At 38.4% G+C, this 72,089-nt stretch overlaps 2 protein-coding genes across 3 annotated transcripts; both read right to left on the bottom strand.

Moving 5' to 3' along the window:
• Window positions 1-34,702: 34,702 nt before the first annotated feature.
• Window positions 34,703-42,526, bottom strand: LOC114264718 (bifunctional riboflavin biosynthesis protein RIBA 1, chloroplastic). 2 transcript variants are annotated; one of them, XM_028205410.2, is made up of 7 exons: window positions 41,897-42,526; window positions 40,293-40,692; window positions 39,953-40,174; window positions 39,337-39,659; window positions 37,722-37,851; window positions 36,190-36,486; window positions 34,703-35,402 (listed from the first exon to the last, which is right to left on the bottom strand). In XM_028205410.2, the coding sequence occupies exons 1-7, from the start codon at window positions 41,944-41,946 to the stop codon at window positions 35,145-35,147; spliced, it is 1,680 nt and encodes a 559-aa protein (XP_028061211.2). In that variant the 5' UTR covers window positions 41,947-42,526; the 3' UTR covers window positions 34,703-35,144. The 2 variants fall into 2 exon arrangements, with proteins under 2 accessions (XP_028061211.2, XP_082756187.1); XM_082900061.1 differs by having other exon boundaries at window positions 40,293-41,338; window positions 41,897-42,095.
• Window positions 42,527-46,723: 4,197 nt separating this feature from the next.
• On the bottom strand, window positions 46,724-50,229 carry LOC114264717 (acetyl-CoA-benzylalcohol acetyltransferase). Its single transcript, XM_028205408.2, has 3 exons — window positions 49,920-50,229; window positions 48,458-48,940; window positions 46,724-47,466 (listed from the first exon to the last, which is right to left on the bottom strand). Exons 1-3 carry the CDS (start codon window positions 50,212-50,214, stop codon window positions 46,847-46,849), a joined length of 1,398 nt encoding a protein of 465 aa, XP_028061209.2. The 5' UTR covers window positions 50,215-50,229; the 3' UTR covers window positions 46,724-46,846.
• Between the last annotated feature and the right edge of the window lie 21,860 nt (window positions 50,230-72,089).

The raw sequence follows: 72,089 nt of genomic DNA, 5'->3' as shown, positions 1-72,089 counted from the left end.
ACCTTGAACCCTTTGACCTGCTCGGCCGATGTAGACGTCCCCGAACGCCCCGGGAGGGTGAGTCCCGTTCTGTTCAATTGGGGTCACTACAGCTCAGGACTCTCAAATTGTCACGGTTCTAAGTCTGAACGAAAGAGTCCAAATCCGGCAAATCATTTTGAGAAGACTGATTTTTTAAAGAAGTGCCAAACATGGACTGCTTTGCCAGATACAGAGTCGCCACCTAAATATTTTATTTTGGGGGAAATTTAGGAAACCCTGACTCGTTTGCCTAAGGCCACGTGTCCGTCATCACAAAAGCTGCCTCGGCACGGGAACTTGGGTACGATTGGGGAAGGTCACTTCGTGAGCACCCCCGCTCGCCCGATCAAAGATCGGCCTCTACTAACCATGATATCTAGTTTTGAAAACTTTGTGTGCTCTTATTCCGGTTATTAGCCTAGTTTTACTATGTGATGCGCACAACATACAAGTATAGACCGGGTCGCCTGAATTGGAACAAAACATTTCATGCTTGTTTTTTGAAAGATGGTTTGCTACTCGCAAGTAGGCTTAAAATGCAGATTTTGCCACCCTCGGGTGGGCTTAGAAAAGATGGTTTTGCCACTATCTAGTGGGCTTAAAACAAACAGTTGATGATTTATTCCAATCCAAGTAACCCAACCTTCACCCACAGGCATTCAGGCAGTTATATCACATAAGCAATTAGCCTCATGGTAAGCATGCTATTCATGGCAGTCACTCACACACATGCAAGGATGCTAAAGCATAAAACTCACCGAGTACTCCAAGCCAAAATAAAAGCTAATTAGAAATCCATGTATGATCCTAATTATACAGAAATGCCTAATGCAACACATGCAAAAATGCAACTATAGCAGGCTCGGCTATTCTAAACATGGCATATGAGATGCAACAGCTAACAAGTATTCAACTTTGAAATTGAAATACAAATGCAGTTAGTATGATGCGCCGAGCCCGGTGCATGCAAAACAGATGAATGATGCAAACATGTTGTCATACTGTATGCTAATTGAAATATGCCCTAATCTAACCATCATAAGCAGGTAAATAAAAGGGAAGAAAGACGTGGGGTTGGAAGATATACATCACACTCACGCACACTTATTACAATTATGCCCTCGCACAGAGGGTCCGAATAAATATACAGTCCCCCATAAAAGAATAGTACAGTCCAAATAAATATTACAGTCCAAATATGTACAAATTCCTAATTAATTAACAAATTAACTAAGAAAATAAATAAACTGGCATGCAAGCCAGGGACTGCCTTGATTCCATTCCGAATGATGAATGATGCATGCCCGGGTTACCTTTGCGCAAAAATCCATGACAATGCCCCAATTAGCCTCTGTTTGCACCTATTCTTGAAATGCGTGCCAAGCCTCGGAAGACCGCTGATTCTTGATTTGCTGCAACAGAGAGCAGGAAAGGGGCATAGCAATGTATTTTCACAAATGTATGCATGTCTCAATCCTCGTGCCACCAATCACACATATCGATGCATGATGGCCGAGGAGTCGAATTGCACAACTCAATATGAAATTAATGCATATGAAAACAAAACAAAAACCTAACTCCATCATGGATAATCCGGAGTGTCGGTGACTAGAGAATTGAGACACGTTCCGTCACTCGGAGTACGGAATGCACCTCGTTTCCCGTGCCCCGGCTAACTCCTATCCCGAACATGATGCAATATGCATGACATGCATGAAATGCAACTAAGATACAATCCTAACATACACAATGTCATGGAATGGCATACAAGCTACACGCGGTAATACACAACCGAGCATACACAATGCTATGGATGAAATGGCATACGCAATGCAATAATGGGCTTACACCAACATGAGAGAGCCTCAGCCACACTCACATAGGAGGCCATCAGATGAAGACAAGGCAACTCGAAATGCGTGCACACGTGTACGCAAACCGAGGACCGACCCTCAGGCACCGAAATGCCACTCTAATGAGACATGGAAAAACATGGAATATGGCACACTATGATGCAAAAATCAGAAGTAAAATGAGATGCAAAACAGCCCCGAAACCCGGTAAAATGAAACCCGATGCATGAAACGAGCCCCGAAACATGGATTTTGGTGCATGAAATGGCTTATAACTATACAATACAAACATAATTTGAACATGAGATGAAAATACAGAAGCAAGGCAGCCCCTAGACAAGCATTTTTACAGTTTAAAGCATGGTCAAACAGTGAGCACAAGTTGGGCTAAATTAGCATACAAAAGTGGCTTCGTAGGGGAGGCAATGAAACAAGTGGTAGGTACAAAGCCCAAAAAGAAAAAGACCCTTCTACAACACTGAAGAGGGACAAAAAATATGACTACTTACAGTTTATGGAAACCCCCAAAACAATATACAAGTATTCTCAAAATGCCATGCAAGGTAGGGCCCAAAAGAGGTCAAAACACAAAGTATACAAAACATTGATCAAAAAGCCAAAGACCCTTAATGAAACATGACAAGGGGGTCAAAATATGGCCACTTTCAGTTCGGACCAAGGTCCAAAAACAGAGACACAATAGGCTAATAAATCATGCAAAAATGGGGACCAAAGAGGGGTATAATGACAAGTGGCACATGGAGGTCCCAAACAGTAATGAGCCCTTCTTCAATGTTGAAGAAGGGCTCAAAATAAGCTCACTTACAGTTTATAACATACCCCAAAAAAGATTACATATAGGCCAAAAATAACATGCAAGATTAGGGCCTAAAGAAGAGATAAAGAAGGAAGTGCAAGATGGGGACCTCAAATGCCAAAATTCCCTTAATGAAACATGAAATAGAGCTCAAATAAATGGCACTTTCAGTTTTGGTTGGATCTCAAAACAGTAAGAAAAATAACTAAAAAAAAGATACAAAAAAGAGCCAAAAAGAGAGGAAAGGGTGCTTACCCTTGTAGACCAATCTTTAACAATTTCTTGAACCAAATTTGCTGCCTCCTAGCCTCTGAGAAGACCTCCAAGCTGCTATAAATGGAAGTGGTGGAGTGGTGCTAGATGATGGTGTGAAAATGGGGTAGGGTTTGGGATATAATGCAAGAGCTCTTAGGGAAATTTTTTGTAACCCTTGGACCAATGCTGGAGGCCAAGTATATAGATCAAAGAAGGGGAGAAAAGGAGGGAAAAAGTGAGGGGAAAATAAGCCAAGTTTCCCCCCAAAAGTTGTCCCCTTCGGATATAGGTTTTTGGGGGGGAAAAAGTATACAGCTGGAATATACACATTGCAAGGATCATGGCCGGCCAGGTTTTGGAGCTGCAAGTGGCCGGCCGGCTACCCCCCATGGCCGGTCGGCCAAGGGTCAAAAGGGTCAAAAAGATTTTCTGGCCGGCCACCACAAATTGGTGTCCTCCCAGGTGCCCTCAACACAACCTTGTGGTTCAAAATTGTCAACTGTAAAACAGGAGAAAGAATAGGCCATTTTTAGGAAGGGTTCAAAAGGGTCAGGTGGAATTACTGGCCAGCCACCAACTTTTGGTGTCCTCCCATGTGTTTACATCACAGATATGTGGTTAAAAGTTCAAGAAAATGGCCCAAGGGTGTTCAACATTGGCTTGGAAGTGAGAAAAACGGGCATCGGAGGGCGCCGAAGAAATATAACTAGTTGCTGAAACAATTGCTGGCCTCCCACCCTTCTACGGCCTTCCTGGTGATGAAACAGAGGTACCTGCCAAAAATGAACGAAAACCGATGCAAAACGAATGTTTGGGGGCCAGAACGCGCAGTTCGGGGCCCCGAAAACTGCCTGTTAAGTACCGAAAGTGGCATTCGACCACGAAGTGGGTCCCTCAGACCTCAGTGTCCCTCGAAAGGGAGCAAATAAGAAGTATGCCAAAAACCAAAGCAAATGGAGGTGGTCAAGCGGTCCCGAACCGAGGCACACGGCCAACAGCTCCGAAAAATCGGGAACCGGGCTCCGAAATGGGCAAAATGGCCTACAGCCACAAAATGTAGCCCACGGCCACTGAGAGATGGTCTATGGGACCTCTCCCTCCCCTCAAGAAAAGAAACAGAGAAAATCGAGTCTGGTTCGTAAACCGAGGCAAGGCACAGAAGAGGGTTCAGAAATCCGGAGGCAGGGCTCACGGCCAAGACTCTGAAACTTCTGAACGAGCACATTATGCACTATCACCAAGCGCTCAACTGGTGACGTCTGAGTCTCAAGGTCGGTCAAAAATGGGGTGTCTACAATTGCCCCTCTTTGACAGAACTCGGAAGTCACAAGTGACGGGAGTGAATGTCAAAGCCCAGAGACGACCCATTTTTGACAAGGCCGAAGACTTAGACAAACGTACAAGATAAACAGAGATGTGCCTGCAGGCATGCCCGCAGGCAAGGGGGCAAAATGCAAAGCGATATGCACAGAGCCGGAGGTAACTCAATGATCATGCAAATGCAGCAAGCTGTAATGAAGCAAGTATTCGCAAATAGATGCAACAGTTTTAAGCAAGAATGCAAAGCAACAACTACATTTCATGCAGTTAAGAAGGCGGAGAATTGTTCAATTCTCGTCGCGTCTCACACGGGGAAGATACGATACCTGCGCGATTCGTCTGGTCGCACCAGTCTCAAATGAACCGTACATACAATATCGTGCCTGCAAAAGAGAGAAATTCAACAAGCACAATATGCTAACAATATATATTCAATATGATTCCGAAAGTCTGACACACGCAGTGCCGGCGAGTGAATGCATCGCGATGTGAGAAAGGAACGTGCGTGACAACGCATGCTCAAGCACCGAGGTATGGCAATATCAAGAAATGTGCATAATAATGCAAGTATGCTCATGAGAATGCAAGTTATGTGCATGATAGTGCAAAAACGAGCATAAATCAAGGTGCCCATTTGTTACGAAATAACGAGCAAGGAAACGCGTGTTTCGGCAAAGGCGACTCGATCACGGCCTCCGATTCACTTCCTAGGAAGGCTACAACACATTCAAAAAGGATACATTTTGATTTCGATGAATAAGGATGAGACATATGTCAGAACTTGAAGCTGAAGTTCCGGTGGAGTAATTTTGCGACAGAAAGTGCACTTCTCTTGAACTTTTTCAAGTCCCGGGAACTCCAATCTTCCTCAAAATTTGCAGAGAGCTAGGTGAGCATGTGGGAGATACGGCCGGCCAGTTATTTTCCCAAGGGGAGGCCACCGGCCACTTTTCAAAAAGAGAATAGCCGGCCGGCTAGAAAAGGTGGCCGGCCGGCCACCTGCCCAAATCCGCGGGTAATTTGGTCTTTTCACCTTCTTTTCTTTATATTCTCTCACCCAAACACTTTGAGCTCATAACTTCAGCCACAAAATCTTCTCCTCTTGCTTCCCAAACCATTTTCTCCCTTAGATCTGAGCTCTATACGCGTTTTCCAATGCCCCACGCAAGTTGTTTTCGCGAAAACATTCAGTTTCAAACACTTTGAACCGATTAAATTTTGATTTCGAGGCTTCTTTTCTCATTTTCGCCACTTGAGGTGAGTTTGTCTCAATATTTGGAAGATTTTCTCGGGAGTTGACTTTTGTTGACTTTTTCATTTCCTGAGAGTTGACTTTTGTTGACTTTTTCCAATTTTGGCTCATTTTTGCTCATTTTTGCTCCTTTTGCAGATTTTCCGAAATGGCGGGTAATTTTCCTCATGGTGGAGGCTCTCCGGGTGTCGGGGATGATTTTGATGTCATGACTTTGCCTCCGAGGGTTCGACCCTTTATTCCCGAGAGGTATGCCCCGCCGGCACATGTTCTTCCCCGGGCCATTTTTCATCACTTCACTGATTTTGACGAGCGAGCTCCCGGAGATCTACTTCTGCGAGAGCCAGAGCTTCACCTCTCCTATGAGGCACGAGAGGTATTTACTTTATTTTCTGCATTTTTTGTGCATTTCGTGCCTTTGCCATGCTTGAACACACAGTTTAGCCTATGACATAGTACTTTGTTTGCATCTTGAAAATGTGGCTTAAACACTTGAATTTCTGAACACTCGGCTCATTAATTGATTGCGAACGCACGGCACATATTAGTTAAGAAGTGAACACACGGCTCTGTAGACAAGCCATTTTTGACCGTCCTCAAGACTTGGACGTCACCGTTTGAACACTCGGTGATTATCCATGTTTGTGTTCGTTTGGAGTTCCCGGAGGCCTCGGCTCGCGCGCCTTGCCTCAGGATCCCCGAACTCGACCGTTTAGTGTCTGGTTTTGCACCAAACACTTGCATCTTGCCTTTGAGAGGCAAGGTAGGGCTTGTAGACCATCCCCACCCACCACCGGCAATGGCTAGAGGCCACCGGCTGGTTTTTGCTGCCACCGGCAATATAGTTTGCCGGCCGGCACCTTTTGTTGCCGGTCAGCATTATTTTGTGCCGGTCGGCACTCTTTTTGGCCAAGATGGCATTTTTGGCCGGCCGATTGCTGTTCATCTGCTTTTGCAGATATTTTTAGACAGCTGTCTTACTTTTGCATCCCTCCATACACGTGTATGGAGGGATCTCCCTCTTGTAAAGCTTGTCTTGTAAGCTTTACAAGACATATAGAGAGAGGCTCTCTCTTGGGAGGGAGGTTGGAGACTTTAGACATTTTAGAGAGGGAAAAACACAGAGAGAAGCTCTGGTTTTAGGGTTTGAGTTGCATACACATCCTATCTCTATATTTACTCTTGTGTGTGTTTTAGTCCATACTATTGCACACAAGCACCTAGTGTTTCACCTTCCTCTTGAAACTAGGGTTCTAAGGGCTTGTTCTTGAGGTTCTTGACTGGTTTGGAGCCAAGGGAGGCCATTGGAGCACCATTTGTGAAGGGGTCATCAAGGGTAAGAAACTAACACCTTTATTCCCCATTTTTGCACCTTGTTTATACCTATCTTAAATTCGTTTTTGAGCTTAGTGTATAACATAAAAAAGTTCTGTTTTTAAGCCCTCTTTATTGTTTATTAAGAGTGTTTTGTTGTTTGAGGGTGGTTGACCCCCCTTAGGCCTTGAAAGGCCTCATTTTGAGCCATTTTGTGCTAGCTCCGGGATTTTGGTGTTGAGGTCTCTTCACTACTGAAATCTTGAGGGATTTCAGTGGTGAAGATGATGCCTTGAAGTCCCAAAAAGGAGAGGGCCACCCCCTCTCCTTGTTGTCCTTGAAAAGGGCATATTTTGGCCTCTTGAGAGAGCATTATGCTTGAGTGTGTGTTGAGCATGTTTGGTCTGTTTTTCATGCTTATATATCCATAATATAACATGATTTTAAGTTGGTTTTGGTACTCCATGCATGCTTAGCATAGTTGCCTTGTAATGCCATGTTTATGCCTTAATGTGCCTTAGGTTGTTAGCCTTTGTGGGAGCATGTTGTAGGCTTAGTCTTGTGAAGATTATGTGCTTATTTTGCCATGTTTTAGGTCTGTCCATAAGTGTTTGGGTCGATTTTGGCATGCTTGATATAGCTCCTTTGTATTTGGGCTTGTTAGCCTTGAGTATGTGCATGTGTAGCATGACATCTTTGCATCGAATTGGTGATTTGGGGTCCCTCCACATGTCATTTCAGTCCCATTTCCATGCTTGTTTGATTGCCTTGCATGCCTCTTTAATGCTTTGGAAGCTTGTGTAGCAATGCTCCATGTTTTGGTGTCTATGTATGCCTTTGTATTTGAGCCACTTAGATGCCATCTAAGGAGTCCTTTGGCCTTGTTTTGACATGCTAAAAATCTGTTTTAGTAGTTTAATGCATGCCATGTTTGTTGTGATAAACATGCTTCAAAGCTTCATGACTTGCTTCAAGTACTTGGACCATGCTTGCATGCACTTGTTTGTCTTGTTTAATGTGATTTGGCATCATTTTATAACATGATTTTAGAGCTCGCGTTGCATGCCAATTGTTCATGATTGCCTCTTTCAAGTGTGCTTGAATGTTGCTTGCTTTGTGCCTAAGTGTTGGGCCTTAACATGTGTATGTGTGCATGTATGTTTTGGTCTCCATTTTTGGGCTTTATGGCTACTGTTTTAGGCCTTATTAGAGTTGCCTAATTCATGTTTAAGTCCATCTTTCCATCTATTTGCATTGCCATATGTATGCTTGTATGCTTGCATGAGTTTGTTGCCATGCCATGTTGCATCCTTAGCTTGTATGCCTAGGTTGCATTGCATCTTGCATGAATGCCTTGTTCCTTGAATTGATGATAGGAATTGGGCCTTGTTTGGTTTGATTTGGTTTGCATGCATTTGAAATCAAAGTTGCATACTTGGTTCTTTGGGCCATCATGCATGGAAATGCGTGATTGGTGGTCCGAGAATCGAGGCACATGCCCCTTTGAGTCATTATCATGATAAGGGACATGGTTGGTGCATACATGCCTTGAATTGTGCTGCCATGCTTTGTTTTGCCCTCTGTTGCTGTGAGTTGCAGGTTCTGCAGGCTTTCTTTGCCGACCGGCAGTGTAAGGTGCCGGTCGGCAATCTTTCCTCTGCTGACAACTCCATTTTGTGCCGATGGCCACACACCAGTGCCGGTGGTAATTCCACTCAGCCGGTGGCACTCCCCAGTGTCCAGGGATGCAGTCCTGAGGTTTTGACAGCCTCCAGAGGAGCAGAGGAAAGAAAACAGAGGCAGCTTGCGCATGGCGGCGCGTTTCCTGAGGCGATTTATCTGCTTTTCTTAGTTTATTTAATTCGTTAATTAAATTAATTTGTAATATTAATTAGCTTGCGTAGTTAATTAATTTGTAATATTTATTTGGTCCTTCCGAGCGAGGGCAAATCTGTAATAAGTGTGCGTGGGTGGTGTGTATGTCTTCCAATCCCCACTTCTTTCTTCCCTTTTACTTACCTGCTTTGATGGTTAGTATTAGGGCACGTTTAATTTAGCATACCTTATGCTATGCATGTGTGCATCCATACATTTGTATTACATACATTAGGCTCGGTACATCATGCTAACTGCATTTGTACTTCAAATTCTAAACTGAATATGTGATAGTTGTGCATTTCTCACATGCCATGTTTAGGATAGCCGAGCCTATTCTAGCAACACTTTGTATGCGATGCATTAGGCACTTAACATGGACTTGGATCATGCATGTTTGCTAACGAGTTCTTTGTTTTGGCACGGAGTACGATGTAAGTATTTCCGCTTTAGCATATCGCATGAGTGTGAATGTTGCCATGTCAGCATGCTTAACATGTGGCTAGATGCTTATGTGTTATAAACTGCTTGGATGCCTGTGGGTGGAGGTTGGATTGTTTGAGTTGGAAAAACTCATTGAAATCCGTGTTTTAGCCTACTTGCGAGTAGCAAATTCCAAAGCATTTTCAAAACAAACGGATATGCAATGTTTCTTTCCAAATTAGGCAATCTAGTCTATACTTGTTTGCTGCGCGCATAACATAGTAATTCTAGGCTAATAAATGGATTAAGAACACATAACGTTTTCAAAAACGATATCACGGTTAGTAGAGGCCGGTCTTCGGACCGGGCGAAAGGGGGTGCTCATAGCTGACCTTCCCCGATCGTACCCAAGCTCCCGAGCCGAGACAACTCCGGTGATGACGGACATGTGGCCTTCGGCACCGAGTTAGGGTTTCCTAAATTTCCCCATTTCAAAATATTTAGGTGGCGACTCTGTATCTGGCAAAGCAATCCATGTTTGGCACTACTTTTTCAAAAATCAGTTTCTCAAAACGATTTGCCAGATTTGGACTCTTTGGTTCAGATTAAGAACAGTGACACAAATCGAGTCCGAACTGTAGTAACCCCAAATGAACAGAACGGGACTCATCCTCCGGGGGCGTTCGGGGACGTCTACAGGCTCAAACACTGATTTGTCGAACACACAGCCTGAATTTGAAGGTGAACACACAGCACACACTGATTGGGATTTGAACACACAGCCCAAACATTAATTCTTTGAACACACAGCCCAAATTAATGGTGAACACGCAGCCCAAATTGATGGTGAACACACAGCCCACACTGATTGAGAGTAGAACACGCAGCCCTAACTCTGATTTTCTGAACACACAGCCCAAATTAAAGGTGAACACACAGCCCACACTGATTAAGAGTAGAACACGCAGCCCAAACTCTGATTTTCTGAACACACAGCCCAAGTTGGAGGTGAACACACAGCCCACACTGATTGAGAGTAGAACACACAGCCCAAACTCTGATTTTCTGAACACGCAGCCCAAGTTGAAGGTGAACACACAGCCCACACTGATTGAGAGTAGAACGCACAGCCCAAACTCTGATTTTCTGAACACGCAGCCTAAGTTGAAGGTGAACGCACAGCCCACACTGATTGAGAGTAGAACACACAGCCCAAACTCTGATTTTCTGAACACGCAGCCCAAGTTGAAGGTGAACACACAGCCCACACTGATTGAGAGTAGAACACACAGCCCAAACTCTGATTTTCTGAACACGCAACCCAAGTTGAAGGTGAATGCACAACCCACACTGATTGAGAGTAGAACACACAACCCAAACTCTGATTTTCTGAACACGCAGCCCAAGTTGAAGGTGAACGCACAGCCCACACTGATTGAGAGTAGAACACACAGCCCAAACTCTGATTTCTGAACACGCAGCCCAAGTTGAAGGTGAACACATAGCCCAAACTCTGATTTTCTGAACACGCAGCCCAAGTTGAAGGTGAACACACTGCCCACACTGATTGAGAGTAGAACACACAGCCCAAACTCTGATTTTCTGAACACGCAGCCCATTTACTTGCACACAGCTTATTCATTTCATTGGCACACAGCTCATTCATTTCATTGGCACACAACTCATTCATTTTTATACTGACACATGTATTCATTCTGAATGCAGGTTGGTTCTCGCACTGTGCGAGGATATGGCTCCACCGCTGCGAGAGATTGGTATGTTGAGCTCCCGGAGGCTGTCCGGGATTTAGTAGATCTAGCGGGGTTCGGGGCCTTCTGCGTTGGGTTATCGCGTTGTCCTGCCAGGAGGATACTGATGGCAGCTTTGGTGGAGAGATGGTGGGACACCACCAACTCCTTTCATTTCTCCGCCACTGGGGACATGACTATGACCCCGCTGGATTTTGCTGTATTGACTGGCCTGGACATAGGAGGTTGGCCCATTCCTTACGACGAGGACATGGGCGAATGGGAGGCCGCTTGGATACATTTGCTGGGGGCCCGCCCGCCTGTTGACAGAGCTTCCGGGAGAGTCCGATACACCTGGTTCTCTTCCCATTTTCAGATGGGAGAGATGGAGCCCGGGACTCCTGAGGGGACAGAGCAGTATGCCCGTGGTTTTCTTATGTTCCTCTTCGGGACTACTTTGTTCGCCGATAGAGGGAACACGGTTGGGCTGTATCTGCTGAGCGCTCTGGTTGACCTATCACAGGTCGGTCGGTACGACTGGGGTGGCGCCGGCCTGGCTACCCTTTACTGTTACATGAGCGCGACCTCCCGCGGGCAGGGAGACTTACTTGGCAGTTATTGGAGAGCTTGGGAGGTACTTTCTGTCCTCTTGATTTACATTTCTGCTCCTCATTACTTGTACATTGCACACACAACGCACTATACAGTCTGTATTTTGCCTTCAGCACTTTGTATTTACATTCTGCACTGCTTTTCTCAGTTATGGGTCTACGTATATTTCCCGACGTTAGCCCCAGGTGGCAGGGCCCCTCATGACCCCGTACTCACTGGTGTTCGAGGGCTAGCACCGGCCGAGACCCCGAGAGACTCTCTTTTATCTACGGCAGTATTTTGACACTGTGCGAACGACGGAGGTCTTTCAAAACTCTCAGTCCCTTCCATTTTCATCTTTGATTTGCCCCGCATATTCCCGATTTCTGATTGGTTTATGCACTTGTTATTCGCAGATCACATGGCAGCCCTGGGCACCCTTGGGTGATGGTCTCCGATTTCAGTATGCCGGAGGATCGGGCACCTCCCAGTACAGGATCCTGCTCGAAGGACCGGTTGGTAGAGCATGGTTTCTGGGGGAACGCTTTTTGCGTCAGGTATGGGGGTACACTTCTCAGGACCCTCCCGCAGCACCCCCAGTCAGTATGCGGACTGCTGATAGGCTCTCTTCCCAGGATGTAGTCAGTGCTATGCTGGGTACTGATGCTATGCTACATCTCGAGGATGGGGACTATGCCACTTATCGCCACATATATCTAATGCCTCCATTGACGGGAGTCCGTACTCCGTCGCTGAGACCTGTTGGTGCACCATCTTTGAGTCAGGCCCAGGCTCGGGCTACAGATGCTCCTTCCACTAGTAGGGTTGGTACATCGAGAGGTGGGGGTAGATCGGTTCCTCCGATTCCTCCGACTCTTCCTCATCCTGGGTGGTCGGATATGCCGACTGAGCTGATGGGGTGGCAGTTTGGGACTACCTCTCCGATTCTGATCCCGATTAAGCCTCCGATGCCCGGTCATCGATATGTCATTGATCCCGACTCACTGCCGGTATGTTCTACTGCTTTTCATCTATCATTCAAATGTTTAGGCACTCCTTTATTTGTTGATGATTTTAGCTTGTATTTGCAGCCACCCAGAGAGTACATGGAGGAGGTGATTGGATTGGTGGCCTCACTCGAGGGCATGGTCTTGCGGAGGGAGGCACAGTTGTCTATCATGGGCTTCCAGGTACCCTTTAGTTTTCTGGAATTTATCATACTTCTGATGACATGCTAATTTCTACTGCATTGATAGGCTATTTGTGTAGAGCACATCTGGCACACACCCCGCTTGTACACTGTGTTTACATGCACCCACTTCATGTAGTTTTTGCTTGCATCTGCATCTGATGTACATGTTTAGACTGATGTATTTAATTTGAACTCTTTGTTCTCAAATGCCTCCGGTATATGCTCAGCCCCAGGCCGGGCCACCTGGGCCTTCTCGAGGAGCTGGGCCATCTGGGCCTTTTCACGGAGCTGGGCCATCCAGGCCTTCCCGAGGAGCTGGGCCAACCAGGCCTTTCCGAGGAGCTCGAGGAGGGTCCTCTCGCAGACGCAGGGCACATGTTATAAAGGCGAAACCCGATGAGGAGGAGGAGGAGGAGGTTACAGACCGTCAGTCAGAGACATCCGCTGAGGAGGGGGACTCCGGTCTTGGTTTCGGGAGTAGAGGCGAGGCTGAGGGGGATCCTGAGGACGACAGCTCCGACCCGGATGATAATGGTGGTGCAGAGGTTGTCCCGCAGAAGAGGATGAGGAGGGCCTCTCATTCCCGCTCCCGAGGGCATTGATGCTGCCGTTTCCTGCTTTATTTTCCTTTTTGCTAGTAGTTTGTAGCACTTTGCATATTGTTAGGCAGTTTTATTTTCTATAAAACTAATACCTTTGTTTGTTGTAAAACATGATGGAATGAAACAGCTTTTGAAAAGGTGTTTGTATTTTAAATTTTTAGCATCGTATCGCATCATTTTATTTTGCACAAAAATGAAATTGAATGGGAATGTGCATTGTGTAATCACCAAGTCAGGTAGTGAACCGACGCAACAAACTAAGCAACTCAACTTACTAAGATATATCAGAACCCTAGCAAGTTTACAACTCGATAATCAAAATGCAATAATGTTGACAATTTGATAAACGAGACTTTAAACAAAAAAGCTTAAACAAAGAGTAACAACTCAAAAACACGAAATACGACAGCTCGACAAACAACTCGATAAGCAAAACGACAACTCGATAAACAAAACAACTCGATAAGCAAAACAACAACTCGATAAACAAGACTTAACAAAACGAAGTGTACTTCAGACGATCTGGGCAACGAAACGCATCCAAGACAGAGGGAAATAGAGGCCTTTGACACATCCGTTGCATGGAAATGCTTGAAACTTTCCCTCGGAGGATAAAACAGGGCCAAAGGCATACGCTGGAGCATGGCCGGCCACTTTTGGGAGCCGGCCGGCCAGTTTTTTTGCAGAGAGGGGGCCACCGGCCATTTTTGTAACAAGAAGTGGCCGGCCTGCCAGAAAAGGTGGTCGGCCGGCCACTTATCCCTGCAGCCGCACAATTTTTGACACTTGTCCCTCTGAATAGTGTTTTTCCCTCTTTAAAAGCCTTAGCTCCGTGCTTTGATTCAATTCATCTTAGTTTTGCACAAAGATGGAGGCATTTCTCATTGAAATTCTCACAGCTTGGATCGCTTCTCTAGATGGCTCAGAAAAGTTGAACTTCCGAGGTTTCGGCTTGAATGCACTATTCACGCTGAGCCGCACTCCGCTACATCTCCCTTTTCTCCATGCCGCGGCGAGGTTTTGGAACCCGGTGACGCATGTCTTTGGCTTCGGCGGTCAAGAGGTATGTCCAACTTTTGAAGATTTTCAGGTTTTGATGGAGTCTGAATGCTATGAAGAGATCTTGCCCCAATTCCGCTTTGGCCACGCCCAAGCTATAGGGCGGATGTGTGGACTCACCGCGCATGATACTTGGTCTCTGATCTATAATGGGGAACTGGACATCCTTGGTTTGATCCATCGCTTTTCTGACGTCGGTGACCGCAGCAACCATTATTGGCAAGATTTCCGGCAACACGCCCTTTGCATGTGCTTGCTGTCTCGCTTTTTGCTTTCCCCGAGCTTTGGCGGAGCTAGTATTCGTCTGATTGAAGTTGCTCAAGGCTTGAGAGAAGGAAAGAGCTGCATCGCCATGACCTTAGCCGAGACGCTGATGGGCTTGGATTCTTTCCATCGCCGGGAGACGACTAGATTTGCTGGGAGTCCACTACTGCTGCAGGTAATGTTTCCCACCCAACCTTACATATGTATTTGCTCACATCACTCGGCCCTCAGGCTCGGTTTTTCTCACAAAACCCTTGTCTCACTTTTCTCTCATCATACACCTCTCTATTCTTTATTCTCTCATTTTTCATCCCTCCCCAGGTATGGTTAATGGACAAATTGCAGGTTGTGGACTCTTGCCCAGCCTACTCAGTTCAAGGCTATTTATTTCGACAGCGCCTTGTCGATGCACCCGATGAAAGATGATGGTTTGATTGGATGTGCAATTTGTCCGCAGACCGCATTGCTTGGCGTTGTCATTGGCTCAATCTCCCGGCAATGAGCTATAGCATGTCCCGGCTGATCGGGATCCAGTTGATTGGTTTAACCCACTGCGTATTCTACTTTCCGTTCCGGTTCCTGCGCCAGTTCGGTCATGATCAGATTTGCCCACCAGAGGGGATTGAGTATCCGGCTGCTTTCCCGGTCCGAGGTGCACAGCTTGCCTGATATGCCACAGCATGGAGGACTAGAGAGCTCCTGGCTCCTGCTCCCACTTTCAGTTGCACTTTGTCTGACGAGTGCTTGGACTGGCTCAACGAGGAGGCACAGGTTGGGCCTAGCTTGGCATCAAAGGCTTCGACTAGCTCTGAGAGGAGGCGCAGGGATACTTGACTTGACTATGCCCCGAATTTATTGCTTTATTAGTACTCTCAAGTTTTCTTTATGAATGTAATAAAAAGCAACTTCGATTGTATGCAAAAGCAGGAGAACTCTGTTTTGAAATCAATGAAATTGAAGGTTGTGGTACTGAAAATTTTCCGCTTTGGTCCAAAAATGGTCTTAGTTGTAAAGAGATTAATTCGAACAAAGTCAACTTTTATTAAAACTTTTCAAAACCATTTTCGATATGGATCAGAACTGGACACGCCGAAGATCTGTCACTGAGATGCATAACCCCAGATCCCTGCAACTGGAAAGTTGCCCCTAGTTTGAAGAGTACCACGGCACTGCATGGCAACGGAAAGTTGTCCCTAGTCTGAATTGCTCTGCACCGTCGTGGCAATCGAAAGTTGCCCCTAGTCTGAATAGCACTGTACCGGAGATCACGATAAATGCTGATGGATAAAGATGACCGAGATGGTCAAAATGGACAAAGTTGATCGGGGAAGAGTTTATGGCTGAACTTCAAGGTGAAGTTGCCTACGTATCCCAAAGATGGGAATCAAGCCTTACGTAGTTCAGGCTTAGGTTCACTCGGGTATTTTCACTCTCCTTTTATGCTCTAACTTTTGCCAAGGCCGCCCTTTGCGGGTTTTCAACCTTGCGAGCTCAGTTTTTATATTTTCCAATTTTTTGTGCTCTAACTTTTGCCTAGGTCGCCCTTTCGGGTTTTCGGCCTAGCGAGCCTCTCAGGGGTAATATTTCTTCAACTTGTCCATGTTGATCGGTTGGGAAAACTCTAGGCCATCTAGATCCATCAGAACCACAGCTCCACCTGACCAGATAGCTTTGATGATGTAGGGACCGGTCCAATTGGGTTTGAACTTGCCCCTTGGGTCGTGGATGGGAGCTCGGTTGTCTTTGAGCACCAAATCTCCTTCTTTTAGGTTCCTGGACTTAACCTTCTTGTTGAAAGCCCGGGCAATTCTGCGCTGATAGCCTTGAACATGGTACAGTGCTTTCAGTCTTCTCTCGTCAAAAAGCATGAGTTCCTCAAATCTGCTCTGCTGCCAATCTGCCTCGGCTATTTGACACTCAGCCAATACTCGTAACGACGGAACCTCAATCTCAATAGGTAGAACGGCCTCCATCCCATAAACTAATAAATATGGAGTCGCTCCGGTAGAAGTTCTGATTGAAGTCCTGTAGCCCCACAGAGCAAATGGCAGCTTATCTGGCCAATCCCGGTAGGTTTCCACCATCTTCTGCAGTATGTGTTTGATATTCTTGTGGGCGGCCTCGACCGCTCCGTTGGTTTGCGGCCGGTATGTAGATGACTTATGAAAAGCCATGTTGTATTTCTCCAACAAGTCTATCACTTCCTTCTTGAAATAGAAACCATTATCTGAAATTATCTCGTTTGGGACCCCATAGCGACAAATGATGTTGTTTCTAATAAACTTTGCAACGTGTGACGCCTTCAACACCGCATATGATTGGGCCTCGACCCACTTCGTGAAATAATCTATCGCAACCAGGATGAACTCATGCCCATTTGACCCCTTTGGAGTGACAGCCCCGATCACATCGATTCCCCAAACTGAAAATGGCCATGGCGAAGTCATGTTGTACAGCTTCGACGGCGGGATGTTCATGCGGTTTGTATGAATTTGACATTTGTGGCATCGCCGAACAAAACTAATACAATCCTCCTCCATGGTGGACCAGTAATAACCTTGTCTGAGGATCTTCCGTGCTAGCATTACTCCGTTCATATGCGCACCGCATTCTCCTCCATGGATGGCCTCCATCAGGTGCTTCGATTCCTCGGCTTCAACACACAGCTTGTGCATCCCCAGATGACCTCTCTTATACAGTTTACCCCCACAGATGATGAACTGGACGGCCATTCTTCTGATTGCCCTTTTATCCTTGGCATTTACCCCTGGCGGGTATGCTTCTTTTTCCAAGAAATTCCAAATGTCATAATACCAGGGGTTTTCGTCCTGAACCTCATCTATAGCAGCAATCGACTCATAGGCTAGCGCAAATTTCTGATCAATGACGACTGGACGCATCCGGATTCCAAATGGGATGTCTATCATAGAAGATAGAGTTGCTAGAGAATCTGCGAACCTGTTGTTCTCTCTTAGAAGATGAGCAAAGTTTAGCTTTTCAAACCGAGGAATTAACAAGTCCAAGGTCTGGTGGTACATCATCATCTTTTCTTCTTTGACTTTCCAGTCTCCGTTTGCTTGAGAAACAACAAGGTTCGAATCCCCAATGACGTCCAAACGTCTTGCCCCTAGTTCCAAGGCCGCTTCTAGGCCGGCACTGCACGCCTCATATTCTGCTTCATTGTTCGAGACTTTGAACCGGAGTTTGAAGGCTAAAAGGATACGGGAATTATCGGGTGCTATCAGCAACACTCCTATCCCATACCCGTATTGATTTGACGCTCCGTCAAAGTACATCGTCCAATATTCGTCGTCGATGTGCAAAATGGCTTCATCTGGGAATAAATACTCAACCGCTTCATCCCCCTCGACTGGATGATCGGCCAAGAACTCTGCCACTGCTCTTCCTTTGACTGACTTGCGTGTGACATATTTCAGATCGAATTCGGAGAGCAACAGCAGCCAACGAGCTAGCCTACCCGTAAGTGCCGGTTTCTCGAAAAGGTATTTGATGGGATCCAGTCGTGAAACCAACATTACGGAGTGAGCTAACAAGTAGTGCCGCAGCTTCCTGGTAGCCCATACCAAAGCTAAGCAAGCCTTCTCGAGCGCAGTGTAACGGGTCTCGTAGTCCAACATCTTCTTGCTCAGATAGTAGATGGCCCTCTCCACCTTATCCTCCGACTCTTGTGCGAGCATACAGCCCATTGTAGTCTCAGTCACCGAAAGGTACAATATCAACGGTTTCCCCGGCTCTGGTGGCGACAACACGGGCAGGTTCTGTAAATATTCCTTGATCTGTTCAAACATAGCTTGGCATCGGTCGTCCCATTGGAATTTCTTGCCTTTCTTCAGGAGACCAAAAAGTGGTTCACAAGTCAAGGTTAATTTAGAGATAAACCGTCTTATGAATTGCACTTTACCCAGAAAGCCTCGCACCTCCTTTTCAGTCCTTGGTGGTGGCATTTCTAAGATGGCCTTGATCTTTGAAGGGTCGACCTCGATGCCCCTTTGTGTAATCAGAAACCCAAGCATTTTTCCCACTGTAACACCGAAAGTACATTTCTGAGGATTTAGCCGCAACCGGAATTCCCTGATCCTTTGAAAGAACTTTTGCAAGGCGATGTAGTGGCCCTCTCTTCCCTTGGACTTGACAATCATGTCGTCCACGTACACGTCAACCTCTTTGTGGATCATGTCGTGTAATATCGTGGTCGCGGCCCGTTGATAAGTAGCTCCGGCATTCTTCAACCCAAATGGCATTACTCTGTAGCAGTATGTTCCCCACGGGGTGGTGAATGCAGTCTTTTCTCTGTCTTCTGGTGCCATTACTATCTGATTGTACCCTGAGAAGCCATCCATGAATGAAAGCAAAGCATGCCCTGCTGTAAAATCCACCAACTCATCAATATGTGGTAAGGGAAAGTCGTCCTTCGGACTAGCTCTGTTCAAATCCCTGAAATCCACACATACCCGGATCCTGCCATCCTTCTTCGGCACTGGAACGATATTGGCCAACCAAGTCGGGTATTCGGATACCAGCAGGAAGCCTGCGTCGATTTGCTTGGTGACCTCTTCTTTGATCTTGAGAGCCCAGTCGGGGCGGATCCTTCGGAGTTTATGCTTAACAGGTCGGGCTTCGGGGTCAAGGGGGATCCGGTGCTATACAATCTCAGGATCGATCCCAGGCATGTCTTCGTAGGACCACGCGAAAACATCTTTGAAATCTTTTAATAAAGCGACTAAGCACTCGCGTTCCTCCGAAGACAGCGTGGACCCGATCTGGACTAGCCGCGGGTCCTCCTCAGTACCAATGTTCACGGTAATGATTTCATCCGTTAGGGGTTTGACAAATCTCTCCTACTCCTGCTCAATTAAACATTGCAAAACCGGAGGAATTTCGTCCTCGTCGTTTTCATCAAAATTTTGAAAGTCTGAATTTATGCAATTAATTAAGGGCACAGAAAAGTACTCAGAAACCACAGTTACTTGATTCTCATTAAGCTCATCCAAATCGTCCGAATTCTCGGTTACAACAAACCCAAATGAGAAAGAAAAAGACGACCTGGACATAACTGTGGCATCCGGGTTATCATCCCCAGGATTACCAGACTCAGACTCAGTCGAGCTGGAACCTGATTCCGGCTCACAGGACTCAGTGGAATCAGATTCCGGCTCACTACCTGACCCGGTGTTGCTGGACAAAAATCCCTCATCGTACTGCCAAATGAGAGAGGGTGCGATAGATGCATCCAAGATAGTCGCTGGAAAGCCCACAGCTGTTTCATCTCCAATCATGGAAACCGAGGAGTTATCCCCCAAGCACTTTTGGTCGATCGAAGGATCTAAAAGTAGACACGCCAGGGCTACCCCCATTTCGAGTTCGGTGCTCTCAGAATCCACTGTCTTACACTGCTCAACCTCAGCTGATGGGTCTGTCTGCTCTTCAGCAACGTCATCCCCAGGTAGTTGCAAGTCGAAGAAGATCTCGAAACCAGGCACGCGCTTCCTCTCCGCGTTCAGCCATGGTTCTGGGAAGCCGCAAAATGGAAAGTCTTCCCCCTCCCGGACGAAGCGTCCATTTAGGGTACCCCAAATGGGCCTATGCATTAACTCAAAAGGCTTTCCAGCCTTCTTTGCTCTGGCTCTTCCGGCCATCTCTTTACCCTTCCTCACCCAGTCCTCTTTGGTGGGCAGATAACCCAATCCAAAGGTGTGAGGGTTGTGTGGCACTTCAGCCAATGCCGCGACGCCCTTCCGGCCGCTTCTTCCCAATCCCATTCCGGGGATGTGTTGTAACTTGTTCATGAGGTAGACAGATTGAGCACTGACGTACACCCCCTCATTCATAGCCATAACATTTTGTACCACTCGAGCCTCAACCAAAGTGAACCTTGATAAAAACACATCCTCCGTGCCGTGCTCGATTTCCAAGACAGGTGTGGATACTTCCGGCGGCGGATGGATTGATGAATTTCCAAAAACAATTGCCACCCAGGGTACTTCAGCATTTGATGTAGAGTGGAAGAGACTGCCTTGACCTGGTGCAACCACGGTCGCCCCAAAAGTAGGTTAAAGGTTGCGGGAACGTCCAAGACATGAAATTTAATGTTGTGTTGTCCTGGACCAACCTTGGTTTGAATTTTGACAGTCCTCATCACTTCCCTGCTGGTATTGTCGTATGCTCTGATTACTTGAGTAGTCGGGACGAAGTCCGCGGGCTTCAACCCGATTGCATACGCTGTTATGGTCGGGCAGACATTGATAGCGGACCCGGTATCAACAAGTACCACCGGTATCCACTTATCTCTACATTCCACGAAAATGTAGAGGGGTTTGTTGTGATTTATGCCCTCAGGCGGTAGTTCCTTGTCTGAAAAGGTTAATGCCGGGGAACCTCCTCCCGGAAAAACTAGCCCAACCAGTTGCTCTGGTGTAGTATCTATGGAGAGTTTGGACTTGTCCATAGCAGATAGGACAGCTTGCCTATGTACTCGCGATGCCATAAGCAGTCCCCAAATGGAGATGTCTGCTTGTATCTTCTTTAGCTGTTTCAGCACAGCTTCCTCTTCAATCTGCTTCTCCTTCTGTTTCTCCGCTTCTCTATCTTTCCCGGATGCCTCGGGTTGATCTAGGTGCGGGGGCTTGAAGTACCGCCCGCTTCTCGTCATGTGATCCACCTCATCAAGGTACCAAGTGTCATCCGGTTGATTGCTTCCCCAATCTTCATCCGTGTGGGCAAGACATAAGTCATCGTCTTCCCACCACATTCCGCTAGCATTCAAAAGGCACCCGTCCGGTTCGGGCATGTTCGTGCTCACAGCACTTTCAGTCTACATGCCCACAGCATCCTCTATCCTTGTGCCCGCAGCACTTTCGATCCCTTCATGGATCTTAGCTTTCCCAGTTCTCTCAGAACCTTGTTGTTTTATCTGCGTCAGTGCAGCTTGTTGTTCAGCCTTTCTTGCATCCACAATGCTTCCGTCCAGAGCGAAATTCTTCGTACCGGCGCTCTCCGGCAATATAACTTGACTTCCGGCCCTTCCGGCCACAGTTGATACTCTCGTCCCTGCCGGGCCCTGTTCTGGTTGGGATTCTCCCATCACATCTGGTTGATCGTCGAGCCATCAGGTGGCCTCTGCCGATTCCTCATAGTCGAACCAGTTGATTGCTGCATCCCCTGATTCTTGATCAACGAAAAATTATAGGTTGGCAAAGTCCTCCTCTACAGCTGTCAGATCATCTGTCCCTTGCTCAAATCCATCTCCCCGGATCATACACAGCTCTCCTGTCTCTGGCAATTCTATACCCAGCCCAATCTGGCTTGTTGACAAGATGTACTCACTCGGATCATAGACTTCCCCAGCAAAACTCTGTCCAGTCCCAAATTCAACAACCCCATTTTCTCCTGAAGTCTGCCCTTCCCCATCTTCGATGGCCACCACCGTCGGCTCTGGTTGGGTTGTGGAGATGTCCAACATGCACAAGGAGTCAGTGCAGTCGGGGAGGAACACCTCCGGCTTAGGTAGGTGGGTGGGAGTAATATAGATGCTAGGATCGTATGACACGACCCCAGTCTGGATAAGGTTGACTCTTTTGGGCGGTGGAGTTTGGTTGTGTGTAGGGAGGGGGTTGGTTATGACGTTGGGTTTTTCTGGTGGCAAAATCACATTTTTATCAACGAGGTCTTGAATCTCGTGACGCAGCCTGTAACATTGGTCGGTATCATGGCCGTGCTGCTGGTGATATGCACAGTATTTGGCTGGGTTGTGAGAGAGAGGGAATGGATTCGGCAATGGCCTCGGCTCTAGGGGTTTGAGATGTCCCTTTCTGATCAAGACCCCCAGAGCCTTAGATAAAGGCATGTATAGTGGGGTGAAGGTTCTTTGGCCTCTGGGGGGTATTTTGAGGTTTAAGTATTGCTTCCGGATGCACCGGAGAAGGGTGTGGCTGCCATGGGCCTTGGAAGGGGAGGGGGAATGGTGGTGACCATACTGACCTTCGAGGCTCTTGCGTTCGCAGCGCCACTCGGGCCCGCATTGTTGTTACGGTTGAAAGTCCTCCTCGGTTGCTCCCTATCCTGGTCAATCAGACCTTGTTTCATTGCGTCTTCAATTTGTACCCCCATCTCGTGTAAATGTGAGAAAGTGGGAAAGGGGAGTACAATCATTCTCTGCATCAACTTTGGTTAGAGATTGCGCACAATCATCCAGATTTGGTCCTTGTCAGTGGGCCTTAAAGTCATCATTGACGCCTTTGCCCTCCATCGGGTTACAAAGTCTGAGAAAGTTTCCTTGGGCTCCTGCCTTGTCGTTTCGAGATCGCGAGTTGTAATCTCGATCTGAGTGTTGTACGAATACTGCGCGACAAAGGCCTCTGCCATTTCATCCCAACTCCTCTTTACTTCATCTTCTAACTTTGCGTACCAGGTGGCGGCCGCACCCGACAGGGTTCGGCCGAACAGTGAAAGCTTCTATGGTCGGGTTAGGCCCATTGGCCGCAAGATGTCTGAGAATAGCCGAAGATGGACCATGGGGTCGCCGGACCCGTCGTAATGGTCAATTTGCAGCATCTTGAACCTATCGGACAATGTCACGGCCACGTCGGTATATCCGTCCTCGATATCTGGAATAGCCCTTACCCCTTGCGATTTCTTGAAGAGCTTCTCAAGCTTGCTCAATTTCAGAGCTGTATGGTCAATCTCGAACTCGAAGGGAGAGTCCGGGTGATTGGGTGTATGGGTCTTGGACAGTTGTAGCGGAAGCGGGGGCGGAGCTGGCCCCGTTGGAAGATTCGTGTCCTCTTGTAGGTTCTGGATATTTGGCACAGTGTTCTGGGTGTTAGGCAGAGCGTTCTGAACAGTAGGTGCCTGCTCGGGTAGGGGAGCCCCTGGCGGAGGAGGAACTTGGTGTGAAGCAGATGCCGCATTCTGCTGTTGCAGTCTAGTGATTAATTCTGCCTGCTGGGCCATGATCTCAGCCTGTTGTTTGGCAAACTCATCCCAGGGAATAGCGTCCTGTTGCATGGCTCTCATGGTTTCTTGCATCTGACGCATCATTTCCTCGACTCCTGTCGGTGTTGCCATACTGCCTTGGTTCGTCCGAACTATTGGCAAGTCTATTTCTATAGCAGTAATTGGGATCCCAATCTGACTGTCCACTGACGGGGTAGTCCTCTGCTCGGATACACTGCGCTTCCTCGGTCTCTGCCTGATAACCGGGGGTAGAGAATGGAACACTGGCTGTCCGTCAATTAGATCCTCGGATCGATTGAGTCGACGACCTCATATCCAAAGTGCTTGGGGAATGTCTGCTGGGTTGGAAGCAATTATGCTAGAACTGCCCTAGCAAAAGATAAATAAAATGAAAAGGAAATAAATAAACAGATAAACGGACAGCATAACAGCTTAAAATAAATGCATGACACACAGCCTGGCATAACAACACACAGTTGACAAGCTGAATACACACTGTCCTCCAACACTGATTATTATCCCTGAATCACTGTCCTCAAATCTGAATCTGATACCCGCAGATAACTAATTCTCAAATACTGACTGATGCCCGCAGGCTTGATACCCACAATACTGAACTGACGCCCGCAGGCCTGATGCCCAAACCCTGTAAACTGATACATGCATTCGTATGGAGACGCACCCCAAAAAGCACATAACAAGTAAGTGAGAGCCAAAACACCCCTATGTTGGGGTAGGGTTTCCCTGTCCTATTTTGTCAGGAGCTAGGGTTTCACTACGCACGCAGCGGTTTTCAAACAACCTATAAACGGGTAAGCAACCTGTCCTAGTTTGGAATGGTCACTATGGATCCAAATATGCATTAGGTCGAATGGTCAAAAAGGGTGCCCCGGTAAAACTAGGGTTTGTGTTCCCATACTGGCAGAGCCCACAACCGGTCAGCCTTATGGTCATGCCTTGACAAGACAAGCCTCCGGCAAACCGTTCAGGAATAGCAGATGGAAAACACGGTGTCCTAGGCACACCAATGCAAATGCAATGTAAAGAAACACACAAGTGTAGTCAAAAACAGATATCATGAGTTCGAGTCAAGTTCTCTAAATCCCCAGCAGAGTCACCAGAAACTGTAGACGTCCCCGAACGCCCCGGGAGGGTGAGTCCCGTTTTGTTCAATTGGGGTCACTACAGCTCAGGACTCTCAAATTGTCACGGTTCTAAGTCTGAACCAAAGAGTCCAAATCCAGCAAATCATTTTGAGAAGACTGATTTTTGAAAGAAGTGCCAAACATGGACTGCTTTGCCAGATACAGAGTCGCCACCTAAATATTTTATTTTGGGGCAAATTTAGGAAACCCTGACTCGTTTTCCTAAGGCCACGTGTCCGTCATCACCAAAGTTGCCTCGGCTCGGGAACTTGGGTACGATTGGGGAAGGTCACTTCGTGAGCACCCCCGCTCGCCCGATCAAAGATCGGCCTCTACTAACCATGATATCTAGTTTTGAAAAGTTTGTGTGCTCTTATTCCGGTTATTAGCCTAGTTTTACTATGTGATGCACACAGCATACAAGTATAGACCGGGTCGCCTAAATTGGAACAAAACATTTCATGTTTGTTTTTTGAAAGATGGTTTGCTACTCGCAAGTAGGCTTAAAATGCAGATTTTGCCACCCTCGGGTGGGCTTAGAAAAGATGGTTTTGCCACTATCTAGTGGGCTTAAAACAAACAGTTGATGATTTATTCCAATCCAAGTAATCCAACCTTCACCCACAGGCATTCAGGCAGTTATATCACATAAGCAATTAGCCTCATGGTAAGCATGCTATTCATGGCAGTCACTCACACACATGCAAGGATGCTAAAGCATAAAACTCACCGAGTACTCCAAGCCAAAACAGAAGCTAATTAGAAATCCATGCATGATCCTAATTATACAGAAATGCCTAATGCAACACATGCAAAAAAGCAACTATAACAGGCTCGGCTATTCTAAACATGGCATATGAGATGCAACAGCTAACAAGTATTCAACTTTGAAATTGAAATACAAATGCAGTTAGTATGATGCGCCGAGCCCGGTGCATGCAAAACAGATGAATGATGCAAACATGCTGTCATACTGTATGCTAATTGAAATATGCCCTAATCTAACCATCATAAGCAGGTAAATAAAAGGGAAGAAAGACGTGGGGTTGGAAGACATACATCACACTCACACACACTTATTACAATTATGCCCTCGCACAGAGGGTCCGAATAAATATACAGTCTCGAATAAAAGAATAGTACAGTCCAAATAAATATTACAGTCCAAATATGTACAAATTCCTAATTAATTAACAAATTAACTAAGAAAATAAATAAACTGGCATGCAAGCCAGGGACTGCCTTGATTCCATTCCGAATGATGAATGATGCATACCCGGGTTGCCTTTGCGCGGAAATCCATGACAATGCCCCAATTAGCCTCTGTTTGCACCTGTTCTTGAAATGCGTGCCAAGCCTCGGAAGACCGCTGATTCTTGATTTGCTGCAACAGAGAGCAGAAAAGGGGCATAGCAATGTATTTTCACAAATGTATGCATGCCTCGATCCTCGTGCCACCAATCACGCATATCGTTGCATGATGGCCGAGGAGTCGAATTGCACAACTCAATATGAAATGAATGCATATGAAAACAAAACAAAAACCTAACTCCATCATGGATAATCCGGAGTGTCGGTGACTAGGGAATTGAGACACGTTCCATCACTCGGAGTACGGAATGCACCTCGTTTCCCATGCCCGGGCTAACTCCTATCCCGAACACGATGCAATATGCATGACATGCATGAAATGCAACTAAGATACAATCCTAACATACACAATGTCATGGAATGGCATACAAGCTACACGCGGTAATACACAACTGAGCATACACAATGCTATGGATGAAATGGCATACTCAATGCAATAATGGGCTTACACCAACATGAGAGAGCCTCAGCCACACTCACATAGGAGGCCATCAGATGAAGACAAGGCAACTAGAAATGCGTGCACGCGTGTACGCAAACCGAGGACCGACCCTCAGGCACCGAAATGCCACTCTAATGAGACATGGCAAAACATGGAATATGGCACACTATGATGCAAAAATCAGAAGTAAAATGAGATGCAAAACAGCCCCGAAACCCGGTAAAATGAAACCCGATGCATGGAACGAGCCCCGAAACATGGATTTTGGTGCATGAAATGGCTTATAACTATACAATACAAACATAATTTGAACATGAGATGAAAAGATAGAAGCAAGGAAGCCCCTAGACAAGAATTTTTACAGTTTAAAGCATGGCCAAACAGTGAGCACAAGTTGGGCTAAATTAGCATACAAAAGTGGCTTCGCAAGGGAGGCAATGAAACAAGTGGTAGGTGCAAAGCCCAAAAAGAAAAAGACCCTTCTACAACACTGAATAGGGACCAAAAATATGACTACTTACAGTTTATGGCAACCCCCAAAACAATACACAAGTATGCTCAAAATGCCATGCAAGGTAGGGCCCAAAAGAGGTCAAAACAAAAAGTATACAAAACATTCATCAAACAGCCAAAGACCCTTAATGAAACATGACAAGGGGGTCAAAATATGGCCACTTTCAGTTCGGACCAAGGTCCAAAAACAGAGACACAATAGGCTAATAAATCATGCAAAAATGGGGACCAAAGAGGGGTATAATGACAAGTGGCACATGGAGGTCCCAAACAGTAATGAGCCCTTCTTCAATGTTGAATAAGGGCTCAAAATAAGCTCACTTACAGTTTATAACATGCCCCAAAACAGATTACATATAGGCCAAAAATAACATGCAAGATTAGGGCCTAAAGAAGAGATAAAGAAGGAAGTGCAAGATGGGGACCTCAAATGCCAAAATTCCCTCAATGAAACATGAAATAGAGCTCAAATAAAGGGAACTTTTAGTTTTGGTCGGAGCTCAAAACAGTAAGCAAAATAACTAAAAAAAAGATACAAAAAAGAGCCAAAAAGAGAGGAAAGGGTGCTTACCCTTGTAGACCAATCTTTAACAACTTCTTGAACCAAATTTGCTGCCTCCTAGCCTCTGAGAAGACCTCCAAGCTGCTGTAAATGGAAGTGGTGGAGTGGTGCTAGATGATGGTGTGAAAATGGGGTAGGGTTTGGATGTTTTTTGAAGGAAATAAGAGAGGGAGAGGGATATAATACAAGAGCTCTTAGGGAAATTTTTTGTAACCCTTGACCAATGCTGGAGGTCAAGTATATAGATCAAAGAAGGGGAGAAAAGGAGGGAAAAAGTGGGGGGAAAATAAGCCAAGTTTCCCCCCAAAAGTTGTCCCCTCCGGATACAGGATTTTGGGGGGAAAAAAGTATACAGCTGGAATATACACATTGCAAGGATCATGGCCGGCCAGGTTTTGGAGCTGCAGGTGGCCGGCCGGCTACCCCCCATGGCCGGCCGGACAAGGGTCAAAAGGGTCAAAAAGATTTTCTGGCCGGCCACCACAAATTGGTGTCCTCCCAGGTGCCCTCAACACAACCCTATGGATCAAAATTGTCAACTGTAAAACAGGAGAGAGAATAGGCCATTTTTAGGAAGGGTTCAAAAGGGTCAGGTGGAATTACTAGCCGGCCACCAACTTTTGGTGTCCTCCCATGTGTTTACATCACAGATATGTGGTTAAAAGTTCAAGAAAATGGCCCAAGGGTGTTCAACATTGGCTTGGAAGTGAGAAAAACGGGCGTCGGAGGGCGCCGAAGGAATATAACTGGTTGCTGAAACAATTGCTGGCCTCCCACCCTTCTACGGCCTTCCTGGTGATGAAACAGAGGTACCTGCCAAAAATAAACGAAAACCGATGCAAAACGAATGTTCGGGGGCCAGAACGCACAGCTCGGGGCCCCGAAAACTGCTTGTTAAGTACCGAAAGTGGCATTCGACCACGAAGTGGGTCCCTCATACCTCAGTGTCCCTCAAAAGGGATCAAATAAGAAGTATGCCAAAAACCGAAGCAAATGGAGGTGGTCAAGCGGTCCCGAACCGAGGCACATGGCCAACAGCTCCGAAAAACCGGGAACTGGGCTCCGAAATGGGCAAAATGGCCTACAGCCACAAAATGTAGCCCACGGCCACTGAGAGATGGTCTACGGGACCTCTCCCTTCCCTCAGGAAAAGAAACAAAGAAAACTGAGTCTGGTTCGCAAACCGAGACAAGGCACAGAAGAGGGTTCGAAAATCCGGAAGCAGGGCTCACGGCCAAGACTTTGAAACTTCTGAACGAGCACATTATGCACTATCACCAAGCGCTCAACTGGTGACGTCTGAGTCTCAAGGTCGGTCAAAAATGGGGTGTCTACAGCCGACCAGGTCAAGTGGTCGGCCGACCACTTGAACTGGTCGGCGAACTCTCAGCTTTTTTGTCTCCCTGAGTGTGTTCCAGCTGGGAGGCATTTGCTGCATCCTCCATACATGTGTATGGAGGATGTTTGACCTAGCTTTGAAGCTTCTTGGAGAAGCTTTAGCCTCTCCTCTCTATAAAGGAAGGGCTCCTCTTCCATTGCAAGGGTTCAGAACCTGGTTTGAAGGCATACACACTTCTCCCTCTATATCTCTCCCTTTAGGCTTCAAAAGTGTGAAGCTCTTGCCCCTTTGCATACCAACTCCATAGCCTAACCCTTCCACCTTTGCTTGGAGCTTCTTGGAGGTCTTGAGAGGTCCTAAGGAGCTGCATTTTGGGACCAGAGGCTGCTAGAGTTTCTTGGCTACAAGGGTAACACCCTATTCCCTCTTTGTAGCATTGTTTTGCTCCATAATTTAACCTTACTTGAAAGCATATTTGGGCTTTGTCATAAACTAAAAAAATTCTTATTTTGAGCTCCTCTTGAAGTTTGTTTAAGGTCATTTTTCTGCTGGGGGTCATCTACCTCCTTGCATGCTTGTTTTCATCTTGTTTTGAGCTATGCATTAAGGCTTTTGTATTGTGCTTGGTTTGGCCTTTTAGCCACTGAAACCCAGTGGATTTTCAGTGGCTATCATGCTGTTTTGAGCCCCAAAATCAGAGAGGGGTGACCCTCTCACCCCTTGTTTTGTTTACTAGCATTGTTGGCTTTACAAAGGAGCCCATATTTGCACACTTCTTGAGCATGTTTCAGGCCATTTTTTTGTGAGTTTTATGACCTCCATGAACTCTGTCTAAAGTTGTTTTTGCCATATTAGGTGTCCCTCTTGCATGTGTAGAGTAACCCTCTTCATGGCCTTTCAAAGGAGCCTTTACTTGCATGCTTCCTAGCCTCATTTCAGGCCCTTTTCAGTAAGTTTTAGGGCCTTCATACCCTCTTTCCAGAGGTGGGTTTTTCATATTGAATGTCCATCTTGCATATGTAGAACAACCCTTTGCATGGCCTTCCAAAGGAGCACCTCATTCTAACATGTGATGACTGAGTTTCAGTGGGTTTTTTATCATATTTTGGCATGCCATGTTCCTTTTTTTGGCTAGTTTGGTGACCTCTCATGTGCTTCATATGGTTGTAGTGCAAATCATGGTTCACTAGCTTGTATTGCATGATCTTTTGGCCCTCTTTCTTAGCATATTTTGGCCATGATCCAAGCTAATTTTCTTCATATTTTAGGCTGCCCTAGCTCTGTTTGAAGTGTTTTGGGTCATGCATGCATTGTTGTATATGGTCATAGTTCAATCAAGCTTACTAGCTTTGCATATCGGGTCCACTAGCATGCGTTGTTTGGGCCCTTGACATGTTTTGGCATCATTGTGTATGACATTTCAGACCTTATACTTGTGCCATACTTCCACATTTTCCATGCTTTAAGTGCTTTCTAGAGTTATGCTTGTGCGCCTCATTTACCGACCATTACATGAGCTTCGTTTGAATGCATTCCGAGCCACCATCCTAACACATTTTGCCACTGATTTTAGGTCTGCATAGGGACTGTTTGGGAGTAGTTTGGTCATATGTGCATTGCTTTGTGTACCTATAATGTAATCCACTTCACTAGTTTCAGTATCCGGGTCATCTAGCACGCATTGTGTGAAGTGTTTGCATGTTTCGAGACCATCTTTTATGCCATTTCAGAGTTAGATCATGTGCCATTCTATGCCATATTTCATCCTTTTCCATGCTTTGTTAGAGTTGCATGCTGTGCCTTAGGATCGGTCCTTTGCATTCGCGCATGTTTGCATGTATTTCGGTTGTCTCATTTTCATCATATGGCTACTGGTTTGAGTGTGGTTGAGGTCCACTCACATTGTTATAAGTCCATCTTGCATTGTATGTGCCATATAGTTCATGTTGTTGCATGTTTGGCCATTGCATTGTGTATGCCTTGATCATCTCATCGTTTGTCTTCGTATGTGCATTGCGTATGCCATTTAGTTTGTGTGCATCGAGTATGCCATTCTTAGTTCATAGCATTGCGTATGCTAGTTGCATGTTTGTATATCATCCCTCGCATGCCAATATGATTAGGTTGCATCGCATTTAGGGTTGTATGTTAGTCGCATTTTGTATGCCATCTCGTTGCATTGTGTTTGGAGTAGGGTTAGTCCAAACACGAGAAACGAGGGACGTTTCGTACTCCAAGTGACGAAACGTGTCTCGATTCTCGGTCGTCGACTCTCCGGATTACCCATGATGGAGTTTGGGCCTTGTTGTGTTTATATGTGCATTCATTTCATATCGAGTCGTGCAATTCGACTCCTCAGCCATCATGCATCGAGATGCGTGATCGGTGGCACAAGGATGGAGGACTACACTCCTTAGAGCTTGTGCAAGAACGGGGAGAGTGGTCGTGCACACATTTGTTGTAAATACCTTGCCATGCCTCTCTCTTGCTTTGTGTTTCAGAAAACTAGAATCTAGGGGCAGAAAGTGGTCGGCCGACCAGGTTTTCAAGCAGGCCGACCACCTTTTTTGGTCTCCACCACAAAGGGTGGTCAGCAGGTGGTCTCCATAGGCAAGGGCTGGTCGGCAGCCTTTCCACAGTCTTTCAGGGTGGAGTTTCAGCCCTCTGGAGCTTTGTACAGTGTTCTGGGATCACTTGCAAGTAGAGGCAAATCGGGGCATCGCAAGGAATTTCCTGACGAGGCGACTCGAGCATGCATGCATCTTTCATCATTCGGAACAGAGATGAGACGGTCCATTTAGCTTGCATGCTAATCTATTTGCTTTCCTAGTTAATTTGTTAATTAATTAGGGTTTTGTAATAATTAATTAGCTAGAGTAGTTAATTATTTATTCAGACTGTATTATTTATTCGGACCCTCCGCGAGAGGGCAATATTGTAATAAGTGTGCGTGTGTGTGATGCATGTCTTCCAACCCCACATCTTTCTCCCTTTTATTTACCTGCTTTTGATGGTTAAATTAGGGCACGTTTCAATTAGCATACTTATACTTTGCATGTTTGCAGTCATTCATCTGTCTTGCATGCACCGGGTTCGGCGCATCATACTAACTGCATTGTATTTCAAATCTAAGTTGAATCCGTGTTAGCTGTAACATCATCATATGCCATCTTAGAATAGCCGGGCCTATTTTTAGTTGCATTTTGCATGTGTTGCATTAGGCATCTCAGCATAGTTTGGATTCATGCATGATTTCTAATTAACTTCTTTCTTTGGCTCGGAGTACTCGGTAAGTGCTTATGCTTTAGCATCCTTGCATGCGTGTGAGTGATTGCCATGATAGCATGCTTAACATGAGGCTATGTGCTTATATGATATAACTACCTGAATGCCTGTGGGTGAAGGTTGGGTTATTTGGATTGGAACAATTCATCGACTGCGAGTTTTAAGGCCACTTGAGAGTGGCAAAATCATGTTTTCTAAGCCCATCCGAGGGTGGCAAATCCACGTCTTAGCCTACTTGCGAGTAACACCATCAAACCGTTTTCAAAATAAACAAACATGAAATGTTTTGTTCCAATTCAGGCAACCTAGTCTATACTTGTTTTGCTGTGCGCATCACGTAGTAATTCTAGGCTAATAAACCGGAATAAGAGCACATATGTTTTCAAAACAAGATATCATGGTTAGTAGAGGCCGATCTTTGATCGGGCGAGCGGGGGTGCTCACGAAGTGACCTTCCCCAATCGTACCCAAGTTCCCGAGCCGAGACAACTTTGGTGATGATGGACACGTGGCCTTAGGCAACGAGTCAGGGTTTCCTAAATTCCCCCAAAATAAAATATTTAGGTGGCGACTCTTTATCTGGCAAAGCAGTCCATGTTTGACACTTCTTTCTTAAAAATCTGTTTTCCAAAACGATTTACCAGATTTGGACTCTTTGATGATTCATCGGTCTTGCATTGCACTCTGCGAGATTAGATACAGGACCGTAACATTGAGTCCGAACTGTAGTGAGCCCAAATGAACAAAATGGGGGGATTCCTCCCAGGACGTTCGGGGACGTCTACAAGGACTACTGACATAGGTGGGCCTATAGGAGCTTTTGGCTCACCACTTAGAGCCTAATACATAATTCAAATACTAAAGCCCAACATTGCTGGAGCCCAGCATTGCTGGTGCCCAACGTTGCATCAAGGACCAATGATATCTAAACACGTGTCAAGAGAGGAACCAATCACATAAGCAGACAAAGATCCTGCAGAGTTATTGCACCACACATCAGCCATTAATGAGGTCCCCTGCAACATTTATTACGATTACCCCTTCACGTCGGAACAGGACAGTCTCACAATGAACAACGCAAGCTAGAGCATAGACTTTCGACCAACATGACAGGTCGGAGTAGACAAGGAAATGATGAGCAAAGGATATACGCAGGTTTCTAAGACAGAGAGAAGGTTAAGTTCTTTATCACAATCCAATCTCAATATTCCGTTAATTATTATTTCTCTAACTTGCTTGTCGGAGGGTTCGCTGGGGGGACTCCCGTTCCCAGTTGAACTCTTGTGCAGGTTTCTCCATGGAGCCAACGATCGAACAACCGTGTGGGAAGCCTGGATCAGTCCAACCCGTTCTTCAAAGACTAGTTGTAGCATCACAACTAATAATCTATTATAATTTATATGTTATTTTCTTATAATTAGAACTATATATTCATTTCACTTCTTACTATTACTTAAACACAACAGGCAACATAAAATTCCTAAAAGCAAGATAGTCACTCCTCGCTACATATTACGGTTTCATGCTAGTTTATATAATGTAGATAGATAGAAGTATAGAGAGATGAGAATAGAATACTCAAATGAAACCCTTTAGGAGTCTCTAGTTGTTTTGGTTTGGTCACATATCTGAATATATTATTATATATTAAAAAGTCAGAGAGAGAGAGAGAGAGTTTTGTGAATTTTGTTTAATATAAAACCCTACAAGTATATGTAGGCTTATATCTGTTAACTGGATTAAAAGCCAATTTTTTTTTATTTTTTATTTTTTAAATCACATATTACTTCTTTATCTTTTTTTACATATTTTTTAATTTTTTTTTTTAAAAAAAATTAACTTTTAATCTATTTTCCAAAATAAGCCATAATTAAATATTCACTTAGTAAAACAATCATATCTAACAATTTTGAGTTAATCATAAGAAATTCTCTATCCCTAAATTTATATATCTCATCACAATACATCTCTAATCAGAAGATTATGCATTGAGATCCTCACATGATCCACTAATTGAGATGCACACTGAACACTAACCAGTGGACAAATTATTTCTTATATCTTGTTATTCTATGATGATTGTGAATTATAAAAAATCGGAGTAACCGGACATAATCCTAATTCTTAAATCATCTATGTTAATCTTTATGGGCATGTTTGATTAGAAGGATTAAAACATGAAATTGAGATTATTAATGCGTGAATCCAATTATTCTATATTTGTTTTGACATTTTAATTTAGGATTATTAATCCAACGAATAATTAATCTAACAAATTTGTAAATTATTAATAATGGGATAAGGGTGAGATAGTGAATACCACACTAATTTAATAGAATTATTAATACCTCACTATTAATCTTGTGAATCAAACATGACTTATAATCTTTGTGCATCCTCACAGCAACCAACTATATCTATCTCTACTAAATAAGCCATGATTCCCATTTGTCACGTGCAACCACACATTCAAAACAAAACAAGAATTAGAAACACAGTAAAAATGTATTTATATATTTGATGGGACTTAAGGCTTCGTTTGGTTTGGTTTGGTTTGGAAATACAAGTCCGGAATTCATTAGTTTTCCAGAGGCAAAACTACCATTATGGCCTATTTTCTGCGGATTTGCTTCGAAAAATAAGTAATGCTATTGAAACTAGATAGGTACTTTATTCCATGGAAACAGGAATTTCCTCTTAATGTGTACTTTACACTGCAAAGAATTGCATACAACATCTTTTCCTGAATTTTCACCAGAATTTCGATCATATTCTGTAGTACACGGGTTGTTGAATTTCATCAATGACTATGAAAGAATCAATATTATATCTAGCTTCAGAACAATGGAATTTTGCAATGGTTACCATTCCATAATGTATACTAGCCCATCTGGGTAACTTGCCTGTGTGTGAATCGGGGAAGCAAGGTTAAATGTCAGGTAGAATATCAGTCTTACTGTCAGAACTCAGTTTACCATTTCCACTGATGAGATCACTGAATTCTACACCATACACGTGTCCCATTTTGGCACGTTTTGTCTCCAAGTATCTTTTGTTATCCGTTGTAATGGGTGTCAGGAGGGGTACTCTCCCTGCAACCGCCAAACCGTACCCCTTGAGCCCGATGTATTTTGCAGGGTTGTTTGTCATCAACTTCATTGTTCGAACCCCAAGATTTCTTAGTATCTGCAATGATAAAGGATACAAAAGTAATTAACTAATAGTATATATGATATCCAAAACTATTCTGCAAGGAAGCAATGGAGAAAGAAGCTTTACTCTTCTAATAGATCTGTAACCCAGGTGAGTAGTATAATATAGAAAATTTATTTTTAACTCTGGATCCCAAACTGATACTTCTGCAAATGGTGACAGACGATTAAAATGAAGTTTTTTTTTTTTTTTTCCTTCTTTAAATTAAATAATTATTTAAATCCACTTAGTAAGCTGAAATTCCCTTGATTCTATGCCCTAACGAGGTCATAGGATAGTGGAAGAAGATTAGAGACAGTCATCATACTTGCCAAGTACTGACTGGGGAATTTAACTCTCCGTTTGTTTCTGGGGAATATTTGGTTGCAACCTTGAAACTAATGTGCTAGTAGTTGTATTAATGGTGTTGGAGGAGGTGGTGGTGCTGGGGTGGTAAGATTTTAGTCAGAAAAATGTTTTTCCACCTTTCAGAAGTGAGAAGAAAAAATTGAAAAAATCGCAAATAAACTTGTTTTCTATTGACCATAGCAATAGGGTTAAAATTGCAAAGAGACCAACCATGACATAGCATAGATTGCTATTAAGTGTGCAAAATAAGGGGCATAGAAAATCTAATATCGTTTTCAAAAGCACCACAAATAATCACAGGAAAACTAATTCCAAAAAACAAAAAAAATCACTTTAAATGAAGCCACCTACACTCACGTTGGGGAAAACTAAATAGTAGTATAGTATGTAGGAGAAAAGATAACCACTATACCTGTGCACCAATGCCATACTCTCTTGAATCAACAGGCAAACCGAGCTCCTCGTTGGCTTCCACAGTGTCACGTCCATCATCCTGTAAATTATAAGCACGGAGCTTGTGGCCCAAACCAATGCCCCTCCCTTCATGGCCACGAAGATATACCAGCACACCCTTGCCAACAGCCTCAATCTGTTGCATTGCAAGTGCCAGCTGGTTCCCACAGTCACATCTGGCCGATCCAAATATATCCCCTGTGAGGCATTCTGAATGTACCCTCACAAGGATATCCTGCCCATCCCCAATGTCGCCCTGTTGACATAAAAAATCTTGTTAAAATTGCTCCTAAATGGTTAGGAAACTTGTTTTATTTATTTTCTTTGCCCATGAGGTTTCAAAGCACATAACAAATATCCCCCTCTGTTAGTCAACTGTTCGGTCAACTAAAAATGTTTGATGATGTCAGCAGTTTTATTTTTCAAAATACCCATTTTACACTCACAGTGTCTTATTCTCTCTATAAAATAGCACCAATCTTCCCTCTCTTTACCGCACTACCACATCATCATGTTGCAAGGTATACTAAAAAAAATTTAAAATAAAATCATGTTGTAGGGTTTGTGCTCGAGTAGAGGTTGACATTTTCTAATGGACATGCCAAAAAATACCCACAAAAATGTGTAAAAATTAAAGCCAGTTCAGTTCTCTGTTCCAAGTCACTGTTCAAAAGTTTATTTGAAAAATAAAAGCAGCTACTGAAGCAATACAGAAAGCTAGAATCATATTTGGGTAAACAATCAACAAATAAAATACCCAAAACACACACATATTTGGGCAAACAATCAACAAACAAAATACCCAAAGATTGCCAAAGGTGATGGTTAGAAATTGTGGCGTCGAAAACAAGATGTGACACAGAAGCAGAACCAGGAGCAAAATTGCAAAAACACTTGTTCTTCAGAGTTGGGATATAGCGGGAAAGGGTGGCTGAGGCTGTGTACAGGGAGGGGTTTGGGTGGAGGAGGGAGGAAGGAGATGAGGGCAGTAGGATAATTTTCTTTTGGTATTTGAGAGTAATCAGGTAATTTTAATTTTTCTATAAACTTCGTTAGAAGACAAACTCTGGTAGGGGGAATTTGTAATTTCTCAAACTAGAAGGGAGAATCTGTATTTTCCATAAATCTTAGGAGTGGTGTGTGTAATTTACCCAAAGGGAAAATACCAAATCTGTTTAGACTTGACACAAGTATAAGCTCTCAGCTTTGCCTACTACAAACATAACTGGAACATTTTTTCATCACCTAACTTAAAAAACAGAATCTCTTATGGCCAAGCAACAAGAAGACAATTTACAAAAGAATTTGAGGAAAGAGCAACCATGAGCATGCGTGCTCTTGAATAGTCTACTAATGATTACTATACCCTCAATATATGTGTTGCAATATAAACAAAATCAAAGTAACTGAAATTACGCTTGTTGAGCGTCACTGAGATATAAAAAATTGTTTGAAATAGATAATATTTCAGAAGTCACAAATATTTCTCACCTTGACCATTGCAATATGCTCAATCCCATCTAAGACCGACCTATAACAGTAGGCTGTGAAAGGCCCCCACATAGTAGGTATCCTTGCAGCAGAAGAACGTTCCACTAATTTATCTCTCTTCCTCCTGTATCTGTCAATTGTAATCCATATTTGAAGAGTCAGTGCATTTACAATCTGATGCTATCACAATTTACATTTGAAAAAAAAAAAAAAAAAAAAAAAAAAAAAAAGCCTGCTGAAAATGATCTCAGAGAAAAATCTAAAATGTTTTCTTGTCAGAAGAACTAACAAAATCTTGTGCGTTGCAACTTTAGGTTACAATGCACTTGTGCCAACAATCTGTTTATCTTCTGTGGATCTCTAATTTTTCAACAAGTAAATTTGATTAAAAAGAGGAACCAAAGAAGGCACAATCTTCGTATACAGGATATATAAAACTCATCTAGATATCCCTGCATCTAAAAATCCACAGAATTAACAAAACCAAATAATTTATTTTTGGTGAAGGTTTGGTGTTGAGGTGGTGGTGGTAATAGGGTGGCAGTGGCATGATAGTGGTGATAGCAGCTACAGCCGTGGCGGCGGCCAACAGACGATATTTTAAGATTATTCCTTGATGGAATAGAATGCCTATTCTTTAACTTTGAGACAGAAATAGGTATTCTCATTTTTTATTGAAATAATGAATAGTTATTCCAATGAAATGGCTATTCCCACTTGCATAAGCCGTAACAAGAAGACAAAAGGAATGCAAAGCTAGAATGGGCATTCTATTTCAGCCAATTCTGGCATAGTAAATGTGCATCTCTTAGGAGGGCCAAATCACCCAAACTTCAGACAAAAACAGTATACATGATACTAGTCTAAAGATTCCAATGATATATGTATTGCAATTCAGATTATTTTTGTACAAAATTTGATGATAAGAACTAAAATTTACAATAGCAAAGTTATTGTAGGATCCCATTGATTAGGAATTTCTTTAATTTGTTTTCCAGAGCATCAAAACACATTAAACATCCACTAGGACAAAGTCAATTACAAAGAATGGAGCCATCAGCATAAGATATATGAAAAAGATGCTATTTCATGAAATCCTGCGAATGACAACTTTTACATGCTTGCCATCAACATGTACATCCAACCCCTAAAACAAAATTGAGAAAAAAAAAATTAAGCCTTAATAACCAATGATTGTAAGAAATATGAAAATAATGCTATTTTATGAAGTCCTATGAATGAAGTTTTTTACATGTAATAAACTAATTTAGATGGCTTTGAGAAGGCAATTTGTTCGTCACTAAGAACATATCAAACACTTTTCAGGATTGTTTTTAGATGTGGAAAACAACATGGAAATTTTGCAATATGATTGCTTGCCTACTTTAAAAGGAATAATTGGTTGCATTCAGGTTTTTGCACTTTTCCCTAAGAAGAAGTAATTGCATAATATACAATTAACAAGAATGTCTTTCTTTGTGCCATGAAAAAAATTATAAAAGACAATAAAATATGTGAACATTGATGAAGCAATTACATCACGGATACTTAGAAAATGAGGAAAAGTAAGACAGCAATACCCTCCCAAGAGATGATATTATGATTTATAATGTACCTGATTAGATCAGCAATGGATATGATTTTCAAATTATGTGACTGCACAAATTGCTGAAGCATTGGTAATCTAGCCATGGAACCATCATCATCCACAATCTCACATAGAACTGCAACAGGGTCTAACCCAGCTAGCATAGCGAGATCAACAGATGCTTCTGTATGTCCAGCTCTTTTTAGAACACCACCCTCCCTGTATTTCAATGGAAATATATGGCCTGGGCGGTTGAAATCCTCGGGCTTTGAATCTTTGGATGCAAGAGCCAATATTGTCGTTGCTCTATCATGAGCTGACACCCCTGTCGTTGTACCTTCTTTTGCATCCTGCAGAAGCATAATTTACAAATGCATCGATTATCATCCCATCTCATGTGAGTAGAAGAATTGCTAAACAAGTGATTTCTAAAGCAAGTCCACATCACAAGTTGATTTTTTTTAACAATATTTCAATGTTTGAATTTATTTCAACTTTCAAGCGAGAATGAGAAATTGGCATAATTTTTTTAAAAAATGCAAGCCCTTAAAAACTAAAACTGATACAAAAAAAGAAAAAGAAAAGAAAGCATAAAAATTCCATAGTAGCTTCAATTTTGTCAAGAAGTAAAACAACTACATACCACTGAGACTGTGAATGCAGTACAAAGTTTCTCTTCATTATCCTTTCGGGCAACCATCAAAGGAAGTTCCAATCTCTCAAGGTCTTCCCCTTTCATGCTAACACAAACAATTCCAGTTCCATGCTTGACAAAAAAAGCCATAGCTTCCGGCGTAACCATTGATGCCGCCATTATTAAATCTCCTTCATTTTCTCTATCCTCGTCATCTACAACCACTACCATCTGCAATATAACTCCAAATTAATATTTAAAAAGACACGGGGTGTGTGTGTGTGTGTGTGATAGGGAGGAACCCTTCAATTTTTATGACATATGAAAGTTAAAGAGACAACCAGCCAACCTTTCCCTGGCGAATATCTTCAATTGCCTCTGGGATGGAAGAGAAAGCTTTTGTGGGGTAGTCTAGATCAAATTCATCATTATCAACAGGAAAACCGAATGTTGCAGGAGTGGTTTCTGCTCCAAGTGTTCCAAATGCTATTGATTCAGGCTGTGTCTCAATCCCAGCAGACAAGTCAACAATGAGAGTACTTCTTGCCACAGTATTAGCGCCTTTGGGATGAGAACGGAGGTCACCACCTTCCCTTGATAACAATGCAGCTTTAGTTCTACCATCACTCTTGATACTGAAGAATGATTTGCCTCCCAGATGGACCAACGATGAATCGGTTGTGTACCCATTTGCAGAAAATAGTTTCACACACTGTAGTCCACTGAACAATTTGAAGTTTTTGAATGCTCTACAAAATAAATAAATAAATAAATGATGGTCAAGAACATGTTCATATTGCCAATGCAAAAAAAAAAAAAGAAAAAAAGAAAAAGAAAAAAAAGAAAAAAAAAAAGAAGGATTAAGGTAGGGAGTTGGGAGACTATCTCGCTTCATTTCAGTTTGAAACCATAGCATTGTCAAACATAATAAAGAGAGCTGACATTCATTGATAGGCAGAAACATTGCTGCTGTTGAAACTTGAACATAGCACCTTTTTTACACGGACTCTTCTAAGTGTGTGAAGTATGGGATGGGATATGTCTTACGTGTCTAGTAAAACATGCATCAACAAATATGTTTTAGTAGATTATACTATGAAACTACTATGCATAGACCCATTCCATGCATAAACTTCCCTTTATTAGTTTGTAAACACCAACATTCTACGCACAAAAGTCCCTTTAATAGTTAGCAAATACCATTTTACCCTAAATAAATTATAAAAATATGAAATTTAGTTGTCCTGGTGTCCTTGGGCATGAAAATTAGATGAATCCGACACTTGAATGCGAACCAACACCAAAAACCTGTACCCTGGCCCATGTAACATAGCTGCTCAAACCAACAAGATTTTGACAGCACTAACAAAGGAGGAGAACTGCGGAGGGTTAAAACTGATGAAAAAAAAAAAAACATTTTAGCCATTAAACTCAATGTAATTGTACATAAAATATCTAAAACACTATTTTTCGTTGAGTTTAATAACTAAAATACCATTTTCTCCCTTTGTTTTAGCTGACGAAAATAGCCATATGATTTAGATGGAAAACAAATCAAAATATTAAGATTTAAATTGATAAAATTAAAACTTCAAGTTTATTTTGTTACAAGGTCAAACTCTGGAGTGATTTTGCAATTTTCCCAAAATGATTTATGTAGTTCGGTTCGGTTCGGTTTGGTTAAATTCTTATACAGTCATGACGTCTTCAAATTTATGATAAAAATAAGAGAACACAAAGATCTGTCTTACAATCTCAATCAGATATACAAGGCATGCATAGATATACAAGGCATGTATATTCAGATTGAAGGAGGGAGAAAATAACAGAATATCAGATTCAAAAGGGAATGACATAAAACCCAAAAAAATAAAATCAAAACCCATATAGTTTTCAATTCAATAATCAAAAAAAGAGAAACTTCAATGGGAAAAAGTGAGGGATAGAGCTTACTTTGAAGATGAAGGAGCTGAAGCAGGACAAGAAATGTTGATGGAAGCCATTGTTGAACAGTTGAAGCCGCCTCTCCAACGGTTCACGAATCGAAAAAGGAAGATACAAATCTTAATACTCCAACTGGGTACATTGTCTTCCTCTTTATATGAATGGAAAGAGGGAAAGAGGGGAAGAGGGAAGGAAAATTGAGAAACTTTGACCGAATATGTGCACGAATTGATAGGAAAAGTATGTTACGCGTGTGAGAAGAAAAATAAGAAAACAAGAAAAAGAAAAAATATGCTCCCAATAATTGAAATATTTTATACAAATTAAAATATTATATAAAATTTTATTACTCATAACAGTTTTTTTTTTTTTAGACAGGATTACTCATAACAGTTGGCACTATCATATTATTTTTAGAGATTTCTATTTTAAATACTCAAATTTGCTACTACTATTTTATGAATAAGAAAATTTTATAATTTTTATTAGTTTGTATAATATTTTTAATTAAAAAATTCTAAGTTATTGTGACCTTCTAGTTAAGCCAAATAAAAAATTTTATTCACAATTTTTGTAAATATTTTTTTAACTTGAAAAATGATCATATCATGCATAATATAAATGAATGTGGAAATCTAGTTTTTGGTGAAACAGACTCTCTAGCCATCTTGTGTTTCAATTTTTTTATTTTATTTTATTTTAGGATAAGACTTATTTTGAAAAATTGATTAAAAATTAATTTTTAAAATAAATTAAAAATCAAAAATTAACTTTCAGCCAAAGTTCCAAAACAACCCCAGAATTCTCAACGTCTATCCTAAAACCAATGTTTAGTTGGTGGAAGGGAAATCTATCCTAAAGTCATGTTTTGTGGCATTTTTATATAAGGAAAATGTTAACCACTAAAATGTATAAAAATATATAAAACGCGTATTACATGATCCTTAGTTAAGCTTATTGATTTTACACTAAGATTTTTTTAGGAATTAATTAAAAGTTAGTTTATTAATTAAAAACAAACTTATAAAAAAAAAAGTCATTTGGTTTGATACATTTTTAATTTTTTTTTTTTTTGACTTTTTTAAGTGTGGTTAAGGTAAAAGTTAGAACTAAAAGAAGTGTTTGGGACTTTTATGGGTTTTTTTGGATTAAAATAGTACTAAAAGATAAAACAAGTTAAATAATTAATAATATAAAAAGATCACATCAAATACATAATTATTTTATTTTTTTCTTTTATAAATATCACATCTAATTACAAAAAAATTAAAATCTCTTTCTAAACACAATTATTTTAACCTACTAAAATAATTAAAAACTAAAATAGTCTATTAAAACAATCAACTTTCCAAACATCTCCAAGTGAGTGAGAGAGTGACAATTTTACAAGAAGATTTTTTTACTGTTAGATAAGCTAGCTTAGATGAACAAATGGTTGAAATTATTTAAAAAGTTTAGGATTTATTTTTAAAAAATTAAAATCTCAAGGTCTAATTTGTAATAAGGGTCAAATCATATATTAATTTTTTAATAAAATAAATTTTTTTTACCCTACAAATCAATTTTAATCACAACTAAACAAAACTTAAATGCATATAATAATTTAAGAAAACCACAAAACATCACTAAACCCCAGACAAATGAGTAACTCAAATGGCAGAAGAAGCCATCTTTACCCTACCTAAGAAAGAATAATGTTTGAGAGCCACAATTTGTGTGGTTCAAATAGCTCAAATTTGTCAAAACGACGTTATTTTGGCATGTTTTGTGCTCAAAACGACGTCGTTTTGGCAATTTTGAGTCATTTGAGCCACAAAAATTGTAGTCCTTTACCATTGCCCCCTAAGAAATGGGTTTCTCGAGCCTCATTTTCCCTTCCTTAAGTTAGAGTGTTCCGTTTGGTAGAGTTATGAGAAAATAATTATAAATTTATACCTTAACAGTTTATAATTTATAACTATAAACATAAGTTGATTTTTTACTTATAAATTAAGTTTCTCATCCTCCACTCAAAGAATAAGTTGATTTTTAACTTACAAAAAGTTATAAACTGTATTGTTAAGCTGAATCAAACACATCAAAATAACTTAAATTAAGATAAAAGCTGAAATAAGCTGGAAATAAGTCCTATCAAACAGGACCGACATCTTATGTGTTGTAAGAAACATTACCGGACAATGAGATCTTCAAAAAATTATTATATATGTATGAAAATTTTTATAATTTTAATGATTAATATTAATAAAATTTATTATTAATTTATAACTATTTTTAAAGTTGTACACTTACTAAATAATAGAACATAATAATAATAATAATAATAATAATAATAATAATAGTAGGAAACAAATACCAATGGCAATTATTTTCATTAAAAAACAAAGGATGCGGTTAGGATGACAAGATGAGGTTGGCACGTACGCAAGGGTTGTCCAATAAGAGAGTATGGGTTGGGATAGGCAGGCTTGTCTCTATCCACTCAACCCAGAGTCAGCTGTCTTTTTTGACCGTTGGATCCCGCTCACTGGGTACTTTCCTTCATCCCACTTTTTTAAAGGGGTAAATTATAAGATTTATTTAAATTATAAATTATTTTTTAAAATAATTTCGATTCGTAACTCGAAAATACGGTAGCTCAAATTAGCTCGAATTGTAAAATGACGTCGTTTTGTTATTTTTTTCTTTTTTTTCTTTTTTTCCCTTCTCTCTGGTCTACAACTGAGACGAAGCAGAAGAAAAAAGAAGAAGTAAGAAGAGAAGGGGAGGGGAGAGAGTGAGAGAGATCAACCCAAATCAAAAACAGCTTTTTCTTCATCAAACCCGAGTTCATCTTCATCATCAAAAACACACCTTCATCAACAACAACACAGAAGCCTTCATCATCTCCAGATCAAAAAAAAAAAAACAGATCGATGATGGCAGATTCAGATCCAAACCCAAGTAAAAAAATAAATAAATATACAAAAAACATCATCTTCTTCATATCAGATCCAAACCCAAGTACCAAGTAAAAAAATATATATATATACAAAAAACATCATCTTCTTCAGATCAGATTTTTGGTAATAGGAATGTTTGGATCATCTTCTTGAAATTCTTTAGAAGATGATCCCGTGCATACCAAATTCTTGAAATTCTTCTTCAGATCAGATTTTTTATCCCGTGCATAGCACAGGTAATAGGAATGTTTGGATCATCTTTTTTATTGGATCATCTTCTTGAAGAATTTGATTGGATCATCTTCAGATCAGATCATCTTCTTGAAATTCTTCTTCTCCTCCTCTCTTCCTCTTTTCTCCTTCTCTCTCTCTTTTCTGTCCATATTCTGATTCAAAAAGCAAGAAAAAAAAAATCGAAATCCAAAACGACGTTATTTTGAGTTTTGAGCCGAATTCGAACTACGTTATTTTGGGTTTTGAGCCGAATTCGAATTACGGATCATTTTTCTTTTTTAAAATTTTAAAAATTATATTATGTTTTTTAAAATTTTTAATTTCATAATAAATATATCTTTTTATTAATAAATTATTAAATTAATTAATAATTTTTAATAATGTTAAAATTTTATTTCAATTAATAATTCAAATAATTTTATTATTATATAGATAAACAGTTAGAAATTTTATTTTTTCAATTAATTTTGTCAAATAAAAAATGATGACAATGAGGTATTTGTAATTTTCCAAATCACAGGGACAATTCGTATTTTAAGTAAACTTTAGAAGATATATTTGTAATTTATCCTTTTAAAATCTACAAAAAATAAAAAAAATAAAATTATTTTTTAATAAAAACAAAAAAAATTGATTTTTTTGTATTGAATAAAATCTTGATTTTAAATTTTTTTTAAAATTATTCTACATTAGATAGACTAGAAAAAAATTAAAAATTTAACACAAATTTTTAAAAAATCATTAAATATAAAAAAAGATTGGCATAAACTAAGTGCTCTTATTAAAATAAGGTCAAATTACCTCTCTACTTTTTATCCAATTTTTTTTATAAAAAATTAAAAAATATATTTATTTAAATTATTTCAAACAATTCTTATAACCTTTTATTAATGGGATTTACGTATAAAAAAATTATCTATTTATGTATATTTGCTGTCCAATTATGTAATCAATTTTTATAGTTATAAACGACACCTAGTTGGAACATGATGTAATTTGTACCTAAAACTTATTTATATAATGTTTTGTTAATTAATTTTGACGTTCTTACAACGTAAGCACACGTAAACATGGTTTGGCAATTGCAATATTTTTTTTAAGGGTCAAACAGTGTGACGTAGGCCTGGACTAAATTGCAATGCAAACTTCTCTTCTCCCTTCCCTAGCAATTTGTTTTAAACATATAAAAAATTCTCACCAAAAAAACAAGGTTAAATTACATTCACCTTTTTGAAAATTTAAAAAATATAATAAGTTTTATAATTTTTATATAATTATATTTATTTTTTTAATAATACTAAAAGGATCGAAATGTAAATTGTACAAAAAAACAAGAAAAAATAAAGAAATTTTTTTTTCAATTTAAAAGATATGATAACATTATTTTTCTATTCCTATGTTCAATGAATTATTGATGAAATTAGAGTAAAATGTTATGTGAACTAAATCTTTAAGAAAGCCCAATGTAATTATGTCAAAACTATGAAACTTGCTATATTTTCTCCAGACCTAAAGGAAGTCAGTGTATTTCACCAAAAAAAAATAAAGAGAGAATTTATTTTCTATTGATGAAAATTTAACAATTTGCAATGCTTTTTGATTTTTTCTTAAAGTACCAAACACCTCTCTATAAGATTTAAATCCGCAATTTCACACAATAAAATGATACTAGACAATAACCAGATCAAAGGTTCTGGTTAATTATGTATTACTTGTTTAAAAAACAGTCATTATTCTACGCATAACTCATAAAATGCTAATTTTAAGTCTACACACACCACACATTTCACTCTTTGGGTAAAGCTCTAGTTAAAATTTCCGCAGAAGAGAGAGCTACTATATCTGGATGACATTCGAATTCTCTCATGTCATCTTCATTCAAGGTCATTGAAACTTCAATTCCCTCCCCACATTTGGTATCCATAAGAGAAATCAGCTCGACAGGCTTAGATGTTGTAGTCACCCATGCAGGTTGTCCCCAACCAAAATCAACTTCATAGCAAGAGAACTTCCTCAAGCTACTAAAATAAAAGAAATCAACATTGCTAGGCTTGTCTGCACCATTCTCATTGTAGTGGTTTATCAACATGGAGTAAATATCATCACCATGTTGTACATTGGCATAGTCCTCACTGGTCTTGTTTATTGCTTCCTTGAGTAGAAACACCAAGTCATGTAGCTCCATCTTGTTCTCCTCCGCCATAAATCTAGCGGTCGAGTGAGTGAAGAGGTTGCCAAAAGGGTTTTTGGGTGGTTGTAAACCGGTTCTCTCGCGTAAGTCCATTGAAAGGGACAATACGGAAGGCCTTAAGTACCCGTGTTTGGCTCGAGCAATGTCGATGAGAGTCCTCCATATGAGGGCTGTCACCACAAGGATTCTTGAAGGTTGGCGTTTGGGTGGCGTACCTGATTCAGAGGATGAAGATTTTGTTGGAATTAGATCTAAAATTTTATTGAAAATCAGTTGTATGAAATTATGAACACATAAATACATGAGTAAATAAATAAAAAAAAATGTAAGTTAAAGAGTATAGGCTAGTTGAAATATTGTCCAAAAACCAAAAATCAAACATCATTTGGTTTTAGTTGTTTGGTTGCATAAAGTGAAGTAAAGTGAAAAAAATACAATAAAAAGAAAATTTATTTTCTTCTTCATTTGGTTGATCAAAATTTTGGAAGAAAGTTAAGAGATATATTGTAATTTTTTTTTTACACAAAAAATTGAAAGCTAAAACATTAAAAAAAAAAAACTTGCTTGATGTACACAAAAGTTTTAAAAATAAATAAAACAAAATTAAATAAATATATTTGGTGAGTTGTTGGAGATTGTAGTATAGTGGTGGAGTGTGGACTATTGTAGTGGTTGATCATTGGAATTGATGGCCAGAATATTACGGGATGGTTGAGGGCTGTCGGAATGTGTCTTGAGGCCATGTGTGATGAGTGTTTGATTATTAGAGCCTGTCGAAAGATGACCAGAGCTCACTAAAAGGTTGTCGATGGATGGTGGCTAGAGCTAAGGAAGCAGAGAGAATAATTCTTTTTAAAAAAAAAACAAGTAAAACACTGTTTTGTTTTCAAAGTTTTAAAATCAAAAAAAAAATGACAAAACACAGTATAACAACAAATCTTTATTTCAAGTTTAAAAAAAATAAAATTAAAACAAAAGCATAAAAGGAAAATTTTACCAAAGATTGTACAAGAAATTTTACTTTCATGCATTTTTCTCCCCTAAACAAAATCCCAAAAAATATTTAAAATTTTCTTTTTCCTCTACTTTCTAAGCCTTTCATCCTACCCAAACTCAGTCTTGAATTTAAATTTAATATTTTTAAAATAATAAAAATCAAACTCAAACAAATGGGAAAACACAAACTTTTAAAGCTTCCCTCCTTACCCAAAGAAACTCCAACAACTTTGGCTTTCAAGGTTGATATCGTTGCAGCATCGAGCACAAACCTCTTAGCGACAAGCTTTTTAACCCCTTGGTCCCTCCGCGGATGCGGCTTGAGGTCAGAAAGTTCTCTCGCTGGAAAAAGAGAACCCAACTCGAAACTCGGCCACATTGCTTTTTCAATCCCTTCTTTGCTAGCAATTGCCCATTCTTTGATGAATGTTGCCTGTGTAAACCCATCAATGATTTTGTGCGAAATTCGCATCCCCACTGCAAATCCACCCTGCTCAAACGTACTGATCTGGATGGCGGCTACTGGACTCGGGTTCGAGCTAGCCATGGCCATTGCAGTGGGAGCAAAAGAATCCACCAGCTCAGGTCTTCCATGGACAAGCTCTGCGAGTGAAATGTTATGTACTCGTGCTTCAAAAACTTCAACCCCTTGGTCGTTACAATCAACCAAGAGATCCTCTTTCACATACTTACCTAACATAGAGGAGACGAAAAATGAAAAATAAGATGAAAAAATATGGAGCCAAGTCCAAATATGAATTAATCTGAATTATAGGTTGATGTTTTAGGATAAAATTCATAATAAAATTTCCAAATTTGTACTGTTACTAAAAAAAGAGAGAATAAATTAGTATGATTGATTTCAGTTTTCTGAATTTAATTTACTAAAAATTGAGTTTTTTTTTTTTTTGTTTTTAGTGAATATTTTTAAAATTTTAATCAATTTTTTTTACTTTTTTAGATGCACCTTACTTAGATGTATCTAAATAGTAACAAATTTATGAAAAAATATTTAAAAAAATTAATAAATACACAAAAATATAAAAATATGTACTAAATTTTAGTATTTTTTTGTATTTTTGATATTTAGTGAATTTTTTAAATATTTTTTTCACAAATATTATATTTTTTAAGTGTATTTATGTTAAGTGTGTCTAAAAATTAAAAAAATTACTTAAAATATTTTAAAATTTTATTGAAAATAAAAAAATATGAAAAATAAAAAAATAAAATTTTCGGAAAAGTGTTTTCAGGAAACCATCTAAACAAGTTGAATTTTTCTTTAATGAACCTTTTTTTGGAATAAAAAAAATACTTTTTAGATTTTTTAGACTAGTCGGACCTATTTGACACACATATTTTAAAAAATAAGTCATTAAAAAAATTAAAATAAAATAAAAACTTTTTTAGGTGAGAGAGCGTAAAACGACAAGTAATATATTTTTTTAGGTGATGAAGTACTAACTTGATAACTCTAGTAGTTTCTTTTCATGCTATGTGGGTTAAGGCTTCTTATCCACAACAATAGGTTAAAGAGAAACTAAAACTTAAAATTTTATTTTTTTCTTTAAAAAAAATTAATCTGTATAATTTGAAAATAATTAATAACTAACACTATTATATAGTAAATGAAGTATGTCCATTTCCCCTCTTTAAGTCCATCTTTGTTTACCTGCTAGCGGATAAAAATGTACTAAGATATCAGAGAGCGACTTCTCTAACTGTTTGAGCCACTTGACATTGTCGTTCTCAGCTTGGGCTTCATGGTTTTTGTCATTTGAAAGGAAGAAGAAGACGATGCCGGGATAGGCGGGAGGAGCGAGCTGATCGAAGAACGAAAGCTTGTATTTTCGATGGGTAGGGGGTGTTGGGAGTGATGGTTTTATGAACTTGCTGGAGATGATTTCAACCTTCATTTTCATCAAATTTTCTAGATTTCTCGTGATCATGAATGGCAAAGATGCCATTACGTGATATATATACTTAAAAATGTTGATCTGTCTAACATTCAAATGTTTGTCACATGGGTGGGGGTTGAAGAAGAATGGTGGATATATGCAGATATAGGTATGGCAATTATGGCAAGTCTCACTAAATTGGACATTCTAGTTATTTATTTTTGGACCACATGTTATTGATGTTCATGTGTTGTCCGTCCTAACTGGGTTGTTGCGATATATGGCACATGTCTTCTTCTTCTTCTTCTTTTTTTTTTCTTTTTCTTTTTTTTTTTTTTTTTGATGACTCAGGTATCCCCACAACCGAAGCATGGGACTAATCCTGAGGGCCCTGAAGTTAACGACCGGGCAAACCTCCAGTGGCCCGCACAGTAGCCCGTGGGGAATATATGGCACATGTCTTGCCGTGAGATTATCTGTAATCCCATGATTTGATCTTTATTATTTTTTTAAAAATTGTTAAAATTATGTTAATTGTTATTTAACAGAAAAACAAAAACAAATGTGATTTTATTATGAGATTACAAATGTTCAATTAATCTGATTTTTTACATAGATGATTTACTCAATAAACTCCACAATAAAAACAATTCAGAATATTGAAATATGCCTAAGACAAACTCTCACAGGCCTTACATGGCACAACAACAACCTCAATTCTTATTGTAACTTGATTTTTATCGGCAGTGTTGGGGACCCCCAGTGGCGGGTGACCCCCAGCACCTCTACCTCCACGTGAGGGGCTGCCAAACCAAGACTAAACCAAAAAACAAAAAAAAAAAATTGGACCAACCACACCCCACTAAGGGCCCTGGGAGTCACCCCCAGTGGGGGTCTGCCTCTTTTTCCGATTTTTATTGGTTCAGAGAATGAGACTCAATACTTTTGTTGGACAATATTCACTGTATTACGAATAAATTATATTTGTGTACTTAACAACAAATAGAAGAAATAAAGAAAATGAGAGAGATTGTTTGATTACAAAAATCAAACCAGAAAATAAAATAAATAAATAAATAAAAATAGATTTTTATTTTGTTACAAAAACAATATCAAAATCTGAAATAGAAAAATAATAAAACAGAAAGTAAATTAATTACTTACCAAATTAATTTGTTGAACAAATTTTATTGATCAAGTCCAGTGTTTAACACTGTGTCCTTAAGATAGATTCTTCCTCTCCACGGTGCTTTCAGATTGTGGACGTCTATCCTCCAGGATAAAATGGTCATCTGCGAATAATAACAGCACTACAAATTATTCGTACAACGAACACACTTCGTGTTTACACTTTTTCTCACAGAAAATTAAATGCAGCAAAATGCAGAGAGAGCAGGCAGAATTTTGGAACGAAAATTAAGTGAAAAAACCAAGTGAGGGATTGCCTATTTATAGATGTAAAGGTGGCTGTACAGATTTGAATCCAACAGGTATGGTTTGAATTTGAACAGGTAAGGCACTGTTTCAACAGATACGAACTGTTTGGGTTTGAAATTTAAGTAGATTTGAATCTGTCCGGTTTATATTGGCCAGATATAGACCTGTTTAGGTGGAGGGAAAACTGGACAGATTTCGGAATTAATTTCAAATTCTAAACAGATTTTATTTTACCAAAAAATAAAATTAAATTCAAATGTTTTTGGCCCAAAAAGATAGGTATTGGGCCGGACAAGCCCAACCCAACCTCACACCACACACCCGCGCCCAAGCCTAGCCCAACCTGCTTGCCCGACCGGACGGCAGCGCACGCGTGTGTGTTTATTTTGGGTCCAATGGGTCTAGCCCACTTTGTCCATAACCTCCTTCTATAAAACTTGGGTGCCCTTTGGGGCCTACCCTGTAACAACCCTGATTTCTTCATAAGTCTTTATTTATTTATTGTTACTTGATTTTATTTTTGACTTTATTAATTGCGTACTTATATAAGAATTTAATGTGGTATTTAATTAATTTAATGTGTAAGTTAATTATATATAATTAATCTGAATATTTATATTTATATATTTTATATATATTAAAAAATAAATTATTGATATAAATTTTATATAAGATATTTATATTTATATATGTGATTTATTTGTATAATATAATATAATATAATAGGAAATTAAGTTATTATATATATAATATAATATGGGTGTGTTTGATGGGACGGGCTGGATAAGGGGGATTAAAATTCATCGGACTTGAATTTTGTGACTGTGAATCCCCAGAATTATTTGGTTGGATTGGATATGTATCATGTGTTTGTTTTTTTCATGGAATCAGATGTCTGGAAATGACTTGTGAATCTAATGTTTGGTTGGACAGATTGGATATGATAAATGAACAAAAGACTATTTTACCCTTTCAATTGTTTACTAAGTAATAGCAATATCAAACATATCTTTAATATTTTAATTATTTTTAGCTAGACTAAATAAAAATTTATTTTATTTTATTTTTTACACAATTAAGTAAATTTATTTTTTGAAAATTAAATAAATAAAATATCAATAAAAATATATGTTATTTTTTCATTAAAATTTTAAATAAATTTGTTTTTAAAAATAATAATAATTAAACAATGAAATTAAATAAAACATCTATTAAATTTAAATAATGAAATTAAATAAAATATAAACAAAATTTTAAAATAAAACATCAATAAAATTTCGACAAAAAATTATTTTAAAAAAATTAAATAAATAAAACATCAATAAAAAGTTAAATAAAATTATTTTATTTTCAAATTGAGACATTTAAATTTTATTGAATTTTATTAGATATAATACATAATTAAATAATAGATGGTCAAAATGGTCATTTTACCACCTAATTCCAACAGTGGATAGTCCCCAAAAAATTGTCCTATACACCCCCCAAGATACAGTAGTCCCCCATCTAGGGGATAAGAAGTCCATGTCCGGCGGACTAAAAAAAAAACAAACGGCGGATTGGATGCTTCTCTTGGATTACAATCCGTACAGGAAATATTCCCCCTATCCGCACAATCAAACACACCCTAAAAGTAGTCAACTAGGTTTAGAAGTTCAAAAGAAAACAAAGAAAGAAAAAAAAAAGAAAAAGAGGAGAGCAGCAAGACCGTGAGAGAGAGAGAGAGGGGGAGAGAAAGAAAAGGGTGTTGTGGCTTAACCCATAGAGAGGAACGACGGGAGGAAGAAAAAAAGAGAGGAGTGAAATGAGGAGAAAAAAAAGATTAGAGTTTTGTTTTGGTGGTTTCATTAGTTTTTCAAATAATTTTTTGATCTTCAAAAAAATTTTGTGAATACAAAATTCACTTCCATTGATTTATATTTAACTCATTGTTTTTATTTATTTGATGTTGAATTGATTTCATATTACGCATGTAGATGATTGATCGATTTTAATTATTTTGATTGGTTGTATATGTAAGGTTTTGGGTTTTTTTATGATTGATTGATTTTAATTATTTTGTTTAGTTGTGTATGTAAGGTTTAGAGTTTTTAGTTGATTGATTAATTGATTTTAATTATTTTGATTAGTTGTGTATGCCAAGTTTAGGATTTTTTTATATGGATTTATTTTATGATTGTAATCACACTCATGGTTATATGAAATTAAAATTAATTAGGAACTCATAAATAAATTCCTTATACTCCACCATGACTCCATGGATTGTTATTTTATTTAGTGTTGGTGAGAAAGAGTGTATAAAAAAAAAGTGAGGATTATGGCATTTATTTGAATGCCTTAAGTTTGGCATTATTATGTTTGTTCTCATGAGTGAGATGTTTTGTATATGTATATTGTTGCCTCGTTCTCATGAGTGAACGAGTGTTTTGAGGTGTTAGGTATGCAGGAGGCACATGGGATATGTGTGTAGGCCGGAAGTGATGGGCCAAAATGGTGGAGTTAAAGTACAAAGAATTAAATATGAGTTTATTGTTATAGTGTGAATTGTATTGATTTGTACATCTTGAAAAATAGTAAACGACCTTGATAAATTATGAAATTTGAGGAGAGGCATATATCCGTGATTCTAGACAACTTTTGTGTTTTAACTTTTTATTAAAAAGACCGATTAGAACTTATAATCGAATGATCTTGATTATAGTAATTTTGATTCATTTTAGCAATGCAGATTTTAGAGACTGTTTTAACCCACGAAATGAGTTCATTTTTATTGGTTTCACGTAAACTGAAGTAAACATTATTTTGAACACTTTTCGTGTTTTGAAATTTTCCAAAAAAATCGTCTTAAGAAAGTTTCTGTTCGTTTTCAGTTTCAGATTTTTCGGTTGAATTCCGTTTAGGTTCTTCTATCTAGTTTTTCTCTCAACCTGTTCAGTTTCTACTAAATTTGTTCGCCTTGCCTTTTAGAAAATTTGATTCTGTACAATTTTTGTTCTTTGAGTTTTGGTCAATTCGAATTATTTAAGTGCGAAACGGTGCATTTTGATACTTCTTTAGCAAGTTAATTATGATTAAATTATGCTAATTTTATTTTTTTCAAGATGGTGGGTCTTACTAACTTTTTATGCAGGGCTAGCCCACCATATTTTTATTTTTTATTTTTTTTATTTTATAGTCAATTTATATTTCATTGCGTACGGATAAGAAACTAAATGCCACCGTATTTCGAGAAAACTACCCATTCATCTCGGTGCGGATAAAACTACTTGTCTTGTCCTATAACAAAAATTAAATGTATTTTTTTTTTGTGTCTGGTGGACACGTGAGTGTTAAATCTTGTACTCATACCAGTATACCTGTATATTGACCCGTTTTATCTCTTGGCAACTCGATTGCGTTCCATTTGAGTGCAGCCCAGCTTCCTTTGCAGAATTAGTTGGGACTATGGTGGTGTCAAGAAATAATTATGATCGTAGGACATGTCTTTTGGTTTTCATGAGCTCAAGGTTGATATTAGTTTATGTATTTATTATTTTTTATGACTTTAGTATTTTTGACAATTTGGCATTGTAGATTGTTTTTCAACACTACATTATTTAAGTTGTTTTGACTAATTGTTGCTACTTTACTATTGGATGTATTGGTTAGGTATGAAATTATGGTGGATGGTTTAGTTAGCGTTTTGCTAGTTTTTTTTTTTTTTTTTTTTCTCATCCCTTGTAATCTTTTGAGCATGAGAATTTATTTAAACCTTATGAGCATGAGATTTGATGGTAGAATATTGATGGGGGATTTAGTCCTAATTTAATATTTAATTGTTCGAATTTTGGGGTGTGACATACCCTAAATTCCAAACTCAAGCCTTATAAACCCACTCAAAGTTTGCCCACCAAATCAATGGGGGACAAGCCTTAAACCAAACCTTTAGGAAATTTCACCAAAAACACCATTTCCATGGAGCTCTCTTTGGCTTCAATTTTCCGTTCACCCAATAATGGTTTTGAGCAACCAAATATACCACGTGAATCACAACACGGCATAGAACGTGTTACCACTTTATCCCGCCAACTTTAGCGTATGGGTCCCACATAAAAAATAGATCAAAGTTAAGGAAAAATCATATTTTCCAAAACCATTTCTTGCAATCCCCTATATGAATGGAATTTGATGACAACGGAAATGCAACAGTATGCAGATTTTGGCGAAAGAGTATACATCGAAAATATCTTGCATCAGGTTAGGTAGCTTTCGGCCTTGAACCTTTCCTAGTGATAACCTATCGGACTTACTAGCTAACCAATGGACACGATGCCTTGAATTGTTTAGCCGTTTGTGTAAGCCAAGACAATAGATTTCATACAATATATTTTCTGACACATCGTGGTTCTCACAATTGTGTTCATTTTGGCCTTGAACGCTCTTGGTTATTCATGAGTGTTTCTAGAGAATTTAGCCTCTTCATTCTCATAGAACCGGCCCCAGTTCGACACTCATATTGTTGATTCTTATTGTGAGTATCTGTTATACTCGTCTTGATTTTTATGCCTAAATCAAGATATAAGTAATCATTAAAAGTAAAGCTTATTCTTAAATCCCAACATACAACACATGTTGCAGATATCACTTTCACCATAAGAATGGGTAAGAAATTTTAATCCCTTGGTAATTATTGGCAAGCCACACATAACTTAGTTGTCCCTTAGAACTTAGTTCTTGGGATCTTCAGTCATTTAAGTAGGGTTACTATTATAATGACTCTTATGTAATAGGCTTTAATCACATCCCTTTTATGAACTATGCACTTGCTCTTTTGTCAAACCTTTTGTTAACGGATCCACAATATTCTCTTTAGATTTTATATAATCTATTGAGATTATTCTATTTGAGAGCAATTTCCTTACGGTATTATGTCGACGACGAATATGTCATAACTTACCATTATACATATGATTTTGTGCCCTGCCTATTGCAGATTAACTATCACAATGAATACAAATAGTTGGCACAGGTTTTGGCCACATTGGAATGTCTTCTAAGAAGTGGCGAAGCCATTCTCCTTCTTCTCCTTCTTTGTCTAAAGCAATGAACTTAGATTCCATCGTGGATCGTGCAATGCATGTTTGTTTTGTGGACTTCCAAGAAATAGTAGCGCCCTCCAGAATAAAGACATATCCACTGGTGAATTTTGAATCTTTAGTATCCAATATTCAATTGGCATCACAATAACCTTCTAGTACTGCAGGATATCGAGGAAAGTTCAAACCATGATCATGAGAAAATCTTAGATATCTAAAAACTCGAATGATCGCTTTTCAATGGTCTTCTCCAAGGTTACTAGTGTACCACTCAATTTACTGACAACATAAGCTATATTAGGACGAGTGCAATTCATTAGGTACATTAGGCTTCCAATGATTTGGGAGTATTTTAGCTGAGACACCACATCACCTTTATTTTTCGATAAATAAAGACTGATATCTACAGGTGTTCTTGCTACATTCATATCATCCTTGATATATTTACCAATAATTTTCTCAATATAATGAGATTGAGATAATGCATATCCATAAGATGTTTTAGTAATTTTCATTCCTAATATTATATTCTCGACTCCCATACTTTTCATATCAAATCTTTTGTTCAGCATTTGCTTGGTTGATTTGATCATGTTTTGACTACTTCTAACAATAAGCATGCCATCCACATAAAGACAAACTATGACATATCATTGGTCAGTGTTTTTAACATAGGCGCACTTGTCACATTCGTTTATCTTAAATCCATTAGTAAGCATAGCATGATTAAATTTTTCATGTCATTGCTTAGGCGCTTGTTTTAACCCATAAAGAGATTTTACAAGCCGACAAACTTTCTTTTCTTGTCCTGGCACTACAACCCCTTCGGGTTGCTCCATATAGATCTCTTCATTTAGATCACTGTTTAAGAAAACTTTCTTAACATCCATTTGATGTATCTCTAAATTATACAACGATGCTATAGCAATAAGCATGCAGATAGATGTTATTCTTGCCACAGGGGAATATGTGTCAAAATAGTCAAGACCTTTTTTTTGTCTGTAACATTTTACTACAAGTCTTACTTTATACTTGTCTATTGAACCATCTGCTTTCATTTTTCTCTTGAATATCTACTTATATCTAAGAGGTTTAGAACCAGATGGAAGATCCACAAATTCCCAAGTATGATTTTGCATAATAGATTCAATTTCATTATTAACAGCCTTTTTTTTACAAAGGTGCTTCAGGACTTGTCATTACTTCCTTAAAGCTTTGAGGTTCATTTTCTAACAGATATGTCAGAAAATTTGGATCAAAGAATTTTGATGTTCTTGCTCTCTTGCGTCGTCTTGGTTCATCATCAGTTAAATCTTACTAGTCGAGACCATTACTAGTCTCTTGCATTTGATTGTTATTAGTCTCTTGACTTTGTGTACAATAATAAGTTCTTTTATGTGAACCTAATTCTTGTCCTCTCTTGTAAGGAAAATCATGTTCAAAAAACACAGCATTCCTTGACTCTATAATAGTGTTCACATTTATATAAGGTATTTCTGATTTATAAGTTAGAAACCGATATGCACTACTATTCTAAGCATAACTAATAAACACACAATTCACGGTTTTTGGTCCTATCTTAGTCTTTTTAGGAACAGGAACTTCTACCTTTGCCAAGCACCCCTATACTTTTAAGTATTTGTAGGAAGGTGGTCGTCATTTCCACAATTCATAAGAAGTGTTGTTGGTTTTCTTGTGGGGTATTCTGTTAAGAATATAATTAGCAGACAATATTACTTCCCTTCACAAGTTCTGCGATAAGCTTGAACTTAATAACATGGCATTCATCATTTCTTTAAGGGTTCTGTTACTCCTTTCAACAATTCTATTTTGTTGTGGAGAACAGGGTGCTGTCATTTGGTGAATAATGTCATGTTGTGCACAAAATTCATTTAAAAGTGCATCATATTTACCACCCCTTTCGCTTCTAATCATTTTAATGGTTTTACCAAGTTGATTTTCAACTTTAGTTTTGTAGAGTTTAAACATTTCTAAGGCTTCATCTTTACTTCTAAGTAAGTATACATAACAATATCTTGTGAAATCATCGATAAATGTTATAAAATACTTATTGCCTCCTCTCATTTGAACAAATTTAAGATTACACACATCAGTATGAATTAATTCTAGAGGTTCAGTTTTTCTTTCAACCGATTTAAATGAAGTCTTAGTTAGTTTCGCTTCTATACAAATCTCACATTTGTGATTAGGATCAATTTCAAACTTTAGTATATAATCCAAACCAATTAATCTATGCAAAGTATCAAGATTCACATGTCCTAATTTACCATGCTATAAATTTGACTCAAGAATATAAGCAAAAGATGTGTTATTCTTATTAATAGCAAGTTTTGGTACAACCGCCATTACATTCAACTTGAATGACCATCATTCATGTATCCCTTACCAATATACATACCACTCTTTGTTAATACAAATTTATCAAACTCAAATACAAACCTAAAACCATTTTTACTTAAAAAAGAGCTAGAAACTAAATTCTTCCGGATGTCTGGTACATGCAATACGTTGTTGAGGGTAAGTTCCTTCCCTGATGTCATCTTCAAGATCACCTTTCTTTGTCCAACCACAGTAAAGTAAAAGAATTTCCCATGCAAAGTTGTTCACCATTTGCAGCCTTATTATAAGTAATGAACATCTTCTTGTCCGCGCATATGTGTCGAGTTGCTTCTATGTCAACCCACCATTCCTTGGGATTTCCAACCAAATTAGCCTTAGACACCACAACAGAGAGATTGATGTCATTTACCCCGTTAGAAATGTATTCAACTTCTGTCACATTGGCTTGATTGGTAGTCTTCTTGTTTGTACTTCCACGATCATTTTTAGGGCGGCAGCAATCAGAGGTTCGATGTCCGGTCTTGCCACAGTTATAGTATTTTCCTTTGAACTTCTTATTGTCATTGTTGTCGCCTTGTTTAGGACTGTCTCCAACAAACTTCTTCTTTTTGTTATGTGGTTTGTGCACTTGTTCAACCACATTAGCCTTGGACTCAATGAGATTTTTACTATTCCGCTTTTTAGCCTTACGGTTATCTTCCTCAATTCTTAGTCTTATAATTAATTCATCTATGGTCATCTCCTTGCGTTTATGTTTTAAATAATTTTTGAAATCTTTCCAAGTTGGTGGTAATTTTTCCACTAACGCAGTGACTTGGAAAGACTCGCCCATAGATATATGCTCAGCATGAATATCATGCAAAATTAATTGAAAATTTTGAACTTGAGAAATTACCTTTTGGGAGTCTACTATAACGAAGTCTAGAAATTTACCGACAGCAAATTTCTTCGTACCAGCATCCTCTGTCTTGTATTTTTTCTCTAAGGAATCTCATAATTCTTTTGTTGTTTTCAAAGGGTTGTACACATTATACCAGCATGTCATCAAGGCTATTAAGGATGTAGTTTTTGCACAAAAAATTAGAATATTTCTAAGCATTTACAGCAGCTACAACTTGCCGATCACTTTCATTTTCTCTAAGTACTGGAGCCTCTTCACGGAGAAACCGGGCCAGATTTAGAGTTATAAGATAGAATAGCATTTTCTTCTGCCATCTCTTAAATTCGGTGCAATTAAATTTTTTTCGCTTTTCCCTATGATTTATTGGAACTTGAACATGGTTCTGGATAGGGACCAGAGTCATTATAATAATCGGATTTCGAGTACTACTTTCAGCAGTCATAATATCTGATTACAAAAATCAGAAAAACCAAAACACAAATTAATTTTCTAGTTACTCAAATCAGAAAATAAATTATAACACAAAATAATTTTATTTTTCTAGTTACGAAAACCAGGAAAATAAATTACTACACAATAATTTTCCGTAACACTATTACACAAAATAATATTCTGAAACTGTTAATGACACCAGTATATTACTACTATTTGTCAAACAGTATATGACTACTATTGTCACGACCCCAAACCGCCCCTAGTAGTTTGGTGCCGTGATGGCCAGTAATCCGTAATTACCGAAGGCCAACTTTTCAAAACTTAACACAATCAGAGTATGGATATATGGGGCTCACAGATGCGGAAGCGATAAATCAAATACAAGTGGTCCATAAGAGCTGTGCGTAGATCAAGCAATGCCAAACATTTCCAATTAACTTCTCAACTTGAATACAACAGCGTAAAAATACATGTTACATCTTGATCAAAAGGCTTCTCGAGCCGACATAAACAAAAGTACAGCTAATACAAGTCAAGAAACATGATTTTCAAGATTTGCCGACATGCAAAGCAGGGCACCGCCGACGTAAATACAAAAGCAAAGTCGACATAAGTACGAATCCAAAACAAGCATCCAAAACGATCTAGGCGTCGCCGCCGTCCTGCTCATCACCTACATATATATAGAGGGATGAGTACAAATACTCAGTGAATGGTACTAATAATAAAGGTTTTGCATGAATATAGCCGAGGTCCTTCAAAACGAAACACATCAAACTTTAGCAAGACAAGGGTTGAACCGTATTCATCAATCAAATATCATAACATCGGCGAAGCAAGGGATGAACCGTATTCATCATTCAAGTATCATAACATCAGCGAAGCAAGGGATGAACCGTATTCATCATTCAAGTATCATAACATCGGCGAAGCAAGGGATGAACCGTATTCATCAATCAAATATCATAACATCGGCGAAGCAAGGGATGAACCGTATTCATCATTCAAGTATCATAACATCGGCGAAGCAAGGGATGAACCGTATTCATCATTCAAGTATCATAACATCAGCGAAGCAAGGGATGAACCGTATTCATCATTCAAGTATCATAACATCGGCGAAGCAAGGGATGAACCGTATTCATCATTCAAGTATCAAGGGCTGTACGATCCGTAATCGTTTGGTCAAAAGTATTGCGAAAGTTTAGAGTCCTCCAATACAAGGGACTTGTGCACTTGGTACCGCGAAAGTTTAGAGTCCTCCAGTACAAGGGACTTGTGTTACTTAGGCCCATAGCCCGATTTAACAAGGACCGTATCCTTTTACACATAGTACTGCCAAAGTTTAGAGTCCTCCAGCACAAGGGACTTTCCGAGGATAACAATCAAAACAAGGCTATTTATTCATGCTTAACAAATACCCACGTCAAAACAAACAAAACAAGATTTATCAAAAGCAAGTGTAACATAGCTTTATTAGAAATACCACTCACCTAGTTCTTCAGGCGTAGACTCAAAGCAAATATCAAGGACCTACAATCACATGGCAAGTCACATTCTCAAAGCAAGCTCTATATACATGCAAATGATCTCGGCATTCTTGCCAGATCCAAGTCAGAGACAAAGCAAAACAAGCTGGGAGCTTAATCACTGCTCCCGTTTCTCGAAAGCACACTGGGTACCGTCCAGGACTATGCCGAGGTCCCGCTAAACAAAGTCAGGAAAAACCTGGGTTTTCCTTTGAAGAGTACGAAGAACATGATCATTTGAAAGATGGATGCAAGCTCACAACTTGTTACGAAAATCTGAGTTTTCATGCCAAGAGTTCAAAATATATGGACCTGGGTACCCATTAAAGAAAGTCATGCAAGAATAAACACAAAACATGGTTTTCGTTCCAAACTTTTCGATCAAAATGAGACTTTCTTCAAGAACACATGGAAAACCATTTTCTCTTTCCAAAGCCAACTTCAAAACGATGCATGATATGCAACACAAATCCGATCATGCAATGCAGCTAGATATTCCATAACAACATTCAAAGTAGATCAAGAATCTTACCCCAAAGCTCGAATCTAACGGTTCAAGCCACAAAGATCAAGCTTGGAAGACTACTCTCACTCAAGAACTCTTCTTCCTCTTCTCTAGAGCTTCTCTCTCTAAAACAAAGATTTGAGACAAGAAATGATTTGTTTCAGGGTCTGCCGGCTGCCTTAACAATCAGCTCGGACACGTGGCGTTATCGGATTGGTTCAGCTCCAAAAAGGTGATTGATAGACAAGACAAGTCTCTGACAAAGCGTATGCAGCAAGCTCGGGTAAGACACATCGGCAACAAGATGACATCGGCTCAAAACAAGGATCCAGCAACAGGATAGAAAACATCGGCTAGGGAGGACGACACTTGACTAAGCTGTGCCACACCTTGGCCGGGGTGCGCCACATCTCGGCCTAGGCCATACCTGCCCAAGGACAAGGTTCACTAAGTGCGAAGCATCTCGGCAATGAATGCCCGAGGTGAAGATGGGGTTGAACAAGATCTCAAAATAGTTCTAAGTACAAGGTTCAAAGGCGGACTAAGCTCAAGATGACCTCGGCTACGCACGCACCGAACAAGGGACAAGATCACGCAAGTAATACTAACAAAACAAGGTAAACAAATCCTTCCAATTAACATAATAAAGTAAGACCATGCAAGAATGTATGCAAGTATGACAAGAGTAAGGTGAGGGTTGTTACAACTATTTGTATTTTCTAACCAGAATATCACTTTGTAAAAAGCACATAAAATAAATACAATGAAGATACCAAAAAATAGTCTGTCTTAAGATTGTTGGACAATCTTCACTGTATTACGAATAAATTATATTTGTGTACTTAACAACAAACAGAAGAAATAAAGAAAAATGAGAGAGATTATTTGATTACAAAATCAAATCAGAAAATAAAATAAATAAATAAATAAAAACAGATTTTTATTTTGTTACAAAAACAATATCAAAATCTGAAACAGAAAATAATAAAACAGAAAGTAAATTAATTACTTACCAAATTAATTTGTTGAACAAATTTTATTGATCAAGTCCAGTGTTTAACACTGTGTCCTTAAGACAGATTCGTCCTCTTCACGGTGTTTTTAGATTATGGACATTTATCTCCCAGGATAAAATGGTCAACTGTAAATAATAACAGCACTACAAATTATTCGCACAACGAATATACTTTGTATTTACACTCTTTCTCACAGAAAATTAAATGTAGCAAAATACAGAGAGAGCGGGCAGAATTTTGGGACGAAAATTAAGTGAAAAAACCAAGTGAGGGACTGCCTGTTTATAGATGTAAAGGTGGCTGTACAGATTTGAATCCAACAGGTATGGTTTGAATTTGAACAGGTAAGGCACTGTTTCAACAAATACGAACTGTTTGGGTTTGAAATTTAAGCAGATTTGAATCTGTCCGGTTTATATTGGCTAGATATAGATCTGTTTGGGTGGAGGGAAAACTGGACAGGTTTTGGAATTAATTTCGAATTCTGGACAGATTTTATTTTACCAAAAAATTAAATTAAATTCAAATGCTTTTGGCCCAAACCATGCACCCACGCCCAGCCGGACGGACGGTGGCGCATGTTTATTTTGGGTTCAATAGGCCTAGCCTACTTTGTCCATAACCTCCCTCTCTACAAAACTTGAGGTTTACCTCAAGTTCCAAACTCAAGCCTTATAAACCCACTTAAAATTTGCCTACCAAATCAATATGGGACAAGCCTTAAACCAAACCTATAAGAAATTTTACCAAAAACACCATTTCTATGGAGCTCTTTTTTGTTTCAATTTCTCATTCATCCGATAATGGTTTTGAACAACCAAATATACCACTTGAATCACAACGCGACATAGAACGCGTTATCACTTTGACCCGTCAACTTTGACGTATGAGTCCCACCTAAAAAATAGACCAAAGTTAAAGAAAAATTATATTTTCCAAAACTATTTCTTACAACTTTTATGTTGAATTTTTGGAAACAACATAACAAATATCATGTAATAAATAGTATAGAGTACTATTCTAAAATTGGCTAAAGTCAGGTTTTTTTGGCTAAAATAGTCACAAAAAATAAAATAGGTTTTTTTGGCTAAAATAGCCACGAAAAACAAAATAGACTATTTTAGCCATAAAAAACAAAATATCAAATCCAACTCATAATCATTACAATTCTCTCTCACAAAAAAAGTCAAAAAGTCCTTTCCAAACCAGGCTAAAATAGCCAAGGCTAAAATAGCCAAAAAATCAAAAAGCCAAAAAACTAACTCACTTCCCAAACGGAGGCTAAATAATCTCTCCTGTACAATGACTATCCCTATTACATGATCAATGTTTGAAAAAAATCTATGTCAATATGTATTAATTTTAAATTTAATTGTCAAGGAAACTTCATATACGTAGGTTGCATTTGACATACAGTTAAAAATGCCACATTTTAAATTTTTTTTTTTTTTTTAAACTATGTCAATTTTTAAAAACTTTTTAGGTCCGTTTTGGATAAATGAATTTAAAAAATCATATTTCTTTGTATTACTTTTCACATTATTTATTTATTTATACTTTTTAAATCCTTTTACATTAGACAAATCGGAAAAACAAAAGAATTTGACACAAATTTGAAGAAAAATACTAATGATTAACAAATTAAAAAGAGTATGACTTTTTTAATTAGATCACAAACCAAGCCTAAAAGGGTATATGTGTAATTATGTTCAATATATTTGGGTTTGTTATAATTTTTTTAAGGCGGACACTGTAATTTACCTTATATTATTATACATTGTATTCTCCTTGTTTGTTAATTTTTAATATTATTGTTTGGGGTGTCGTAAATAAGTGTATTTTTTATTTTTTTAGACTAAAAAATTAAGGAAAAAAATATGAATATTTGGGTTATTTTTTTTTTTACGAAAAAATATATAATAAAAAATTGTATAAATAAAATGTTTAGGGGAAGAAAGTTGAGTAGGTTGTATGGCAGCCCCAGCGTGTATTACACAGCAAATTATTGCCTCCTTCGGAGCAAAATATTTGGACAGTGATGGTCGGTCCGTGGGGGCCACCACAGACCCATTTTAATAATCTGAACAATCAATATGTACAACTCGTCGAGTATTATATATTTATAAAAAATCACTTTGATCGAATATCGATAGGTATATGATCGGATTAATTTTTTTCAACAGTTAACTATTACACCATCCGTTTTGTTTATATAAAACTGATTTGATCATATAGTTAACGATATCTGATCAACATGATTTTTTATAAGCATATAGTACTTGACGAGTTCTACATATTGAACGGTTCGGATTATCAAAACAGAACCCTTAGTGAGCCCCCAAGGGCCTAACATTACCATCAAACTTTGTGATTTTACATATGTAATTTTTTTTTTTGTCCAAAAAGTGTATGACCTGCCTTCCTGCTGGGCAGTATGGCTGACAATGTAATAAAAACTTTTGTATTACAAAAATGTATAAAATATTTTTTATTTGTGAATGGTAATGATTTTTTTACTTTTTATATAACTTTTTAATTTTTTAAATTTTTTGGAACTTGCCGAAGCTGACCTAAATTACATATGGAAAGTTCCTGCGATTTGATGTTTGAAATGATTCGATTGTCATTTATGTGACTCCTTATTTATCGGTTGCAATCAACAAATGAAAGATAGTCACGATCAAGGTTCAGATGTAGAGAGTGAAAGAATGAAATATTGTTAAAGAATGGACAGTTTTTATAACTGAATTAATTAATTATTTCTTTTACATCATTTCTTTCCTGTGTTGGTGGGGTACATATTATTTATTATATCAGTTTACATATTTAACTTTAAAATTTTCGGTTAGAGCATCTCCAACGGTGAATCAAAAATTTCACCAAATCTGAGTTAAAAAATGGCCATTTCTTGAATTTGATACTTCAGGCTCCAACGGTTCACCTTCACCAAATCTATCCCGGGACAACCGGGTGGTCGACCGGCCGGTTGACCGGTTAGGCCAAAATTTTTTTTTTTTTTTTTTTTTTGCGAATTGTCTGAACTTTTTTTGAACTTTCTGAACTTTTTTTGGGACAACCGGGGTGGTCGACCGGCCGGTCGACCGGCCGGTTGACCGGTTAGGCAAAATTTTTTTTTTTTTTTTTTTTTTAACGGTTTGAACTTTTTTTCCTGAACTGTTTGAATCTTTTACTGGTTGACCGGTTGGTCAACCGGCCGGGCAACCGGTTGGTCAACCGGTGTACCATTTTCAACGGTCAGTAACAGTGATTTGGTAAAATCTGTGTCTTGATCTCAGTTTGATGTCTTGTTTGCTGAATTCTCATTTTGGTATGACTTTGGTGCAACCGTTGGAGCGTGAAAAAATGGGTTTTTCATCAAAATTTAAATCTAATGCTGGGTTTGGTTCACCGTTGGAGATGGTCTTACAAAGTTGATAATGTGTTTTATTCAAAAATTAAAATTGAACAAATAATACAATCAAATCAAATATTTAATTTGAAACTTAATTTTTAAATTAAATAATTTTATTTAAAAGTTAATTTTCAACACAAAAAGAATATGTCCACTGAGAAAAAAAATCATGTCTCAAAATAGGAGCTCCAATTGGGCCCAAAATTTGGAGCTTATGATTGTTCAAAAAAAACAATGGTGATTTTGATTTGGCTCGCCTGTATTTTAAGTTTAAATTTATATTTGAGGAGCTCATAAAATTAATTATAAATTTCGTTTCAATAATTTAAATTATTTAATTTGTAATCTACATATATTTTATTTATAAAAAAATTAAGTCAATACATAATTTTTTATAATCACCCCTTCTTCAACTTCTTTATCTTTATTTTTAACTTACGAAATTATCGTGGCCTTATTTTCATACATAACACCATCACCATGTTCTACCATTACTACTATTAATACTTTGCATCTCTTTATTTTCTCTCCCATCATCACAAAACCACCGACAACCCAATCTCTCTTTCCTCTGCCAAACCACTACATACTCATCCCACTTTCCATTCGTCTCACTAGATTAATTACCTCCTATGCCACATAAATTGCTTTATTAAAACCAACTGTGGACTCTGTCAACACCTAATTCACTACTAAACAAAATCAAATCAAATCAAATCAAATTTTAAGTCCTATCAAATGGGGTCGGTAACACTCAATTCCCTACAATGCCATCAAATCAATCACCACCCAAATGATCAAAAATCTAATTATCATGCGAGGATATTGCAATTTGGCAATAGTATAATTAATTTGGAGTTTCTTTTATGATGTTATTTATTTTTTTATTTATACTTGAAATAAGAAACAAATATTTTGAATATAAAAACAAAATAAAAAAACATACATGTTTGTTGAGTTATTAAAAATAGTGATTGGCAGTAGAAAGTGAATAGAAGTGTGAGTGATTGGAGAACGTGGTCAGCGGTCACAAGGTGAATAGAAGGGTGCAAGAAGGTGACCCTAAGGGTTACTAAAGGTCATGGAAGTAATTGGAATGTCACTAAAGATCGACCGGGCTTACTAGAGGGTCATGGATATTGGTAAATGGTTAGAGCTAGTGAAAACTTATTTTGAAAAGAAATAAAAATAAAATTGATCCCACTATTATGGGGAAAATATACATACCAACTAATTTTTTTTCATTCATAGTTTAAAAAAAATTAAAAACGAAAATTTCAACAATTGAAAATTTCAAAAAACAGTGAAAAGTTACTTCAGAAGTTTCGAAACACTATGTAGATTAAGGCCAAGTTTGGCAAGTTGTCAAAAAGTCAAAAAATCAAAAAGTTATTTAAAAAGTTAAAAAGTTATCACTATTCATCAAAAGTCAAAAATTACGGCTGCACAACTCTCAATCTTAATTTTCCTCTGTACACTAATTTATACAATTTTTTAATACACATTTTTTCATAAAAAGTCAAAAAGTTAATCCAAACATCTATATTTTTTTCTTCAATTTTTTAGTCTAAAAAAACAAAAAGTACACTTATTTAAGGCACCTCAAACAACCCCTAACTTACCTAATATTCCAAATAAAAAAATGATATAAATATCTTCGATTAACTTTTCATTAGGGTTGTATAGAATCAAGTCGGCTCGATTTTATCATTGAACCGTCACTCAAACCCATCTACTTCGAGTGGAGAAGTGTTCACCTGATTTCGATTTATGTAATGCTCAAAAGCATGCACATCGGATGTTTGGTTTGACGGGTGATTTTTAGTCGGGTGATTTTTAGTCGACCATTTCAGTTTTATGACTTTTGTCACTACACCTTCTCTCCTACAAAATCACATTACCAAACGCACACACGGAATGACAATTAGGGATGGCAATGGGGGTTAATGGGGTGAATATTAATTCCCCATCCCCATTCTCCTATAATAAATTTTTCCCATTCTCCATGGGTACCACCCTCCCCATTTCCTAATGGGTTTGGATTTTCCCCAACCCACTTTAATCTCTGTTTTTATTTTATTTTTATTTTTTATATTAAATGTTAATAACCACTTTTTTTTTTTCACAACAAAAGCTAAATATACCTTCAATCTTTTTTCTTTCTTTTTTAATATATTTAATGTTAACAACTTTTTTTATTTATTTATTTTTTTTTTTTAGGGTTCACAACAAAAGCTAAATATACCTTCAATCTTTTTTCTTTCTTTTTTAATATATTTAATGTTAACAACTTCTTTTTATTTTTTTATTTTTCTTAAGGTTTTAGCTAAATATACCTTCAATCTTTTTTCTTTTTTTTTTAATATATTTAATGTTAACAACTTCTTTTTTTTTTTTTTTTTAAGGTTCACAACAAAAGCTAAATATACATTCAATATTATTTTATTTTATTTGGTTCAACAACAAAATCAAATCCACATGAATTAATTAATTAAAAAGTTTATTTTATAATAATCAAATATATAATTTTGAGACAATCAAATAAGTTTTAGTAATTAAAAAAAAATGTGGAAGAACGTGGAAGATTAAAAAAAAATTATATCCATCTCTCACTCTCTCTCACTCTCACTCTCACTCTCTCCCCTACATGTTATAAGAACCTGTTTACAATGTTATAAGAACCTGTTTGAAGAAATAAAATGTGAAAGAACCTATTTGAATAAAGTGTTATAAGACCCATATTAAATTGCATCAGGGCATAAATAAGGAATTGTTTGTTGATATCTTAGCCACAGGCATTTTAGACATTAAACCATCTTTCTCTTAGCAAATTTGAACCATTCATTTTAATTTATCCAAAATCTAATTATACCTTTTAACAAATCTAAGCCACTTATTTTAAGATATCTATGCCTTACCATACTCAATCAATCCTCCATCTTCTTCCTTTAGTCCCCCACGAATTTTGTTGTTTGTTACTTTTAAAAAACAAAAAATATTTTTTCAATTAAATTTTTACTAATTTCACAACACCATCACCACTATTCTCACCTTCACTATCACACTACCATCACCATAGCCACTACCATCATCACTGCCGCCATCACCCCACCACTATGTCACAATCTCTACTTTCACCTTCGTTCCATCACCACCACCACCAAATATAAAAATATATATTTTTAATTTTTTTTATAAAAATTATTTTTCATTAAAAAATATTTTCTATCTAAATAAATGAAGCATAACATTGGGAAACAAACTGATTTCAGTTAAATCTGTTCATAACTAAGAAAATTCTTTTATTTTAAAAAAAATTATTTAGTAAGACTTTGTATCCCCTTTTTGTTTTTCCAGCAAATAAATCTTTGTACTCATCCTTTCTAACCAATCACGACTCATGCTTATTTCGATTCTCTACAATTTCCTTATTTTCAAATACATTCATATATATATATATATATGTTGTATAAATTGTGTGATAACATAAAACAAATAGATTCATACTCGTTAATTGAAATTTCAGAACAAGCAAATCATTCTGAAAATTATAATACATAACAAAATAAAATAACATAGAAAATAAAACCAAAACCTGCACTAGACAGTGTCTTTAATTTTTTTTAAAATAAATTAAAAAAATTATAGATATGCATAAAATTTGACAAGAATAACGTCACAATGTTAATTAATGTGTATTTGATTTTATTGTTGAGCCAAATAAAATAAAATAAGATTGAATGTATATTTAGCTTTGGTTGTGAATCTTAAAAAAAAAATGGTTGTGAACCTTAAAAAATAATAAATAAATAAAACAAAAGAAAAAAGATTGAATGTATATTTAGCTTTGGTCGTGAATCTTAAAAATTAAAAAAAAATGGTTGTAAACCTTAAAAATAATAAAAATAATAATAAAAAAAGATTGGAGATATATTTAACTTTGGTTGTGGATCTTAAAAAAAAAAAAAAAAAAAAAAAGTTGGTTGTGAACCTAAAAAAATAAATAAATAAATAAATAAATAAAGACTGAATGTATATTTAGTTTTGGTTGTGAATCTTAAAAAAATAAAAAATAAAAATAAAATAAAAAATGGGAAAATTATGGGTACCCATCTTCAACCCATCCCCTGTGGATATTTAAAGAATATCACAAAGAATATCACTTACCTTGTCTAATGGATAAGAAAAAAAGGAAAAAACTCATGTATTTGGGTTAAGTCTCCATAAATACCCACAAAGTAAGTTATTCATTGCCTTTCCTAATGACAATCTTCGAAAAAAGAAAGATAAAGAAAAAGAGAAAGAGATGAATAGATTATCTTGGAGAAAAAGATAGATGAGACCAATTGACTTTCTTAGGTAAAGTTGATTGAGAGATAGAAAGAAAGTAATTGTAGGGATAAAAAAAGAAAGAAAGTAATGAAGGGATAGAAACATAGGTGAATTAATTGAGAGAGAGAGGAATTATCATTATAAAAAAATAAAATAAAAAAAGACCCGAAGACTCTCTAATAAGGTCACACATGTTGGTAAAATTAAAAGTATTAAACAACAATAAAGTCATACATGCTGATAATAACTTTACTAGCAGCAACCCGTGTTATGCACGGGAATGTATAATTTAAATAATTTATTATAGTTATTTTTGAATAATAAAAATTTTTTTTTTATAAATTTAAAATATAACAAGGAATTGTAACTAAGAAATATTTTGAATATGATAACTATCTCATATCTAAGTTCATACATTCATTTTTTTCATAAATTTGTCATTTAAAACATTGATTATAAAATTATCTTAGTCCAAGTAGGTCATTTAGCAACTTGAACTATATTTCTATCGGACATTATTATAGCTTTAAAAACAAATAATGTAAAAATGGGTACTATTACAAATAATGTAAAAATGAACACTACTACAAATAATGTAAAAATGTTCAAAGCCCCCTTTAAAGAAAACAACAAAAAAGGCCCCTAGTACATATACACATAGGTATACAAAAAGAATAAAATTCATCAAACCCTAGAATCCTACAATTGCTTAACTAATTGTGACGTTGTTGATGGTTGAATGCAACTTGAATCTCAAACGCAGAACTTGAACAAAACTTTATACCCAATATGCAAACACTAAAAAAACTCTATGGTGTGTTAGAATATATAGCTAAAATATGAAGCATTTGAAAAATAAGATAGAAATGAAATTGAAGATCATTATCAGATAGGAATGAATTTGAAGATAATTATTAGATTTAAGATTAAAATATATTTAA

The sequence above is a fragment of the Camellia sinensis genome, chromosome 12 (assembly GCF_055761805.1).
Source record: "Camellia sinensis isolate YWXY chromosome 12, ASM5576180v1, whole genome shotgun sequence".
In the NCBI taxonomy this organism is placed as follows: Eukaryota; Viridiplantae; Streptophyta; class Magnoliopsida; order Ericales; family Theaceae; genus Camellia; species Camellia sinensis.
The sequence above is the reverse complement of the archived record's forward strand: the minus strand, read 5'-3'. Positions and strand labels throughout refer to the sequence as shown.

Bases quoted from the DNA above. Each gene is read 5' to 3' on its own strand.
- LOC114264718 (XM_082900061.1), bottom strand. From the start codon at position 40,907: ATGTTTCTGCCTATCAATGAATGTCAGCTCTCTTTATTATGTTTGACA. The intron at 37,852-39,336 runs GTACATTATAAA...TACAATTGACAG, and splicing joins TCCATTGCTGATCTAATCAG to ATACAGGAGGAAGAGAGATA. The intron at 35,403-36,189 runs GTATAGTGGTTA...TTATCATTGCAG, and splicing joins AGTATGGCATTGGTGCACAG to ATACTAAGAAATCTTGGGGT.
- LOC114264717 (XM_028205408.2), bottom strand. From the start codon at position 50,214: ATGGCATCTTTGCCATTCATGATCACGAGAAATCTAGAAAATTTGATG. The intron at 48,941-49,919 runs GTAAACAAAGAT...CCTCTATGTTAG, and splicing joins ACATTTTTATCCGCTAGCAG to GTAAGTATGTGAAAGAGGAT. The intron at 47,467-48,457 runs GTAAGGAGGGAA...CCTCTGAATCAG, and splicing joins AGTTGTTGGAGTTTCTTTGG to GTACGCCACCCAAACGCCAA.